Source organism: Ranitomeya variabilis, chromosome 1 (assembly GCF_051348905.1).
Source record: "Ranitomeya variabilis isolate aRanVar5 chromosome 1, aRanVar5.hap1, whole genome shotgun sequence".
NCBI classification, from domain to species: Eukaryota; Metazoa; Chordata; class Amphibia; order Anura; family Dendrobatidae; genus Ranitomeya; species Ranitomeya variabilis.
The window spans coordinates 694,524,109-694,596,197 of NC_135232.1; positions in this window are offsets into that span (position 1 = coordinate 694,524,109).

Genomic DNA, 72,089 nt, shown 5'->3' on the forward strand with positions numbered 1-72,089 from the left:
TTTATTCAGTTGAGGACAACACCAGGGAGGGGCAGAAGCCGTTAGTAGGCCCTAAACACCATTTTGTTTTTTAAAAAACACTTAATGAGAGCCAGAAGGTTGAAGCCCAGCTTTATTCAGTTGAGGGCAACACCAGGGAGGGGCAGACACCGTTAGTAGGCCCTAAACACCATTTTGTTTTTTAAAAAACACTTAATGAGAGCCAGAAGGTTGAAGCTCAGCTTTATTCAGTTGAGGGCAACACCAGGGAGGGGCAGACACCGTTAGTAGGCCGTAACCAAAGTTGAAGGCCAAATGCAGTTTAATATCTGATACTATAGGCTGAAAGCCAGAAGGTTGAAGCACAGCTTTATTCAGTTGAGGGCAACACCAGGGAGGGGCAGACACCGTTAGTAGGCCCTAACCACCATTTTGTTTTTTAAAAAACACTTAATGAGAGCCAGAAGGTTGAAGCTCAGCTTTATTCAGTTGAGGACAACACCAGGGAGGGGCAGAAGCCGTTAGTAGGCCCTAAACACCATTTTGTTATTTAAAAAATACTTAATGAGAGCCAGAAGGTTGAAGCACAGCTTTATTCAGTTGAGGGCAACACCAGGGAGGGGCAGACACCGTTAGTAGGCCCTAACCACCATTTTGTTTTTTAAAAAACACTTAATGAGAGCCAGAAGGTTGAAGCTCAGCTTTATTCAGTTGAGGACAACACCAGGGAGGGGCAGAAGCCGTTAGTAGGCCCTAAACACCATTTTGTTTTTTAAAAAACACTTAATGAGAGCCAGAAGGTTGAAGCCCAGCTTTATTCAGTTGAGGGCAACACCAGGGAGGGGCAGACACCGTTAGTAGGCCCTAAACACCATTTTGTTTTTTAAAAAACACTTACTGAGAGGCAGAAGGTTGAAGCTCAGCTTTATTCAGTTGAGGCCAACACCAGGGAGGGGCAGACACCGTTAGTAGGCCCTAAACACCATTTTGTTTTTTAAAAAACACTTAATGAGAGCCAGAAGGTTGAAGCCCAGCTTTATTCAGTTGAGGGCAACACCAGGGAGGGGCAGACACCGTTAGTAGGCCCTAAACACCATTTTGTTTTTTAAAAAACACTTAATGAGAGCCAGAAGGTTGAAGCTCAGCTTTATTCAGTTGAGGCCAACACCAGGGAGGGGCAGAAACCGTTAGTAGGCCCTAAACACCATTTTGTTTTTTAAAAAACACTTAATGAGAGCCAGAAGGTTGAAGCCCAGCTTTATTCAGTTGAGGGCAACACCAGGGAGGGGCAGACACCGTTAGTAGGCCCTAAACACCATTTTGTTTTTTAAAAAACACTTAATGAGAGCCAGAAGGTTGAAGCTCAGCTTTATTCAGTTGAGGGCAACACCAGGGAGGGGCAGACACCGTTAGTAGGCCCTAAACACCATTTAAAAAAAAAAAAAAAAAACAGCAGTAAATGAGAGGCAGAAGGTTGAAGCTCAGCTGTATTCAGTTGAGGACAACACCAGGCAGGGGCAGACACCGTTAGTAGGCCGGAACCACCAATGTGTTTAAAAACAGCAGTTAATCAGAGCCGGAAGGTAGAAGCTTTATTCAGTTGAGGACAACTTGAATTAGGGACTGCAGACAGACTTAGGAGGCTGTCCCCTGTGTGGACCATGCATCCAATACATTAACCCATTGAGCCACAAAGGACACGTAAACCTTCCGTGGCCATGCCTACAGGTCCATGTGTCTGTTGTCAGGTGTACCTTTGTCAGTGTAGGCCTAGTGGAAGGAGGGACCGCAGACAGGCTTCGAAGGCCTAACACAATAAAATGGGCTGGCTGTAGGCACTTTAAAATTGGTTCCAGGGGTACACGGGCAGCAGTGGTCAGGTCAGTGGAGGCCTAGTGGAAGGAGGGACCGCAGACAGGCTTCGAAGGCCTAACACAATAAAATGGGCTGGCTGTAGGCACTTTAAAATTGGTTCCAGGGGTACACGGGCAGCAGTGGTCAGGTCAGTGGAGGCCTAGTGGAAGGAGGGACCGCAGACAGGCTTCCAAGGCCTAACATAATAAAATGGACTGGCTGTAGGCACTTTAAAATTGGTTCCAGGGGTACACGGGCAGCAGTGGTCAGGTCAGTGGAGGCCTAGTGGAAGGAGGGACCGCAGACAGGCTTCGAAGGCCTAACATAATAAAATAGGCTGGCTGTAGGCACTTTATAATTGGTTCCAGGGGTACACGGGCAGCAGTGGTCAGATCAGTGGAGGCCTAGTGGAAGGAGGGACCGCAGACAGGCTTCGAAGGCCTAACACAATAAAATGGGCTGGCTGTAGGCACTTTAAAATTGGTTCCAGGGGTACACGGGCAGCAGTGGTCAGGTCAGTGGAGGCCTAGTGGAAGGAGGGACCGCAGACAGGCTTCCAAGGCCTAACATAATAAAATGGGCTGGCTGTAGGCACTTTAAAATTGGTTCCAGGGGTACACGGGCAGCAGTGGTCAGGTCAGTGGAGGCCTAGTGGAAGGAGGGACCGCAGACAGGCTTCGAAGGCCTAACATAATAAAATAGGCTGGCTGTAGGCACTTTATAATTGGTTCCAGGGGTACACGGGCAGCAGTGGTCAGGTCAGTGGAGGCCTAGTGGAAGGAGGGACCGCAGACAGGCTTCCAAGGCCTAACATAATAAAATGGGCTGGCTGTAGGCACTTTAAAATTGGTTCCAGGGGTACACGGGCAGCAGTGGTCAGGTCAGTGGAGGCCTAGTGGAAGGAGGGACCGCAGACAGGCTTCGAAGGCCTAACATAATAAAATAGGCTGGCTGTAGGCACTTTATAATTGGTTCCAGGGGTACACGGGCAGCAGTGGTCAGATCAGTGGAGGCCTAGTGGAAGGAGGGACCGCAGACAGGCTTCGAAGGCCTAACACAATAAAATGGGCTGGCTGTAGGCACTTTAAAATTGGTTCCAGGGGTACACGGGCAGCAGTGGTCAGGTCAGTGGAGGCCTAGTGGAAGGAGGGACCGCAGACAGGCTTCGAAGGCCTAACATAATAAAATAGGCTGGCTGTAGGCACTTTAAAATTGGTTCCAGGGGTACACGGGCAGCAGTGGTCAGGTCAGTGGAGGCCTAGTGGAAGGAGGGACCGCAGACAGGCTTCCAAGGCCTAACATAATAAAATGGGCTGGCTGTAGGCACTTTAAAATTGGTTCCAGGGGTACACGGGCAGCAGTGGTAAGGTCAGTGGAGGCCTAGTGGAAGGAGGGACCGCAGACAGGCTTCGAAGGCCTAACATAATAAAATAGGCTGGCTGTAGGCACTTTATAATTGGTTCCAGGGGTACACGGGCAGCAGTGGTCAGATCAGTGGAGGCCTAGTGGAAGGAGGGACCGCAGACAGGCTTCGAAGGCCTAACACAATAAAATGGGCTGGCTGTAGGCACTTTAAAATTGGTTCCAGGGGTACACGGGCAGCAGTGGTCTGGTCAGTGTAGGCCTAGTGGAAGGAGGGACCGCAGACAGGCTTCGAAGGCCTAACACAATAAAATGGGCTGGCTGTAGGCACTTTAAAATTGGTTCCAGGGGTACACGGGCAGCAGTGGTCAGGTCAGTGGAGGCCTAGTGGAAGGAGGGACCGCAGACAGGCTTCCAAGGCCTAACATAATAAAATGGGCTGGCTGTAGGCACTTTATAATTGGTTCCAGGGGTACACGGGCAGCAGTGGTCTGGTCAGTGTAGGCCTAGTGGAAGGAGGGACCGCAGACAGGCTTCGAAGGCCTAACACAATAAAATGGGCTGGCTGTAGGCACTTTAAAATTGGTTCCAGGGGTACACGGGCAGCAGTGGTCAGGTCAGTGGAGGCCTAGTGGAAGGAGGGACCGCAGACAGGCTTCGAAGGCCTAAAATAACAAACAATAGGCTCATGGCAGTTTTACAGCGCTTACATGGATACACGGCAGGCAGCTTGGTGGTCAGTGGTGGAGTATTGAAAGTAGGGACCGCAGACAGGCTATCAAAGGCCTAAAATAACAAACAATAGGCTCATGGCAGTTTTACATCGGTTACATGGATACACAGGCAGCTTGGTGGTCAGTGGAGGAGTATTGCAAGGAGTGTCTGTCCCAGTACTCCCAAAATATAAATAGATGTTAATGTCTCGCAAAACAACCAAAACAAAAAAAAAGGTGGCATACTTAGGTACAGGGGTGGGCTCATCTGCTGAGTTTCTGACATAGTAATTTGGCGGTAACTATTTAATGGTGCCAATATAGGACACAGACACAGACTACTTTAAGTTGCATCATAGATGTCTACAAATTTGTATTGTCAGTGCCAGACATTGAATGATGTCAGCGAATAGACTAAAGATTGGTGGAGCTGTGCGACATAATTTTGCACGTGGTACAGCACATTTTGAGCTGGGGGAGGGGGGAACTCTCTTGAGGCCGGCGGGACCGCCCCAGGGCCCCTCATGTTACAACGGTGTGTCTGACGTTGGGTGCGCACCACCACCGCCAGAGACACTACATTGTACTATGAGGGACCCAGTAGCAATGCCGTCAACCAAAAGCGAGCACACCCACCTCTTCAGACAAACAGCAGTCTCACGGGTGCTTGCGCCAAGTCGCGATACCACGGCCCCGTGTGGGGAGTTTGGCCATTTAGGGAGGTGTAAACATGTCGTATGCTGTACAATCAGCTGCAGCAAATTAGACATTAGAAAAGTAATTCACAGGCAAGAGCTTTTCATAGGAAAGCTAGGTGTCGGCCGGGCAAGGTGGGGCAAAAGATTTCGAAATCCAGTTGTGGTTCATTTTAATGAATGTTAGATCGTCAACATTTTGGGTAGCCAGACGAGTCCTTTTTTCGGTTAATATTGAACCTGCAGCACTGAATACTCTTTCTGATAGGACACTTGCTGCCGGGCAAGCAAGCTCCTGCAATGCATATTCTGCCAATTCTGGCCAGGTGTCTAATTTGGAGGCCCAGTAATCAAATGGGAATGACGGTTGAGGGAGAACATCGATAAGGGATGAAAAATAGTTAGTAACCATACTGGACAAATGTTGTCTCCTGTCACTTTCAATTGATGCAGCAGTACCTGTCCTGTCTGCGGTCATAGCAAAATCACTCCACAACCTGGTCAGAAAACCCCTCTGTCCAACGCCACTTCTGATGTGTGCACCCCTAACACTCCTAGTCTGCTGCCCCCTGGAGCTCGTGTGAGAACGATCACGTGCGCTGTGTGCTGGGAATGCCTGAAGCAAACGGTCAACAAGAGTTGATTGTTTGGTTGCTAATATTAGTTCCAAGTTCTCATGTGGCATAATATTTTGCAATTTGCCTTTATAGCGTGGATCAAGGAGGCAGGCCAACCAGTAATTGTCATCGTTCATCATTTTCGTAATGCGTGTGTCCCTTTTTAGGATACGTAAGGCATAATCCGCCATGTGGGCCAAAGTTCCAGTTGTCAAATCTCCGGTTGTGATTGGTTGAGGGGCAGTTGCAGGCAAATCTACGTCACTTGTGTCCCTCAAAAAACCAGAACCCGGCCGTGACACGCAACCAATTTCCAGTGCCCCCGGGAAAGGTTCCGCATTAAAAATATACTCATCCCCATCATCCTCCTCATCCTCCACCTCCTCTTCGCCCGCTACCTCGTCCTGTACACTGCCCTGACCAGACAATGGCTGACTGTCATCAAGGCTTTCCTCTTCCTCTGGTGCAGACGCCTGCTCCTTTATGTGCGTCAAACTTTGCATCAGCAGACGCATTAGGGGGATGCTCATGCTTATTACGGCGTTGTCTGCACTAACCAGCCGTGTGCATTCCTCAAAACACTGAAGGACTTGACACATGTCTTGTATCTTAGACCACTGCACACCTGACAACTCCATGTCTGCCATCCTACTGCCTGCCCGTGTATCCTCCCACAAATAAATAACAGCATGCCTCTGTTCGCACAGTCTCTGAAGCATGTGCAGTGTTGAGTTCCACCTTGTTGCAACGTCTATGATTAGGCGATGCTGGGGAAGGTTCAAAGACCGCTGATAGGTCTGCATACGGCTGGCGTGTACAGGCGAACGTCGGATATGTGAGCAAAGTGCACGCACTTTGAGGAGCAGGTCGGAGAACCCAGGATAAGTTTTCAATAAGCACTGCACCACCAGGTTTAAGGTGTGTGCCAGGCAAGGAATGTGTTTCAGTTGGGAAAGGGAGATGGCAGCCATGAAATTCCTTCCGTTATCAATCACTACCTTGCCTGCCTCAAGATCTACTGTGCCCAGCCACGACTGCGTTTCTTGTTGCAAGAACTCGGACAGAACTTCCGCGGTGTGTCTGTTGTCGCCCAAACACTTCATAGCCAATACAGCCTGCTGACGCTTGCCAGTAGCTGGCCCATAATGGGACAACTGGTGTGCAACAGTGTCATCTGCCGATGGAGTGGTTGGCCGACTGCGTTCTGTGGAAGAGCTGTAGCTTCTGCAGGAGGACGAGGAGGAGGGGGTGCGAACGCCTACAGCCAACTGTTTCCTAGACCGTGGGCTAGGCACAACTGTCCCTAAATTGATGTCGCCTGTGGACCCTGCATCCACCACATTCACCCAGTGTGCCGTGATGGACACATAACGTCCCTGGCCATGCCTACTGGTCCATGCATCTGTAGTCAGGTGCACCTTTGTACTCACAGATTGCCTGAGTGCATGGACGATGCGCTGTTTAACATGCTGGTGCAGGGTTGGGATGGCTTTTCTTGAAAAAAAGTGTCGACTGGGTAGCTCGTATCGTGGTTCAGCGTACTCCATCAGGGCTTTGAAAGCTTCGCTTTCAACTAATCGGTAGGGCATCATCTCTAACGAGATTAGTCTAGCTATGTGGGCGTTAAAACCCTGTGTACGCGGATGCGAGGATAAGTACTTCCTTTTTCTAACCAGAGTCTCATGTAGGGTGAGCTGGACTGGAGAGCTGGAGATCGTGGAACTTTCGGGTGTGCCGGTGTACATGGCAGACTGAGAGACGGTTGGAGACGGTATTGTTTCCGCCGGTGCCCTAGATGCAATATTTCCTCCTACAAAACTGGTGATTCCCTGACCCTGACTGCTTTTGGCTGGCAAAGAAACCTGCACAGAATCTGCCGGTGGTGCGGAAAATGGTGGCCTTACAGTGCCGGAAGGGATGTTGCGTTGCTGACTAGCTTCATTGGCCGAGGGTGCTACAACCTTAAGGGACGTTTGGTAGTTAGTCCAGGCTTGAAAATGCATGGTGGTTAAGTGTCTATGCATGCAACTAGTATTTAGACTTTTCAGATTCTGACCTCTGCTTAAGCTAGTTGAACATTTTTGACAGATGACTTTGCGCTGATCAGTTGGATGTTGTTTAAAAAAATGCCAGACTGCACTCTTCCTAGCATCGGATCCCTTTTCAGGGATTGCAGACTGAGCTTTAACCGGATGGCCACGCTGTCCTCCAACAGGTTTTGGCTTTGACACGCGTTTTGGGCCAGATACGGGCCCGGCTGATGGAACCTGTTGCGATGTTGATGCCTGCTGCGGCCCCTCCTCCACCTCCGCTTCTGAACTACTGCCGCCTGCACCCTGTTCCCCCAATGGCTGCCAATCGGGGTCAATAACTGGGTCATCTATTACCTCCTCTTCGAGCTCGTGTGCAACTTCGTCTGTGTCACTGTGTCGGTCGGTGGTATAGCGTTCGTGGCGGGGCAACATAGTCTCATCAGGGTCTGATTGTGGATCTGTACCCTGAGAGGGCAATGTGGTGGTCTGAGTCAAAGGAGCAGCATAGTACTCTGGCTGTGGCTGTGCATCAGTGCACTCCATGTCAGAATGTACTTGTAATGGGCATGGCCTGTTAAATGTTTCACTTTCTAAGCCAGGGACGGTATGTGTAAAGAGCTCCATGGAGTGACCCGTTGTGTCGCCTGCTGCATCCTTCTCTCTTGTTGTAGTTTTTGCTGAGGAGGACAAGGAAGCGACTTGTCCCTGACCGTGAACATCCACAAGCGACGCGCTGCTTTTACATTTACCAGTTTCTGAAGAGGAGGCAAAAGAGCTAGAGGCTGAGTCTGCAATGTAAGCCAAAACTTGCTGTTGCTGCTCCGCCTTTAAAAGCGGTTTTCCTACTCCCAGAAAAGAGAGCGTTCGAGGCCTTGTGTAGCCTGACGACGAAACTGGCTCCACAGCTCCAGACTTAGGTGGAATATTTTTATCCCCACGACCACCTGATGCTCCACTACCACTACCATCATTACCAGCTGACAATGAACGCCCACGACGACCTCTTGCACCAGACTTCCTCATTGTTTTAAAATCTTAACCAAAGTAACTTTATTTGTTGCTGTCAAACAACTTACACGGTGAGCTATAACTTCAGTATGATTTCAATATCCCTTAACAGGTTGGTGAGACCACAAGGAAAATCAGGCACAATGTTACACACTCTGTTTTCTGTGGCACCAAATCACAGAGATGACACACAAGCAGGACTGTCACTCAAGCACTAATGTCAATATTAATCTCCCACCTAATTTATTTTTTTTTTTTTTCAGGGAGACTTTAGAAACCAAATAATATTTAAAAAAAAAAAAAAAAAAAAAGGCTTTCTATGGCCCACTGAATGAGAGATGGCACGCACAGGAGTGGCACACAAGCCCTGACTGAGGCCAATATTTTTCTCCCACTGATTGATGTAGTGTTTTTGTGTTGAGGTAGATTTTAAAACACAAATGAAGGAAAAAAAAAATTAGGCTTTCTATGGCCCACAATTACAGAGAGAGAGGTGGCACACCCAGGAGTCAAGACTGGCGCACAAGCTGAAAGGGCAATATTACTCTCCAACTGTTTTTTTATGTTTTTTTTTTTTTTTTTCAGGGAGACTTTAGAAACCAAATAATATTAAAAAAAACAAAAAAAAAGGCTTTCTATGGCCCACTGAATGAGAGATGACACGCACAGGAGTGGCACACAAGCCCTGACTGAGGCCAATATATTTCTCCCACTGATTGATGTAGTGTTTTTTTGTTAAGGTAGATTTTAAAACCCAAATCAAGGAAAAAAATAAATAGGCTTTCTATGGCCCACAATTAGAGAGAGAGAGGTGGCACACCCAGGAGTCAAGACTGGCGCACAAGCTGAAAGGGCAATATTACTCTCCCACTGTTTTTTTAAGTTTTTATTTTTTTATTTTCAGGGAGACTTTAGAAACCAAATAATATTAAAAAAAAAACAAAAAAAAAAAGCCTTCTAAGGCCCACTGAATGAGAGATGACACGCACAGGAGTGGCACACAAGCCCTGACTGAGGCCAATATTTTTCTCCCACTGATTGATGTAGTGTTTTTGTGTTGAGGTAGATTTTAAAACACAAATGAAGGAAAAAAATAAATAGGCTTTCTATGGCCCACAATTAGAGAGAGAGAGGTGGCACACCCAGGAGTCAAGACTGGCGCACAAGCTGAAAGGGCAATATTACTCTCCCACTGTTTTTTTAAGTTTTTTTTTTTTTATTTTCAGGGAGACTTTAGAAACCAAATAATATTAAAAAAAAACAAAAAAAAAAAGCCTTCTAAGGCCCACTGAATGAGAGATGACACGCACAGGAGTGGCACACAAGCCCTGACTGAGGCCAATATTTTTCTCCCACTGATTGATGTAGTGTTTTTGTGTTGAGGTAGATTTTAAAACACAAATGAAGGAAAAAAATAAATAGGCTTTCTATGGCCCACAATTACAGAGAGAGAGGTGGCACACCCAGGAGTCAAGACTGGCGCACAAGCTGAAAGGGCAATATTACTCTCCCACTGTTTTTTTATGTTTTTTTTTTTTTTTTTTCAGGGAGACTTTAGAAACCAAATAATATTAAAAAAAAAAAAAAAAAAAGGCTTTCTATGGCCCACTGAATGAGAGATGACACGCACAGGAGTGGCACACAAGCCCTGACTGAGGCCAATATTTTTCTCCCACTGACTGATGTAGTGATTTTTTATTAAGGTAGATTTTAAAACCCAAATCAAGGAAAAAAATAAATAGGCTTTCTATGGCCCACAATTAGAGAGAGAGAGGTGGCACACCCAGGAGTCAAGACTGGCGCACAAGCTGAAAGGGCAATATTACTCTCCCACTGTTTTTTTATGTTTTTTTTTTTTTTTTTTCAGGGAGACTTTAGAAACCAAATAATATTAAAAAAAAACAAAAAAAAAGGCTTTCTATGGCCCACTGAATGAGAGATGACACGCACAGGAGTGGCACACAAGCCCTGACTGAGGCCAATATTTTTCTCCCACTGATTGATGTAGTGTTTTTTTGTTAAGGTAGATTTTAAAACCCAAATCAAGGAAAAAAATAAATAGGCTTTCTATGGCCCACAATTAGAGAGAGAGAGGTGGCACACCCAGGAGTCAAGACTGGCGCACAAGCTGAAAGGGCAATATTACTCTCCCACTGTTTTTTTAAGTTTTTTTTTTTTTATTTTCAGGGAGACTTTAGAAACCAAATAATATTAAAAAAAAACAACAAAAAAAGCCTTCTAAGGCCCACTGAATGAGAGATGACACGCACAGGAGTGGCACACAAGCCCTGACTGAGGCCAATATTTTTCTCCCACTGATTGATGTAGTGTTTTTGTGTTGAGGTAGATTTTAAAACACAAATGAAGGAAAAAAATAAATAGGCTTTCTATGGCCCACAATTACAGAGAGAGAGGTGGCACACCCAGGAGTCAAGACTGGCGCACAAGCTGAAAGGGCAATATTACTCTCCCACTGTTTTTTTATGTTTTTTTTTTTTTTTTTTCAGGGAGACTTTAGAAACCAAATAATATTAAAAAAAACAAAAAAAAAAGGCTTTCTATGGCCCACTGAATGAGAGATGACACGCACAGGAGTGGCACACAAGCCCTGACTGAGGCCAATATTTTTCTTCCACTGATTGATGTAGTGTTTTTTTATTAAGGTAGATTTTAAAACCCAAATCAAGGAAAAAAATAAATAGGCTTTCTATGGCCCACAATTAGAGAGAGAGAGGTGGCACACCCAGGAGTCAAGACTGGCGCACAAGCTGAAAGGGCAATATTAATCTCCCACTGTTTTTTTTTATGTTTTATTTTTTCAGGGAGACTTTAGAAACCAAATAATTAAATAAAATAAAAAAAAGGCTTTCTATGGCCCACTGAATGAGAGATGACACGCACAGGAGTGGCACACAAGCCCTGACTGAGGCCAATATTTTTCTCCCACTGATTGATGTAGTGTTTTTGTGTTGAGGTAGATTTTAAAACACAAATGAAGGAAAAAAATAAATAGGCTTTCTATGGCCCACAATTACAGAGAGAGAGGTGGCACACCCAGGAGTCAAGACTGGCGCACAAGCTGAAAGGGCAATATTACTCTCCCACTGTTTTTTTATGTTTTTTTTTTTTTTTTTTCAGGGAGACTTTAGAAACCAAATAATATTAAAAAAAACAAAAAAAAAAGGCTTTCTATGGCCCACTGAATGAGAGATGACACGCACAGGAGTGGCACACAAGCCCTGACTGAGGCCAATATTTTTCTTCCACTGATTGATGTAGTGTTTTTTTATTAAGGTAGATTTTAAAACCCAAATCAAGGAAAAAAATAAATAGGCTTTCTATGGCCCACAATTAGAGAGAGAGAGGTGGCACACCCAGGAGTCAAGACTGGCGCACAAGCTGAAAGGGCAATATTAATCTCCCACTGTTTTTTTTTATGTTTTATTTTTTCAGGGAGACTTTAGAAACCAAATAATTAAATAAAATAAAAAAAAGGCTTTCTATGGCCCACTGAATGAGAGATGACACGCACAGGAGTGGCACACAAGCCCTGACTGAGGCCAATATTTTTCTCCCACTGATTGATGTAGTGTTTTTTTTATTAAGGTAGATTTTAAAACCCAAATCAAGGAAAAAAATAAATAGGCTTTCTATGGCCCACAATTAGAGAGAGAGAGGTGGCACACCCAGGAGTCAAGACTGGCGCACAAGCTGAAAGGGCAATATTAATCTCCCACTGTTTTTTTTTTATGTTTTATTTTTTCAGGGAGACTTTAGAAACCAAATAATTAAATAAAATAGAAAAAAAGGCTTTCTATGGCCCACTGAATGAGAGATGACACGCACAGGAGTGGCACACAAGCCCTGACTGAGGCCAATATTTTTCTCCCACTGATTGATGTAGTGTTTTTGTGTTGAGGTAGATTTTAAAACACAAATTAAGGAAAAAAATAAATAGGCTTTCTATGGCCCACAATTAGAGAGAGAGAGGTGGCACACCCAGGAGTCAAGACTGGCGCACAAGCTGAAAGGGCAATATTACTCTCCCACTGTTTTTTTAAGTTTTGTTTTTTTTATTTTCAGGGAGACTTTAGAAACCAAATAATATTAAAAAAAAACAAAAAAAAAAGGCTTTCTATGGCCCACTGAATGAGAGATGACACGCACAGGAGTGGCACACAAGCCCTGACTGAGGCCAATATTTTTCTCCCACTGATTGATGTAGTGTTTTTGTGTTGAGGTAGATTTTAAAACACAAATGAAGGAAAAAAATAAATAGGCTTTCTATGGCCCACAATTAGAGAGAGAGAGGTGGCACACCCAGGAGTCAAGACTGGCGCACAAGCTGAAAGGGCAATATTACTCTCCCACTGTTTTTTTAAGTTTTTTTTATTTTATTTTCAGGGAGACTTTAGAAACCAAATAATATTAAAAAAAAACTATAAAAAAGGCTTTCTATGGCCCACTGAATGAGAGATGGCACGCACAGGAGTGGCACACAAGCCCTGACTGAGGCCAATATTTTTCTCCCACTGATTGATGTAGTGTTTTTGTGTTGAGGTAGATTTTAGAACACAAATCAAGGACAAAAATAAATAGGCTTTCTATGGCCCACTCAGTGAGAGATGGCACACACAGGGATGGCACTGTAGCAGAAATGCCAATCTTAATCTCCCACAAAAAAAAAAAAAAAAACAGGGACTGTCCTACAATTACTATCTCCCTGCAGTAATCTCAGCCAGGTATGGCAGGCAGCAATAGGAGTGGACTGATGCACAAATTAAATAAAAAGTGTGGACAAACAAAAAAGATAGCTGTGCAGAAAGGAAGGAACAAGAGGATATGTGCTTTGAAAAAAGCAGTTGGTTTCCACAGTGGCGTACACACAGCAATACAGCTATCAGGGAGCCTTCTAGGGCAGCCCAATGAGCTACAGCGCTGAGGGAAAAAAAAAAAAAAAATTGCTTTCACTGTCCCTGCACACCGAAGGTGGTGTTGGACAGTGGAAATCGCTACAGCACAAGCGGTTTGGTGGTTAGTGGACCCTGCCTAACGCTCTCCCTGCTTCTGACGAAGCGGCAGCAACCTCTCCCTAAGCTCAGAGCAGCAGCAGTAACATGGAGGTCGGCGGGAACGCCCCTTTATAGCCCCTGTGACGCCGCAGACAGCAAGCCAATCACTGCAATGCCCTTCTCTAAGATGGTGGGGACCAGGACCTATGTCATCACGCTGCCCACACTCTGCGTTCACCTTCATTGGCTGAGAAATGGCGCTTTTCGCGTCATTGAAACGCGACTTTGGCGCGAAAGTCGCGTACCGCATGGCCGACAAGCACAGGGGTCGGATCGGGTTTCATGAGACGCCGACTTAGCCAAAAGTCGGCGACTTTTGAAAATGAACGACCCGTTTCGCTCAACCCTACTCTTCATCAATCTGGCTCCAACTTTCTCTGATTGCTGTTGCCAGATCAGCTTTGCAGGTTGGAGCCTTGTCATGGACCATTTTCTTCAACTTACATCAAAGATTTTCAATTGGATTGAGATCCAGACTATTTGCAGGCCATGACATTGACCTTATGTGTTTTTTTTCAAGGAATGTTTGAACAGTTTTTGCTCTATGGCAGGATGTATTATCATCTTGAAAAATGATTTCATCATCCCCAAACATCCTTTCAATTGATGGGATAAGAAAAGTGTCCAAAATATCAACATAAACTTGTGCATTTATTGAAGATGTAATGACAGCCATCTCCTCAGTGCCTTTACCTGACATGCAGCCCCATAACACCAATGACTGTGGAAATTTGCATGTTTTCTTCAGGCAGTAATCTTTATAAATCTCACTGGAACGGCACCAAACAAAAGTTCCAGCATCATCACCTTGCCCAATGCAGATTCGTGATTCATCACTGAATATGACTTTCATCCAGTAATCCACAGTCCACGATTGCTTTTCCTTAGCCCACTGTAACCTTGTTTTTTTCTGTTTAGGTGTTAATGATGGCTTTCATTTCACTTTTCTGTATGTAAATCCCATTTCCTTTAGGCGGTTTCTTATAGTTCGGTCACAGACGTTGACTTCAGTTTCCACCCATTCGTTCCTCATTTGTTTTGTTGTGCATTTCCTGTTTTGGAGACATATTGCTTGAAGTTTCTGGTCTTGACGCTTTGATGTCTTCCTTGGTCTACCAGTATGTTTGCCTTTAACAACCTTCCCATGTTTGTATTTGGTCCAGATTTTAGACACAGCTGACTGTGAATAACCAACATCTTTTGCAGCATTGCATGATGATTTACCCTCTTTTAAGAGCTAGATAATCCTCTCCTTTGTTTCAATTGACATATCTCGTGTTGGAGCCATGATTCATGTCAGTCCACTTGGTGCAACAGCTCTCCAAGGTGTGATCACTCCTTTTTAGATGCAGACTAACGATCAGATCTAATTTGATGCAGGTGTTATTTTTGGGTATGAAAATTTACAGGGTGATTACATAATTTTTCCCCTATGCTTGGTTAAAAAAAAGTAAACGTTACTGACTACCACATTTTTTGTTCTTGTTTTCTTTTAGTGTTTCTTAAAGCCAGAAAGTTGCAATTTGAAATGACTTTAGTTTTCTGCCATGTCTGTAATCTGCTTTTTTTTTCTACAAAATTAAACAACTGAATGAACATCCTCCAAGGCCGGCGATTCCATAAATTTTGCCAGGGGTTGTATATACAAGGTTTGGTTTTTGCCTGTGGGAGCTTTCTGCACCCCGACTCTTTGTCTTTGCTTGTTGTGCTGATATATATGATATATTTATATATATATATATATATATATATATATATATATATATATATATATATATATACAGTACAGACCAAAAGTTTGGACACACCTTCTCATTTAAAGATTTTTCTGTATTTTCATGACTATGAAAATTGTACATTCACACTGAAGGCATCAAAACTATGAATTAACACATGTGGAATTATATACTTAACAAAAAAGTGTGAAATAACTGAAATTATGTTTTATATTCTAGGTTCTTCAAAGTAGCCACCTTTTGCTTTGATGACTGCTTTGCACACTCTTGGCATTCTCTTGATGAGCTTCAAGAGGTAGTCACCGGGAATGGTCTTCTATCAATCTTGAAGGAGTTCCCAGAGACTCACAGCCTGACCTGAGGTGAACTTGACAGCGTGGGAAAATGTTCAGAAACTTTCCCGCACTAATGAGTTCATGTCCGGTCAGGCGGGGAGGCTGCGCAGGCAGCTTTTCTTTCGTTACACAGTGGTTTACAGCCTGGCCGGTACCATTAGCACCGGTCCGGGTTGCAAACTATTTAACCCCTTGAGATGGATTTCAGCGTGGAACTTGACTGTACAGCGGACAGGTATGGGATATTGTTGCTTTTTTATTTTGGATTTTTTTACAGAAGAACGAGGGCTTCACTTGAACTGAGAGTGTAATAAAGATATTAAACCTGTGTGTTTCATTATTTCATTAAAAGATTTTATTTTTAATGTGTGTGTGTATTTTTAACCCTTTCGAACTATTGGATTAATAATGGAGAGGTGTCTTATTGACACCTCTCCATTATTAACAGGCTTAATGTCACCTTACAATAGCAAGGTGACATTAACCCCTTATTACCCCATATGCCACCGCCACAGGGCAATGGAAAGAGAGAGGCTAAGTGCTGGAATAGGCTCATCTTACAGATGCGCCTTTTTCTGGGGTGGCTGGGGGCAAATTTTTTTAGCCAGGGGGGCCAATAACCATGGTCCCTCTCTAGGCTATTAATATCTGCCCTCAGTCACTGACTATCCCTCTCTGGCGAAGAAAATTGCGCGGGAGCATTTTTTTTTGTGAATTAATCCTTTAATTTAACACCTACAGCTCCAAGATTTTACACACACACCCTACTAACATTATTAGTGAGGGACATATAAAAATCTCATGGAGAGGCAATGGTTTACTGTATTTAAATCATGTCATCTATCTATTTATTTAATATATACCGTATATATATATATATATATATATATATATATATATATATATACGTTTTGAAGATTATTTGGTTTTAAAACGAATGATACAGTTGTATTTTACAATGCGATCTTAACATGAGCTTTTACATACAGAGAAGTGCTGTATGTAAAACCTCATGTTAAAATCGCATTGCATACGGATTGCATACGCATGTCATAGGGATGTTCTGAGGAAAAACTGCACAGAAATCGCATTACACTCGCATGACATTTGGCTGTTTTTTCTGTCCGGAAATCGGACCCTTTTTTTATCTCACAAATGGCCCCCTTAGGGCTTATACTCATTTGCGAGAAAACGGACGAATGCAATCCGATAAAAAATCAGATTGCACTCTGACCAATGTTATTCAATGGGTTACATCTCATCTGTGATTTTTTTCTCAGCTGAAATTGGACTGAGAAAAAAATCGCAGCATGCTGCGATTTGCTGCGTTTCTCGGATGAGACTCGCCAATGCAAGTCAATGGGTGCAAGAAAAAAATTGTCTGTTTTTTACAGATACCTTACCATTCTGTGGCATAGAACACTGTAAATGGTCCTGTAAATGATTGTAGAGCAATAGTAGCAGAGAAAAAAAACGCATTGCATACGCGTGTCATACGGATGTCATACGGATGCTAGATGAGAAAAATCGCATTGTACTCACATGACACTCGCATGGCACTCGTCCATTTTTTTCGGTCCAGATTACGGACCGTTTTTTTTTTCACAAATGGGTATGGGCTCTAATACAGATACTCAGCATGGTGTAGGGCACATACTTTACATTCTATACAGACTACAGACACTGGAAATGAAGAACTTTTGCACTTGTTCCAGGGCTGTTTTACTTTTATTCTTCCAAAATCCTTTCTCTATTTGCTTGGTTTCAGCAAGAATTATTCAAATATTGCACATTAGACTTGCAAAATATCCATTGCTCCTATTTGGGTATTTTTCAGTTGCTATTTTTTTTTCCTTTGTGAAACGAATAATTTCTGTAGTCAGGAGATTATTCTCAGAATTGAATCTTTTACTGAACTTTAGACAAAGTTAAAGGGTCACATAGTAATCTCCTTATTTACCTTGGCTTTCAGGGTTCTTTCAGAAACATGTCAATTTAGAAGACAAGGCAAAACGAAAGTGTGTGACCGGCATGCATATCTACTGCAAGTAAATATTGGAAATGTCAGGGTCTACCTTAAATGGGTATTTTGGGCCTTAAAGGGATGCAAGTTCTGATGCAGTTACAAATTAAGAACCAGATTTTGCAGGACACATCAATAGTTGGATGACTTGCTTTGCATGGATAGTCCATGTATTTGAATTGAAACTGTGCAATGTTTCATTTCCCCTGTAGTGGTGTGAGAGGGGTGGGGATAGCGTTCCACTCTTCTGTGGTTAAATGTATGTGTGGCGCCCCAGGGTGCCACAGCTAAAGTAAAAATCTGAAACTAACTGTAAATAGTTAAAGGCTAACTCATTGTTGCTACCAAGTTTCTAAAATGACTGTTACTGTCCAAAAGTTCATTAAACCTGACCAGGGTTTCTACTTAAAGGGGTCCCACGTTAAAAGGGATCCTCTGTTGCAGAGTTCGTCCATTTAAAGACACTTGAGTCATGGACATTGAATGGTTCAAAAAATTTCCAATGTAAATAGTTTGCACCTACTGGTTTTACAAAGAAGTTTTAAAAAGACTGCTCTAACTTTACGGTGCAAGTTGCTTTGTTTTACAGAGACCTGAAGAAAAACCCATTTGGCGAGGCAGGATTCTAGGTCCTTGTAGCCCGCCCAAGACCAACGTTGAGGGTTAATGATGGGTCCCTCGCATTGTTGCTGCTGTTCTAAAGTTAATGATTGACTTGAGTATTAATTGCACTACCTCAGTATTGAAAGACTTGAATTTTGATTTGTCACACTTTGCTAGTTAGCATTATATGTTACATGATAGAAAGTTAATATATTAAAGAGTTAATATAGTGAATAAAGATAAAATTGAGATTTGAACTTGGATAGTATTGTATACAAATAGTTATGAAGATATCTCGTGATGCACTTTGAAATAAAAATGAACAAGATACAGTGAGCCCGTGGGGGTTGGTTCAAAGTTTTGCACTTGAATAAAGAAAATGTTTGTTTTGCACTTTGAAGCCTTAAGATAGTATACCTGTAGTGGGTAATAGCATTTCATAGTTAGTTATTATACTGTTTCTATTCTCAAAAGTATGCATACAATGTAAATAGTTATTGTAACGTTAAAGTGTTCTCACCTCCCATAAAAGGAAGCTCTAGTTTACATAATATTAATTTGTTTTTATAAGTTTATAGCATTCCAAAAATTGTTGTCTTTTTGCTAATCTGTATTGTTGTTCTTCTTTTCCCAATCCGGGAGTACTGGATTTAATGGGGGGGAGTGTGGCACCCCAGGGTCCTGGTCATCACAGTAGCATTGCTTTCCTCATGGGGAGAGTGATGTTACGCTTGAAGGCAAGAAGGGATAACTGCAACCAGGTACCACAAACATGCAACACATTCACACTCCAAGCCACCAGGGGGAGCTTTTGATCCTATTTACTAGGTGACTCCCCTTTATATATATAACTGGCAGTCTGTAGGGAAAGTGAGTCAGTTCGAGGAAGGTCCAGTCAGGAAATGGACTGCATCAGTCTGAGGCAGCAGAAAGGTTTACAGAGCTGTGTAGCCGCAGTGCAGCAGTTCCAGGAAAGAGACATTCAGAAGGCTGAATACATTGCAGTGAACGTGCAGGAGAGCAAAAGCACAGGAGAGGACATCAGGGGGAGACCAGCCCCGAGCAGGCTGCCTGCTTCTGAGGCACAGAGACCGGTAGCCGGAACACTGAGGACTTCTATGACTTACATCAGAGACCGGCAGGATAGCTGAACTCCAAGTTACCTGTCCGACCAAATACCCAGGAGGCACGGTGGCACCCCTCAGAGGCTGGGGCATGCAAGAGTCCCTATAAACAGCCTCAAGCCACCAGTCATATGGGTTATGTCCTATCCTACCCAGGGGACAGAGAGAGATAACATCTGTGAGGACCTTATGTGGAGCTTTAAGCCGTAAGGGACTACACCACCATGGCGCTAGAGGAAGGCTTTTGATTTCCACCTGGGTAAGGGGACTCCTAACTTGCCTTCAAGTTGATGCCCAGGGCCACGGACCGGGTCGCCACCGTGACATCCCCCTGTGAACCACAGGACCCGGTACAGAGTACCCCACGGCCCTGGCGAGTGACTCATATGAAAATGTATTTTGCAGTATTGTATTGTATTTGAGAGTAATCTTTCTGAGGCTGCAGTTTCCTTTAGGTAGTGTAGACAGCGTTAACTATAATGGCCCGCACAGTTTGAGGAGGAGGATTGAGGTTTGTGGTTAGTGAATAGGAAGTTCAGCTAGTAAGTTCAGACAAGTAATTGACTCAGGACATCCCTCTGATCAAGGTGATCTTCCTCTGTGTGTATGTGTGTGTAGAAGAGGAGAACAGAGAAGCAGACAGAGAAGGAAAACAACTAAGGAGAAGAGCTTGTGTGGTGGCCACAGAATACTTCTAGCAGGCAAGTTGGAGAAAGGAACTTTGGTTCAGCAACTTGTGAGAATCCCTATAGGTCTCCAGGAATTTTTCTTTTTTTTTTTTATATAGCGCTAACATATTCCGCAGCGCTTTACAGTTTGCACACATTATCATTGCTGTCCCCGATGGGGCTCACAATCTAAATTCCCTATCAGTATGTCTTTGGAATGTGGGAGGAAACTGGAGTACCCGGAGGAAACCCACGCAAACATGGAGAGAACATACAAACTCTTTACAGATGTTGTCCTGAGTGGGATTAGAACCCAGGAATCCAGCGCTGCAAGGCTGCAGTGCTAACCACTGCGCCACCGTGCTGCCCAGTAATGCAAAGTGTCAGCCAAGTCTTGAGAGCTGTGGGTCTAAGAAGAGACAAGTCAGCAAAGCTGAGGTTATATACAGTAAAAGAGTTAGCAACAGGAGCTTTGTTTACCTGGTTCCTGAAAGTGGGCTTCTATACAATGCTTTCTACAACAGGTTCCTTTTAGGCATCTGGTTTTTCCTAAAGGGGCCTCTGGGTTGTGTCCACAGAGTAGCTGCTGGATGTGTCTTGAGTTGAGGAGATAAGTACTAAAATGGTAGGTCAGTATCAAAGTGACGAGGACAATGGCAAAACTTTAACCAACATCATAATCAAGGGATCACATATTACACTCACTTACAATGCTTAGCACAATTATTTTTCTCAATCTATTTTTGCATAAACTTGTCTAATTTGACCCCTTGTAATATTGTTTGTCCCCGGTGGGAATACTTATGATGAGAGAATAAGAAGTCTTCCTGTTAGCTGTGATGATACATTTTGTAAGACTCTACATTTTATCCAAGTCATTAAGATGTAATTGTCCTTCTTTTCTCTATTTTTGTATTTATTTTAAACACATAGATGTCCCTTTATGGTTAAAATATGAATAATTCTGAAGTTCCTCCCAAAAGACTATTTTTCAGTACAATAAAATAAAACATCCGAGTACTTCCAGTATGCTAATATTGACATTTTAGAAAAATGCCTTAGGGTTCAATTAAAAGTGCCATAAACATGGTATTACTTCTAAGGCCAGTAGGTATATAAAAATTTACTTTTATGGTAGATTCTGAACATTTGGTAATATGTTCGAATATGGTATTGATAGACCCGAAAAATAATCATGATCGCAGTTATTCTTGATCGTCACATCTGTGCCAATCACAAGGATGTAGGAGGCTGAGATAGGAGGTGACTGTATGGCTAAGGTTTTAACAATACAGAGATGCTTTGATGTTCGTGATTGACAAAATAATACAAGCTTTACACTGGTGATTTTATAAGTTTTCCTTCACTCAGGGGTAAAGATTCAGTTTGCTGAAGGCAGGGTGGCTTGTTAAGGCCATATACATTTCTTGGGTTTGGAATTGGTCAACTATGGACAGAACAGACTCGGTAAACCAAATAAAATATAGCCAGTTCCTTTAGGGATCTGGTTTTTCCCTGATTGGGCCGCTGAGTTGTGTCCACAGAGTAGCTTCTGGATGATGGATTGAGTTGATAAGATAAGCACTTATAAGGTGGGTCAGTAACAAAGTGATGCGGATAACGGCAAAATTGTCACTGACATTATAGTCAAGTGAACCTGGAGGTCAGGCAGAAACATTCAGCAGAGGGGTGCTCCAGGGGTCAATCATCAATAACCATTACATTCATGGATAAAACAAGAGCAATGAAATGGGGCAAAGACAGTTTTATCCCATATATGGTGCACCAGAGTCTTAGTAATGCAGATGAAGTGGAGAACTATGGCTTCCGGTGACCGCTGAACTTGTCCTTGTGGTTTGCCAGTCTGATTGGCCTACTTTCCATCAATCATGCCAGCTGGAAAGTACATCCACTACTCAACATCTCCAGCAGAAGTGCAACATCCACTGTCAGCACTACCAGTGAGAATGGAACAACATTGCCAGGTTGCAGTGGCATCGATGAGTTAATATTATAAATTAGACAATCAATCTGTGAGAAATTAAATTTGTCATGAAATCCCCACAAACTTTACATTCTAGGAAATCTGATTTTTTTTAATTTGATTTGCACAAATCAATTTGCTCTTTTAGTTACAGAATAGGGTTAAAATAATAGAATACATGATATTCACCCATACTATTCCCTAACCTGTGCTACACTACCTCCTTATCTGTCTGTGTTTTGAAGCCAGTAGTGTCACACATTCACAAGGGAATTGACAAACATCATAATGTGCGTAATCTCCCCACGTGATGGTATGAGGCTAGTCACTGGCCTTAGTACCAGAGACGAAGCATTGGTAAAGATCAAAAACTGGTGCAGGGTATTAGTGCCAGAGATGAAGCGTGGGGAGGAACTGAACACTGGTGCAGGGTACTAGTGCCACAGATGAAGTGTGTGGAGAAATTGAAAAACTGGGGACTAGTGCCAGACACTGATCGTGGGGAGGAACTGAAAACTGGTGCAGGGGACCAGTGCCAGAGACGAAGCGAGGGGAGGAACTGAAAATTGGTGCAAGGGACCAGTGCCAGACACAAAGCGTAGGGAGAAATTGAAAACTGATGCAGGGGACCAGTGCCAGAGACGAAGCATGGGGAGAAACCAAAAACCAGTGCAGGGGACTAGTGCCAGACACTAAGCATGGGGAGGAACTGAAAACTGGTGCAGGGAACTAGTACCAGAGATGAAGAGTGGGGAGGAACTGAAAACTCATGCAGCGGACCAGTGCCAGAGACAATGCATGGGAGGAACTGAAAACCAGTGCAGGGGATCAGTGCCAGAGATGAAACATGGGGAGGAACTGAAAACCAATGCAGGGGACCAGTGCCAGAGACGAAGAGTGGGGAGAAACCGAAAACCGGTGCAGGGGACTAGTGCCAGACATTAACCATGGGGAGGAACTGAAAACTGGTGCAGGGAACTAGTACCAGAGATGAAGGGTGGGGAGCAACTGAAAACTCGTGTAGCGGACCAGTGCCAGAGACGAAGCGTGGGGAGGAAATGAAAACCAGTGCAGTGGATCAGTGCCAGAGACGAACTGTAAGGAGAAACCAAAAACCAGTTGGCGACCAGGGACTTGTTGTGGTGGCATAGGACTAGTGAGTATAAAATATTTTATTTTTAACTCCTTCTTTCATTTATCATACTTTGGTGACTGGAGAGACCTAGAAGAAAGAAAGATGTTAGAAACATCTTTTCATAGCCAACAGGAATATTCGAATTGGGCTGAATTTATTTATTCCCTATCGAATCTGACAGCCAATTACTGTATATAGAATCATCTAGAGATGAATTTCAGAAGATTCTCTCATCTGTATTTATCTTTATGTCATACCCTAGTCATAGATTTCCTCTGCAGAGCATCTCTCCATTCTAGGTCATAATGGGGGTCTCGAACACAGGACATATCATATGCCATGATAGAGCATAAAGTCAAACTGTTTTCATGAGTCCATTCCTTTAATCAGAAATTTGCACTATTCACACATTACTTGAAGCTTTTTGGTACGATGCCGACGCCACTCAATGATCCAATGAAACCTTATATCCTGGCAGATTTATAAACAATGGCTCATCTTATTGCTTGGAATGAAATGTTCCGACACTAAATATAGTTCCTTCTGGTAGTGAATCGTCCTCGTCTGCCCCGTGGATGTGTTTGTCTCTCCTTCCTTATATGTGCTTAGGACGATGGAGAATGGCAAAAAATACAACATCAGGCAATAAAATAGATTGCGCGGCGCCGGCATCTTCTACATCCGCCATAACATTTTATTACGTTTATTTTTAAAATGATTGTATTCTTCATTAGCAGTAAAAGAAACCTTAAATTTGAAAATCTGCAATAAAGCGTTTTATGTCAGGGCTGTTTGCTGCCTTTTATTACATTCTTATGACATCTCGGGATGATAACAGTAAACTGCTTTTTGGCTGAGATGATATAGTGCACGCTCGTCATTTTCATTCAATTTTTTTTTAAAGTCGCCGCCAATCTATAATTTATTAATAAATAAAGCAAAACATCTGTTCTGTGTTGTAGGGATTTTTCTTCACTCCTGGATTGTGATGATTGAAAGACTCTGTAGTCATAAATTATAGGAGATGCACTGAATCACAAAAGTACAGTCATATAAACTTTGCCGGTGCCGAGGATCAGAGCGGATTCTAATCCTCCAGGGCACAGTCTGCTTATGCAACTTCTGGCTCAGACAGGTTATAAAACACATGTACTACACCTCTTATGTATGACAACTCCTTAACACATTCACTCCATCCAGAGGTAGCGCAGGATCACCCATAAATAAATTGTGCTGAGCACCGGTGTCACTTAATACATGAGAAATGAGCGGAGAATTCTAGGTTTGGTCTTGTTACAATTACATTGTGGCTTTGTTACATGTGATATATGTATCCCGGATGTAAGGTTGCTTCTTTTTTCTGCCTACGATATAGGTCTATGAAATGAAATAGTCACATTGGTCCTTGTCCCCAAAGTGGATCTCAGTTTGCTCACAATTGCATTATAACTCGTTTATTAGGACATGCGTAAATACACAGTGCTTCACAATAAGTGCCACCATGGAAAATGCCTGCCAAAAAAGTGCGCCCATACATAGTGCCTGCCAAAAAGTGCCCCCATACACAGTGCAGGCCAAAAAAGTGCCCCCATACACAGTGCAAGCCAAAAAAGTGCCCCCACATAAAACCTGCCAAAAAAGTGCCCCCATACACAATGCCGGACAAAAAATGCCCCATATACAGTGCCTGCCAAAAAAGTGCCCCTTAAAGGGAATCTGTCAGCAGGATTGTGCACAGTAACCTACACACAGTGTTAGGTCGGTGCCGTTATGCTGATTATAATGATACCTGGGATGATGAAATCCGTCTTGTGGTTGTTGTTTAATCTTTATTTTCAGTTTTTACTTAATGATATGCTTGTGGTCCGGGGCGGCCTGTGGGGGGTCTTCATGTGGTGATCTGATTAGATATTCATAATGCAGACTGCTGACAGGTCACTGATCTCTCAGTGACCTGCCCCCTAGTTTGCATATTGAATATTACATATACATACTAAAAAAAATCCCTTCTGCAGGCGGGCAGCCGTGTCAATCGCATGTTGACTGTCCTAATAATAACTGTGCCTGATGTTATTCAGACAGAAAGAAAATCAATTTTAAAATGGAATCTGTCGCGCCCACACAATAGTAGCTATTGGTGTGTTTATAGAGATCCGATAGCTGCTACTGTGCATCCGCCTCCAGCACCATATTGCTGGAGAAGAAAAAAAAATTCCTTCTCCAAGATGGCGAGCAGCTATAGGATCACCTATATACACCCATAGCTGCAACTGCGCAGGCGCGGTGGCCGCCATTTTCAAATTAATTTTTTTTCTAGTTGAATAACATGAAGAACAGTTATTATTGTCACATAAAACATGCGATTATGCTGCAGAGCAGGTGCCATGGCTGGCACCTACCTGCATAAGGTTTTTTTAAAAAATATGTACAGATATTCATTATGCAAACTAGGGGGCAGGTCAGTGAGGGATCAGTAACCTGTCAGCAGTCTACATTATGAATATCTAATGAGAGCACCACATGAAGACCCCCATAGGCTACCCCGGACCACAAGCATATCATTAACTAAAAATTGAAACTAAAGATTACACAACAACTCCAGGATGGATTTCATCACCCAAGGTATCATTGTAATCAGTATAACTGCGCCGACCTGACTGTCTGTAGGTTACTGTACACAATCCTGCTGACAAGCTCCCTTTAAACTGCATACCAAATTGTGTCCCCATACACAGTGCCTGACAAAGAGTTTCCCTTAAACAAATAGTACATACACTTTGCTGACGAAGAATACCCCCATACACAGTGCCTGACAAAGTGCCCCCATCCAGATGGCTGCCAAAGTGTGTCTCCATACACAGTGCTTGACAAAAACTGCCCCCATACACAATGTCTGACAAAGAGTCTTAAAAACAGTGTCCACATAAGCAGTGCCTGACAAAGATCACCAACAACACACAGTGCCTGACATAGAGTGCCCCTATACACAATGCCTGACAGTGACAACAATACACAGTGCCTGAAATAGAGTGCCCCATACACAATGCCTACCAAATAGAGTGCCCCCATACCCAATGCCTGACAAAGAGTGCCGCCATACACAGTGCCTGACAAAGAGTGCCACAATACACAATGCCTAACAAAGAGTGCCGCCATACACAGTGCCTAGCAAAGAGTGCCGCCATACACAATGCCTGACAAAGAGTGCCAACAATACACAGTGCCTGACATAGAGTGCCCCCATACACAATGCCTGACATTGCCAACAATACACAGTGCCGGACATAGAGTGCCCCTGTGGCACCCCAGAGTCTGATTGCCACGGTGACGCTGCCTCCCTTTGAAGGGTGATGTCATGTCTGGAGGCAGGAAGGGGTCCCCATGCCAGGTAATACACAGCATGCATCACAATTCCGGCTCCAGACCAGGAGGGGGAGCTCTAGACCCGACTTCAGGGGAGCTGCTCTCTCTGGTCGGGAGTAGGAGTCAGTCTTCAGGCTGTTAGGAAGTTAGTCGGAGGAGAGAGAGGAGCAGAGACAAGGACTCTGGGGAATTGAAGGTGTGTCAGAGCTGACCCCCGATCGGAGCACTGACAAGAAGGACGCCTGAGTCCTTGGCAGTGCGGGTGCTGTACGCCCCATCAGCCGAATCTGGAGGGTAGGGGATTGCAAGCTCCCTGGCCACACCGAACACCCAGAGGCACTGCAGCAGACTAAGAGCCCAGGACTGCTAGTGAACAGGCAGTGCCCATGATAGGCTCATGCTGTCTGCCATACAGGTCGAAGCCAACATGCAGGATAGGGCAGCAGCTGGCTACAGGCAGCAGTGACCCGAAAATAGAACGCAGCAGGAAGGCCTCCAACCCCACCTGGCAAGGTGAACCCCTGAATGCTTCCAGGCTAGTCTGACTTCTGCTGTCATCTGTAACTGGTACCTCAGACTGCATGTTCATCTACAAAGAAGTAAAGGTAAAGAAAACTGCACTTTCCTGCGTCCCTTGCTTACTCTCTGCACCCCAACGTTCACCACTACCTGAACTGACTCTTATTTCTGCCCTGGGGCCCCTCTCCACCCATGGGGAGCTGTATCATCTTCACTGCATCACCATCGGCCATAGTGGACCTGAACCGCAGAGTTGGCCATCCCTTGCCGAGCACCACGGATGGCGTCACGAATGAATCCCATATAGCTTTTCCCCTTGCATTTTTTATTGCACACCCAGGGCCACGGAGTTGGGTCACGGCCCCGTGACTTCCCCAAAGAACTGCTCGACCTGGTTCCAAGCATCCCATGGCTCTGGTGGACATCGCACCCCCATACACAATGCCTGCCAAAAAGAGTGTCCCAATAATCAATGCCTGACAAAGAGTGCCGCCATACACAGTGCCTGTCAAAGAGTGCCGCCATACGCAATGCCTGACAAAGAGTGCCGCCATACAGAGTGCCTGTCAAAGAGTGCCTCCATGCACAATGCCTGAGAAAGAGTGCTGCCATACACAGTGCCTGAGAAAGAGTGCCGCCATACTCAGTGACTGACAAAGAGTGTCAACAGTACACAGTGCCTGACATAGAGTGCCCCCATACCCAATGCCTGACAAAGAGTGCCCCCATACACAATGCCCGCCAAACAGAGTGCCGCCATACTCAATGCCTGACAGACAGTGCCACCATACACAGTGCCTGATAAAGAATGCCACCATACACAATGCCTGACGAAGAATTCCACCATACACATTACCTGACAAAGAGTGCCACCATACACAGTACCTGAGAAAGAGTGCCGCCAGACATAGTACCTGACAAAGAGTGCCGCCATACACAGTACCTGACAGAGAGTGCTGCCATACACAATGCCTGACAAAGAATGCTGCCATACGCAATGGCTGACAAAGAGTCCTGCCATACAGAGTGCATGACAAAGAGTGCCGCCATACATAATGCCTGACATAGAGTGCCCCCATACACAATGCCTGACAAATAGAGAGCCCTTATACACAATGCCTGACAAAGAGTGCTGCCATACACAGTGCCTGACAAAGAATGCCATCATACACAATGCCTGACAAAGAGTGCCGCCATACACAGAAACTGACAAAGAGTGCCGCCATATACAATGCCTGACAAAGAGTGACGCCATACACAATGCCTGACAAAGAGCGCCAACAATACACAATGCCTAACATAGAGTGCCCCTATACACAATGCCTGCCAAATAGTGTCCCATTCCCAATGCCTGACAAAGAATTCCCCCATACACAGTGCCTGTCAAAGAGTGTCCCCTCACACAGTGCCTGAAAAAGAATGCCTCCATACGCAATGCCTAAGAAAGAGTGTCCCCATACATAATGCCTAACAAAGAGTGCCCCCATACACAAATTTTTTCACCATAAATGAACATGGCATCTGATATTCGCCTTGTTATCTAGATCCCCTAATGTGATATCAGACATTTACATTAAATAAATTAATCCTAAAGATATCTTGCATCCAAGAGATCTGTGTAATTACCCTTATGGACACCTGTGAGGGATTATTTTTGCCTAAATGTATAGTTGTATTGCTTAAAAGCATTCTTGCAATAGATTTTTATAACCATTTTGGACAATTCTTCCTCTACAACCTCTATATACAGTATCATGGGAAATAGGAGACTGCAAAATGAGATAACGGTGAATCTGAAGGTGACCTTGGTGCAGGGCTTGTAACCCTTGTCTGTCATCTCGTTCCCCAATATACAGTGCCTAACCCTATAAACAGCACTAGAGATGAGCAGTGTCCAGGTCAATAGTTTGTGACAATTGGCTGTGAGCCCTATGAAGCGCTTCCACAACTCCTCCATCTTTTTAGTTTGGAGTCCAATCTCACCATACCAAGTACCATACAAAGAAATCTGTACTCAGAAGTGTAAGTCCAAGGATTTAAAGAACCATTTAGAGGACTATGTCTTATTTTGGATATAATGCCCCCTATAGACTAAGGTAACCACAACAAAAATATTAGCACTCTTCCCACAACCCACAGACGTATGTGTACAATATTTTATATTAAGGGGCTCTGGGCAAAGTTACGGTACTTTCTAGTCAAGAGATATCCCTTTAGTTTTCAACATGTCACCTTTATTACTCAGTTTTTTAGGCACAGACTGTTCTTCTGCCTGCAAACAGGAGCTGTCTGCCTCCCATTCCCATAAACAATGGCGATATGCAGTGAGTTTGTGATTGGGATACAATATAATTATTTTGAAAAACATTCCCGTCGAGCTCCGTAAGTCATCCACAGACATCTTTACTAAACTCCTAGTCTATAGAAAGGTTTTTCCAAGCGCCAAACTCATATTTCGGAGTGGAATGATTTAAGCCCACATCCTACATTGTCTTACGGCATAAAGCAAGATATACAAGAATAACCGTCATCCAATCTTGTTGAGATGTTACCCTGTTATAAAATGTATACAGCGGGACTTAAATCCTACGCTGTGCGAGCTCTGTAAATGCAGATGTAAGGGAGAACATTGAGTTGTTACATTCCTGCCGGTAATAAAGTATATATACTCGTAGCTTTCGGACGTCTACTCTGCAGTGACGGTTTGTTATCACTTTCACCTGCCGAGAAGAAAATACATTTGCAAGGAAATTAAGTAGCGGAAGAACGGTTGCAAGCAATCTCAGCGCTCGGCTATACTACAATTTTATCTCTAACATAAAATATTGCATGGATCTAAGTCAATAGAAATTTATCCATGTAAGGTAAATCTCTGGTAGACTGGATAGGATGAACAACTTCAAGCTCATGGGCCTGTGATCCCTCACCCAATTGCAAATGCAATTGCATCATGGAACGGATTGACCCATCATGAGATCATTGGTGGTCCTAGGCTGTGATTCTATAATGATTCCAACCATAAACAGGTCTGTGGACTACAGGTCCATGGGTCCACCAGAGGAGATGACTGCGAGGTCTACCCTACTTCTACACAGAGCCAGAGCATGTAAACAGGAATGTTGCCATTGTACGAGTTACAATCTGTGGACAAGCAGAAGACAACTCTCTAGCAGAAGACAACTGACCAAGATTTTAGAGTTTTTTTGAAAATTGGCCCATAAGTAATGGAACTTAGTGGCAACTAATTGCCTCCAGTCAATTCTGAATAGGGTTGTTTACTGCTCAACCTTTAATGCCAAGCGCTGTGTTAAAAACTAGGTCTACTAGAGGGTATTCTGGTGGTACAGTCTGAAAATGTGTCAAGTAAAAGACAACTGACCAAGACGTTCTAGTTTTTTTAAAATTAGTCCATTACTAATGGAACCTAGTGTGTTATGACCCCACTGGCAGAGGGTCTCAGAAATAAATACCAAGTCTGCAAACACAAAAAACCAGCTCATAGGGCAGTGGTAACTGGGCTGACCGTATATCTAATCCTAGCACCACAAATAGCAGCAGCCAGGGAACGTGCCTACGTTGGTTCTAGACGTCTCGCGCCAGCCGGAGAACTAACTAACCCTAGAAGGGAAAAGATAGACCTTTCTTGCCTCCAGAGAAAAGACCCCAAAAGTTGGATACAAGCCCCCAACAAATAATAACGGTGAGTGTTGTGAAATTGGATTTTGGGCTCCCCCGGTGGCCACTGGTGGAATTGAACTGGTGTGCATCATCCCCTCTGTTCACCTGTTTCCATCAGGATGTGGGAGTCGCTATTTAACCTTGCTCCTCTGTCACTTCCATGCCGGTCAACATTGTAATCAGAAGCCTTTCTGTGCATGTTCCTGCTGCTAGACAACTCCCAGCTAAGTTGGACTTTAGTCCTCGTTTGTTTTTGCATTTTGTTCCAGTTCACAGCTGTAGTTTCGTTTCTGTGTCTGGAAAGCTCTTGTGATCTGAAATTGCCACTCTGATGTTATGAGTTAATACTAGAGTCTTAAAGTAATTTCAGGAGGGGTCACCGAACCCTCACCAAGACCACCAGGGCGATCAGGATGAGCAGCGTGAAAGGCACGAACTAAATCGGCCGCATGCACATCAGAGGCAACCACCCAGGAATTATCCTCCTGACCATAGCCCTTCCACTTGACCAGATACTGAAGCCTCCGCCTGGAGAGACGAGAATCCAAGATCTTCTCCACCACGTACTCCAACTCGCCCTCAACCAACACCGGAGCAGGAGGCTCAACAGAAGGAACCACAGGTACAACGTACCGCCGCAACAAAGACCTATGGAACACGTTGTGAATGGCAAACGACACCGGAAGATCCAAGCGAAAGGACACAGGATTAAGGATTTCCAATATCTTGTAAGGACCGATGAAGCGAGGCTTAAATTTAGGAGAGGAGACCTTCATAGGAACAAATCGAGAAGACAGCCATACCAAATCCCCAACACGAAGTCGGGGACCCACACCGCGGCGGCGGTTGGCAAAACGCTGAGCCTTCTCCTGTGACAACTTTAAGTTGTCCACCACATGATTCCAAATCTGCTGCAACCTATCCACCACAGAATCTACCCCAGGACAGTCAGAAGGCTCCACATGTCCCGAGGAAAAACGAGGATGGAAACCAGAGTTGCAGAAAAATGGCGAAACCAAAGTAGCGGAACTAGCCCGATTATTAAGGGCAAACTCAGCCAACGGCAAGAAGGTCACCCAATCATCCTGATCTGCAGAAACAAAACACCTCAAATAAGCCTCCAGAGTCTGATTAGTTCGCTCCGTTTGTCCATTAGTCTGAGGATGAAAGGCAGACGAAAACGACAAATCAATGCCCATCTTAGCACAAAACGATCGCCAGAACCTGGAAACAAACTGGGATCCTCTGTCAGACACGATATTCTCAGGAATGCCGTGCAAACGAACCACATTCTGAAAGAACAAAGGAACCAGATCGGAAGAGGAAGGCAGCTTAGGCAAAGATACCAAATGGACCATCTTGGAAAAGCGATCACATACCACCCAGATGACAGACATGCCCTGAGACACCGGAAGATCTGAAATGAAATCCATGGAAATGTGTGTCCAAGGCCTCTTCGGGACAGGCAAGGGCAAGAGCAACCCGCTGGCACGAGAACAGCAAGGCTTAGCTCGGGCACAAGTCCCACAGGACTGCACAAATGACCGCACATCCCGTGACAAGGAAGGCCACCAAAAGGACCTAGCCACCAAATCTCTGGTGCCAAAAATTCCCGGATGCCCTGCCAACACCGAGGAATGAACCTCGGAAATGACTCTGCTGGTCCACTTATCAGGAACAAACAGTCTGTCAGGTGGACAAGAGTCAGGTCTACCAGCCTGAAATCTCTGCAACACACGTCGCAAATCCGGAGAAATGGCTGACAAGATTACTCCCTCTTTAAGAATACCAACTGGTTCTGCGACTCCAGGAGAGTCAGGCACAAAGCTCCTTGAAAGAGCATCAGCCTTCACATTCTTTGAACCTGGTAAATATGAGACCACAAAGTCAAAACGGGAGAAAAACAATGACCAACGGGCCTGTCTAGGATTCAGGCGTTTAGCAGACTCGAGATACATCAGATTTTTGTGATCAGTCAAGACCACCACACGATGCTTAGCACCCTCGAGCCAATGACGCCACTCCTCAAATGCCCACCTCATGGCCAGCAACTCCCGATTGCCAACATCATAATTCCGCTCAGCAGGCGAAAACTTCCTAGAGAAAAAAGCACAAGGTCTCATTACAGAGCAACCAGGGCCTCTCTGCGACAAAACGGCCCCTGCCCCAATCTCAGAAGCATCCACTTCAACCTGAAAGGGAAGTGAGACATCAGGCTGGCACAAAACAGGCGCTGAAGTAAACCGGCGCTTCAACTCTTGGAAAGCCTCCACGGCTGCAGGAGCCCAGTTAGCAACATCAGAACCTTTCTTGGTCATATCCGTCAAAGGTTTAACAACGCTAGAAAAATTATCGATAAAACGACGGTAGAAGTTAGCAAAGCCCAAGAACTTCTGAAGACTCTTAACTGACGTGGGTTGAGTCCAATCATGAATAGCTCGGACCTTGACTGGGTCCATCTCCACCGCAGAAGGGGAAAAAATAAAACCCAAAAAGGGAACCTTCTGTACTCCAAAGAGACACTTTGAGCCCTTAACAAATAAAGCATTCTCACGCAAAACCTGAAACACCATCCTGACCTGCTCTACATGCGAGTCCCAATCATCAGAAAAAAACAGAATATCATCCAGATAAACAATCATAAATCTATCCAGATACTTCCGGAAAATATCATGCATAAAGGACTGAAACACTGAAGGAGCATTAGAGAGCCCAAAAGGCATCACCAAGTACTCAAAATGACCTTCGGGCGTATTAAGTGCAGTTTTCCATTCATCTCCTTGCTTAATGCGCACAAGGTTGTACGCACCACGAAGATCTATCTTGGTGAACCACTTGGCACCTTTAATCCGGGCAAACAAGTCTGACAACAGAGGCAAAGGATACTGAAATTTAACAGTGATTTTATTCAGAAGCCGATAGTCAATACAAGGTCTCAAAGATCCGTCCTTCTTGGCCACAAAAAAGAATCCCGCACCAAGAGGGGAAGAGGATGGACGGATATGCCCCTTCTCCAGAGATTCCTTGATATACGAACGCATTGCGGTATGCTCAGGTACAGACAGATTAAATAGTCTTCCCTTAGGAAATTTACTACCTGGAATCAAATCTATAGCGCAGTCACAGTCCCTATGAGGAGGCAGAGCACTGGACCTGGACTCGCTGAATACATCCTGAAAATCAGACAAATACTCAGGAACTTCCGAAGGAATAGAGGAAGCAATAGACACCGGCGGGGAATCACCATGAATTCCCTGACAGCCCCAACTTGACACAGACATTGCCTTCCAATCCAAGACTGGATTATGGGTCTGTAACCATGGCAGACCCAAAACGACCAAATCATGCATTTTATGCAGAACAAGAAAACGAATCACCTCCCGATGTTCAGGAGTCATGCACATGGTTACCTGTGTCCAAAACTGCGGTTTATTTGCCGCCAATGGCGTAGCATCAATACCTCTAAGAGGGATAGGATTTACCAACGGCTCAAGAACAAAACCACAGCGCTTGGCAAATGACAGATCCATAAGACTCAGGGCAGCTCCTGAATCCACAAACGCCATAACAGGGTAGGAAGACAATGAGCAAATTAAAGTCACAGACAAAATAAATTTAGGTTGCAAATTACCAATGGCGACAGGACTAACAACCCTTGTTAGGCGTTTAGAGCATGCTGATATAACATGTGTAGAATCACCACAGTAAAAACACAACCCATTCTGACGTCTATGATTTTTCCGTTCATTTCTAGTCTGAATTCTACCACATTGCATTAAATCAGGTGTTTGTTCAGACAACACCACAAGAGGATTAGCGGCTTTGCGCTCCCGCAAACGCCGGTCAATTTGAATAGCCAGCGCCATGGAATCATTCAGACTTGTAGGAATGGAGAAACCCACCATCACATTCTTAATGGCTTCAGAAAGGCCATTTCTGAAATTTGCGGCCAGAGCACACTCATTCCACTGAGTAAGCACGGACCATTTCCGAAATTTTTGGCAATACACTTCAGCTTCATCCTGGCCCTGAGAAATAGCCAGCAAGGCTTTTTCTGCCTGAATTTCAAGATTAGGTTCCTCGTAAAGCAATCCAAGCGCCAGAAAAAACGCATCAATATTTGCCAATGCCGGATCTCCTGGCGCTAGCGAGAAAGCCCAATCCTGAGGGTCGCCCCGTAAGAAAGAGATAACAATTTTAACTTGCTGAGCTGAGTCTCCAGACGAACGGGGTCTCAGAGATAGAAACAATTTACAATTATTCCTGAAATTCCTAAACTTAAATCGGTCTCCAGAGAACAGTTCAGGAATAGGTATTTTAGGTTCAGACATAGGACTACTGGTAACAAAATCTTGTATGCCCTGCACACGAGCAGCAAGCTGGTCCACACTTGTAATCAAGGTCTGGACATTCATGTCTGCAGCAAGCTCAAGCCACTCAGAGGTAAAGGGGAGGAAGAAAGAGAGGAAAAAAAAAAAAACTCAGAATTTCCTTTCTTATTATCCCACTTCTGCAATGCATTAAACATTCAACTTTGGCCTGGCATACTGTTATGACCCCAATGGCAGAGGGTCTCAGAAATAAATACCAAGTCTGCAAACACAAAAAACCAGCTCATAGGGCAGTGGTAACTGGGCTGACCGTATATCTAATCCTAGCACCACAAATAGCAGCAGCCGGGGAACGTGCCTACGTTGGTTCTAGACGTCTCGCGCCAGCCGGAGAACTAACTAACCCTAGAAGGGAAAAGATAGACCTTTCTTGCCTCCAGAGAAAAGACCCCAAAAGTTGGTTACAAGCCCCCAACAAATAATAACGGTGAGGTAAGAAGAAAAGACAAACGTAAGAATGAACTAGGTATTTAGCAAAGAGAGGCCCACTGACTAATAGCAGAATATAGTAAGATGACTTATACGGTCAGCAAAAACCCTATCAAAAATATCCACGCTGGATATTCAAGAACCCCTGAACCGTCTAACGGCCCGGGGGGAGAATACCAGCCCCCTAGAGCTTCCAGCAAAATCAGAAATCACATTTAGTACAAGCTGGACAAAAAATAAGAGCAATACAAATAACCAAAAAACAAGGAAGCAGGACTTAGCCTAATTTTGCAAGAACCAGGGCCAGCAGACAGGAGCAAACAGAAAGGACTGATTACACCGATGCCAGGCACCAGACTGAGAATTCAGGAAGTTCATATAGCAACACCCCTGGACAAACGACCCAGGTGGGTGCCAAACTGAGGAAAGACAATCCCAGAGTCATATCACTAGTGACCACAAGAGGGTGCCAAAAAAGTCTAATTCACAACACTAGTGACAAGGGATAGACTACAGTCAATATCGAATAGAGCTGTTTTCGGCTAGCCCTTTTCAGCCAAGCTCTGTGTCAAAACCAAGGTATTCTAGTAAGCTAGTCTATGAAAAGACAACTGCCCAAGATGTTAGAGTTTTATTGTGAATTGGCCCATAAGTAATGGAATCTTGTGGCAAGTGATTGACTCCAGTCAGTTCCAAGTGGGGCTGTTTTCTGATAGACCTTTCGGTCCTGTAATACGTCAAAACCTAGGTCTATTTGAGGGTATTCTGGTGTGCCTTTCTGACTGAGTCCAGCAGAAGACAACTGACCATGATTTTAGAGATTTTTTCAATTGACTAATAAGTAAAAGAATCCCAGTGGCAAGTGATTGCCTTGAGTTGACTACAGATGGAGTTGCCTTCTGATGGCACTTTGCAGTGCTTCATCAGTGGAGAGTATTCTGGTGGCCCGTTCTGGAGTTGATTGAGTCTAAAGTTATTTGCAAACATCAAATTACCCTTTATTGAGTATGTAACTAGCCATTACTGTGTTCATGGATGAAATGAGATAGTTCTGTAAAACTTAAAAGAGCTATTTAATTAAAGACACAACCTTTCAAAATGGAGCAGCCACAGCAATTAGCTCTTGGGTGAGGGTCCGGCTTCTAGGAGTCAACCAGGCATTTCTCTCCAGCAAGGAAAATCAAGTATTAAATGGCAGCCATTTAGATTGACAGGCATCTGAATGAGCCCTAATAGAGAAGAGTTATATAGGATATGAGGTCAGGGGTTGTTGTCAAGATAAAATCCTATAATATTCTCATAATACTAATGAAATAATTACAAATAATCCCGATCACTCCATGAAGTTCCTGTTGAGGTTTGTTTTTTTGCCATCCTTATTCTTACCCTAACGAGATAACATTTACTCTAACCATAGCTCCGATCTCCCGCTTTGATTTTTTAATAAAGTTTGATATACGAATCAACGTTCCAGAGGGACCTCAAATAAACAAGTAATTGCCGGTCATTACCGTATTTGTATAAAAAAGGCAAAAAAAACCCATCATAGATAACTCACTTTTATGGATCATGATCAATACGAGTGGCCACAAGACACATAAAGTTGCTATTGATCTTTAGATAATGCGGAAAAGTGCTGAGTTAGATGGAAAAAAAATAATAGCCTTCATTAATTATCATGTAATTATAGCGTATGATTGTGGTTCGGCATGTGATCGCGTGTGCATCATAGCACATTACAGATTATTGTATTCCAGATGCTTTGTGCTATTGGAATGGAAAGGACTGCAGATAAAAGAGATTAATATTATTGGAATTCCTGGGCACGATTATCATTACAGAGTTATTTACTTATTAGGTGACCTGATCAATAACTCATTTGAGTCTTGTCTATTTAATCTGTGGATGCGGCATATTGCAGCCACAGGACGTAGGGGCCAAGTGGAGAGAAGCTATTGCCATATGTTATATCAGGTCCTAATCTGGGTGTACAGAACCCGCCAGACACGACTGGGATTTGTGATATCTTCTGATTTTTTTTTAATGCACATCTTGTGACAAATATGAAGTAATTAAATATTTTAATTATGTATGAGCCCTTTATTCTACTCCCCCAGTGCATAGGATCTGACATAGTAAAATGATACCAATGAGGGAACTTCTCTTCCCTTTTCCTCCTCACTAGTATGTTATTATGTCTCACCTGGTGAGGTGAATTCTCGAAGCCCTGAGGCAGAGTCAAAACAGTGGTACAGCTATTTACAATAAGCAATGAGGCCAAGCAGAGGACGTCTTGTATAGTAGAGCCCAGTGACGTAGCAAAGTTGAGTAGGTCAGGACTAAGTCAGGAGACTCACTGCGGTGATGTAGCTGAAGCCAGCGATGTAACCAAGTTGAGTAGTCCAGGACACTCACTATGGTGATGTAGCAGAGACCAGTGATGTAGCAGTGTAGGTTCTTCAAGACCTCTGATTGTATGAGCAGTTGCAGATGACAATGGTGTAGCAGAACAAAGACTGAAAACATTGGATGGAAAATGAAGGAGTTGAGTAATAGTCCACTAGGAAGCTGGAGGCTCAGCGTAGGAAGACTGATGAGGCAGAATCGAAATAGCGGTACAGCAAGTTACTGTAAGCAATGAAGGCGAGCAGAGGATGTTTTTTATAGAAGAGCCCAGCAATGTAACAGAATTGAGTAGGACAAGGCACTCAATGTGGTGAAGTAGCAGAGCCCAGGATTGTAGCAGATATAAGTAGATCATAACACTCTCTGAGCTGATGTAGCAGAGCCCAGTCATGTAGCAGGTTGAATAGATGTGGAGAACTTGTGGGGAGCTGAGACAGTATAGCAAAATTGACTTGGTGAAGGGGCAAGGCTAACTCAGAATATCAGTGCTGAGTAAGCAGTAAAGTCCAGTGCAATGCAGAATAAGATAAAGCAGAATGAAGGATAGCAGACTTAAATTCCTTTTTGAAATAACAATTCTGGAGCATCTTTTCTCATACCTCTATATTGTGTCATATCTTTATTATTCCTCTTGGAAGTTTATGAACAGATTGACAATTGGGTGTTGCCATTTCTTCTTGTTTAAGTGGTATGCCCCCCACGCAGAATGGCATTTTTACCACAAATGTTATATCTCACCTGAACAGATGGATCCTTGCAGCTCTTGGTTAAGACAAGCAGTTCTAGTGCAGCATGCAGCAAAATCATCTGAATAGAACAACTGCAACCAGAGTAGAAGAACCAGAACTGTGGCAGCAGAGCTGAATTTGCAGCAGAGGTTCAATGTAACAGAGCTGTCACAGCGGTATAGAAAAGTTAACTCACAGCTGCATTTTCAATGGTGTAAGCAGAGCTGAGTTTGCAGTGGAGATTCAATGCAGCACACTTGGCACAGTGATGTGGCAAAGTCGATTCAGCCTTTCTGTTTAAGATCCATACATTAATCCAGCACTTTCCTCAATGGTGCCCAATGCAGCGCCTACTCCGCCTACCCTTTGTTGAAGTAGCATAAGACAACTAAGATTTTGCTTATTTTCTTTACACAGCAACAGTGTTAAAGATACTATATTAATGAAATAATGTCTGATACAGTATAGAATAAAGTATCTATAATATTTAGAGGGAGACAGCACAGGACCAAACTGTGGATCTCCAGAATCATCTGGACAATTTGTTTGATAACAACATGCAATGAAAGCCGTAGCTATAGAGGAAGGGACTGCATGCTAGCTGTAGACTTCTGGGCAATTGATGTCTTCAGGGGAGAAACCTATAATGGTGAAATCTATCACTGAATGCCCGAAGACGCAATTATCAAAGCCAGAGTAGAAATTATACCAGCCAGGAAGATCCCAAATCTGGAAGCCTCACATGGAGAGGCCATAATGATAAATCCTTTCATCAATATAAACCAGCCATTTGTGATCCCAGAACAGTTGACATCTATGGTGCTGGGGGAAGACTTTAGCAACCTGGAATGGAAGAGAAAATACGTACAGTAAAAGAAATCTCATTCAGAGAATAAATGGTATCTAATAGACTTTCATAGAGTTGGAAAGTGAGTCCCCTTATCAGAGACATAACTAGGACCCCATTGGAAAATGTGTTACAATGTCCTTACCTACCAATAAGCGGCCATTATAATCCTGGTGTCTTAAATGACATAAAGACCTTAAAGTGCTCTAGGGCACCAAGGTCCGGGTGCAACTACTACCTCTGAATCATATGTGCTACATCTGAACCCGATATGCTACCTTTGCATCGTATATGCTATCTTTTCACCCACTCTGCTACCATTGTAACCCAAATGCTATCTCTGCATGCACTATGCTACTTCTGCAACCTATATGCTATCTCTACACCTTCTATGTTACGTCTACATCTTCTATATTACCTCTGTACCTTCTATGCCACCCCTGCTCCCCTATGTTACCTCTGCAGCCTATACACTACCTGTGCACTTTCTTTGTTACCTCTGCACCCTCAGTGCTCCCTTTGGACCCTTCATGCTAACTCAGTATCCTCTATGTTACCTCTGCATCATATATGTTACCTTTGTACCCTCTATGTTACCTCTGCACCCTTGATACGACCTCTACATTTTCCATGTTACCTCGGAACCTCCTATATGCCACCTTTGCACCCTGTATGTATGTTATCCCTACACCTTCTATGCTACCTCTGCACCTTCTGTTACCTCTGCACCCTCAGTGCTCCCTGTACACCATTTATGCTACCTCTGCATCCTATATGCTACCTCTGCCACCTCTATACTACCCGTGCACCTTCTATGTTACCTCTGCACCCTCAGTGCTCCCTGTACACACTTTATGCTACCTCTGCCCCCTCTATGCTACCTCTGCACCTTCTATGTTACCTCTGCACCCTCAGTGCTCCCTGTACACACTTTATGCTACCTCTGTACCCTCTATGCTACCTCTGCACCTTCTATGTTACCTCTGCACCCTCAGTGCTCCCTGTACACACTTTATGCTACCTCTGTACCCTCTATGCTACCTCTGCACCTTCTAGGTTATCTCTGCACCATCAGTGCTCACAGTACACCCTCTTTGCTTCCTCTGCATCCTACATGCTACCTCTGCCCCCTCTATGCTACCTCTGCACCTTTATATCTTACCTCTGCACCCTCAGTGCTCCCTGTACACACTTTATTCTACCTCTCCACTCTATTTCTGCACCCTATTTGCTACCTCTGTACCCTCTACGCTATCTCTGCTCCCTATATGCTACCTCTATTTCCTCTATGCTACCTCTGTACCCCTTGTGTACACCTCTTTATCCATTATGACTTCTTATTTGTAATGGCCAATATTGTTTTTACAAAACTTTAGAACTGACAAGTACTGAGCAACTCAGATTATCCAGTCCACGGATGTCCTAAGTCTTCACTAATTTACGTGCTGAGAAAATAATATATCTTTCATGTCCTGACAGTGTTTACAATCAATAAGCTATTAACATACAATATGCGGGGTCACATATACCAGGTACGGGAGAACAAGTGATGATTATGGCCTTGCATTTCTGTAAAATCAGTAATCAGCGTGTTACTGATGATAGTCCTCAGCTGGACTGATTGTCTGAGAATTGGTATTGACTACAGCAGAGAATACATCGTACAGTACAGTACAAGTCTGACATTTAAGAAAACAAGGGAACAATGCTGGTAGAAAACCAAGTAGATTACAACTTACAGAGGTGCAACCTCAAGCTCCTTGGTCGGCCCCTAGCACAAAATCTTTGACACAGCCCCCACCTATGTGCCATTTACAAGTCTTCATTCACATTCATCCAGAAGAAAAATTGTGAGGTCAAGCCCTGAGGTCTGGCTCACAATCTCCATTCTAGTCCATCCCATAGGTGATGGATGGGGTTGAGGTCAGAGCTCTGTGAGGCTGGTCACATTCTTCCACTCCTAACTCCTCCATCTATGTCTGTATGGACCATATGCAATGGCACAGTCATGGAGAGCATAAAAAGGTCTTCCCAAAACTGTTCTCACAAGATTGGAAGCTACAATTGTCCACTCTTAGGCCAACCCCTGAAAAACAAGCCCATAGCATTATCCCTCCTCCACCAAATTGTACAGCGTTCACAATATAGTCACGGGGGTAACGTTCCCCTGGCGTTCACCAATCTGAAATTCCTCTATCAAAAAAGTGTGATCCATCACTGCACAGAACACATTTCCATTACTCCAGAATCAGTGGTGGCGGCTTTTGACCACTCCTTCCAACACTTTTGACATTGAGCTTAGTGATGTAAATCTGCATGCAGCTGCTCAGAGATGATGCTTCCAGTAGAGGTGCAGTTTTTGTTCTGATATTGATACCAGGAGGAGGTTTGGACTCTACAGTTAATTAATCCAATTTGTGAACACCTTAATGGCAAAAAAAAATGAAAACATCAGAACTTGAGACGCTTGGCTGCCACAAGGCCAAAAATGCAATAAAAAATGGTCCAAATGTTGTATGTGCCCAACCAATGGTATAAATAAGAACGTCAGTTCAGAGCACATAAAACAAGCACCCACACATCTTCATAACCTAAAATTTGAAAACTTTACCGCCCATTCTTGAGAATTGCAGACACAAGTACATTTTTTTTTACGAATTTCTGATTTTTTTTTTCACCTCCGAATAAAAAAAAACTATGTATGCTTAGTATTGCCACAATCATACTGACCTGGAGAATCATACTGCAATATTTACCATTTGATGAATGCCATAAATACAAAACCCAAAACACAACTGCAGAATTGCACTTTTTCCACAATTTCACTTCACTTAGAATTATTGAATCGCTTTCCAGTATATTACACGATAAAAGGGATAATTTCATGCACAAAAAATAGCCCTTGTACGGCTATATTGATGGAGAGATAGAAAAAAGTTATGAGTTTGCGCAGAAGAGGAGGAAAAACAAAAGTGGAAAAATGGAAAGTCATTGTGTCGGGGAAAGGGTTAAGCGATTAGCTATTCTTTTTGAGTAACAGTATGGCATTTATTGTTTTAGCAGTCACAGTTTTGTACTTTTAGTAGCGAACGGACCTAGGATAACAGCTTTATTCCATTTAAGTGAATGTGACTGAGCAGCAACACTGGGAATAATCTCTACTACAAGTCAGGAGCTTTGCTGGACGAGCCAGCAGGATGCCAATGGTATCATTATAGTGAGTATAACGGCACCGACCTGACACCGTCTGTAGGTTACTGTGCACAATCCTGCTAACAGGTTCCCTTTAAAGGTGGTGTCCACTTTAATTATTTTCTACTCAGTTGGCCTGATATACTAAAGGTACCTTCACACTGAACAACTTAACAACGATAACGATAGCGATCCGTGACGTTGCAGCGTAGTGATATCGTTGTGTTTGACACACAGCAGCGATCAGGATCCCGCTGTGACATCGTTGGTCGGAGCTAGAAGGCCAGCACCTTATTTCGTCGCTGGATCACCCGCTGACATCGCTGAGTCGGCGTGTGTGACGCTGATTCAGCGATGTCTTCACTGGTAACCAGGGTAAACATCGGGTTACTAAGCGCAGGGCCGCGCTTAGTAACCCGATATTTACCCTGGTTACCATTGTAAATGTAAAAAAACCCAAACATTACATACTTACATTCCGGTGTCTGTCGCGTTCCCCGGCGTCCGCTTCCTTGCACTGTGTCAGCGCCGGCCGGCCGTAAAGCAGAGCACAGCTGTGACGTCACCGCTCTGCTTTACGGCCAGCACTTACACAGTGCAGGGAAGCGGACGCCGGGGAACGCGACAGACACCGGAATGTAAGTATGTAGTGTTTGGTTTTGTTTTACATTTACACTGGTAACCAGGGTAAACATCGGGTTACTAAGCGCGGCCCTGCGCTTAGTAACCCGATGTTTACCCTGGTTACCCGGGGACTTCGGCATCGTTGGTCGCTGGAGAGCTGTCTGTGTGACAGCTCTCCAGCGACCACACAACGACGAAACAGCGACTCTGCAGCGATCGGCATCGTTGTCTATATCGCTGCAGCGTCGCTTAATGTGACGGTACCTTTAAACCCACCTGCTGCCCCTCCTGGTTCGGCTCCCCACTGTAGCCTCTGATCAGTGTTGACATGGCTGCAGCAGTGCTTCACATGACCATTCAGTCAGTCATTGTGCCATCTACATCTGTTCAACTTCTTTGACCTGGGTAAACCCCTTTAATGCACATACGCATATTATGAATTTCTGAAGTACCTGGATATGGCTGGGGTCACACTTGCGTGTGCAATACACGGAATTTGCACAAGTCTCTCGCATCAATACCCGGCACTGCCTCCGGCACTTGGGACGGAGCGTTCAGCTGCATAGAAATACATGCAGCCGCGCACTCCGGTCCCGAATGCCGGTGGCAGTGATGGGTATTGATGTGAGAGACTCGGGAGATTTTTTTGCATTGCACTCGCAAGTGTGACCCCAGCCTATAGGTGAGAATGCAATCTCTACAGCCCCTACAGCTACACCCCTGTCTCTATTACCTAATTATGTTGATGGGAAAAAAAAAAGTTATAGCTTTTGGAAGAAGGGGAAAAAAAAAAGGAAAACATTGGTCAGGTGTCTCTCTCTTCTCCGTTCAGTTGAGTCCGACTCTTGGCCATTCTATAGATCATCGCTCCCAAGGCAGTTCTATACCACGATGTTGCTTTCAGTTCACCAATGGTCATTCCTAAGTCGCTATTTATGGTGTCGGTCCAGCATATTTTTGGATGTCCTCTTCTGTCGTAGACTGATCCAGGCATGATGTCTTTCTCCAATGACTGACTCAGCATAATATTGCCAAAAAAAGCTAATTGTTGTTTGGTTAGCTAAGCTTAAAGTTACAGTTTTACCTTGACTTGGTCCAAATCGTCTCTATTGGTGATTCTCGCTGTCCATGGAATCCGAAGAAGTCTCCTGCAGCACCAAAATTTAAATACATACATTTTTTTTCTGTCAGCCATTCTGAGTGTCAAGGTGTTACTTCCGTATGTTGCTATTGAGAAGACAATTGAGTTGATCAATTTGTATTTGATAGCGAGGGGGATGTTTCTGCACTTACAGACCTTTTAAATGGCGACCAATGCATCCCATCCAAATGTGAGGATGTGGACTGTTTTAACCCATCCCTACCCTGAAAACAACCGCCGTATGCATATGTGTAATGTAAACATTGTTATGCGTTTTACGACTTTGTATATGAGCATAGTACCTATGTAATATATTATGGTAAAGTGTAGAATAGCAGGGCAAATGTGGAAACCTCATGATAGTGTACAAAAGATAAGTGTTTTATAGATAAAAGGGAACAAGAGTTATTTGCAATCTACTGTAAAGATAGCAAATAGATAAGGAATAGTTAATGTTAGGTACAAGCCCACAGATGGGAGGGAAATAGTGTTAATAAAGGGAGAAGTTCTTCCTGGTTACAGTGAGTTGGTCATAGTGGAAGGTTTAAGTCAGTTCATTGTGGAGTTCAAATGCAGTGGGCTGCTAGAGCCAACATGGGCTTATCACTTGGAGCAGTGGATTGCCATATAAATTCTCCAAGTGGTTCCATTTGGCTCAGGACCTTGAGATTGACTTCGGGGCCATAGGGCACATGACACCTGCAGGGGAAGATGGACACAGATCCTCTATGGTGAAGGATGATGGAATCCAGGTGCCCTGCCATTGGTGGACACAGATCCCTAGAAGTAGTGGAGACAGCAGTAAAAGAGATTCTCTATCGGGAATGAGCACTAGGGCTGAAGTTATGTCCGATACCTGAGGGAAAGACCATAACCTGTTGTGCCCCATCTCACATGCTCAACTGTAAGGTGTGCGGTCGCCTTCGCAGTTGATCTTGGAGCCAAAGAATATGTAGTTGTCGACAGCTTCAATCTCCTGCCTGACAACCTTGATGTTGATGTTGGCTATTTGCGCTGCTGTCATGATCTTTGTTTTCTTGACTTTCAGATACAACCCAGATTTCTCACTCTCTTCTTTAACCTGCAAAATAAGTTTCTCCAAATCCTTCTTTTTGTTCTCGACCCAGGAGTGAAGGGGTTAAAAGCCACTAATCCAGACTTACCATTAATATTGGGAGAAGAGGTCAGATATGAAGTAAGCAGGTGAAGATACATTGAGGTGGTTGCATGTTCTACGTCAGGGTCTGCAAAAGTTTGCTTCATCGTTTTTCCTATTTCAGATTTATTTTTACAACCTATCAAAAAAATGGGGGCAAAATTTCATCATTTCAACCTTTACTAGTTGGCCCGTGCAAAATTGGTTGTCAGGGGCGCAGGCAATTTCAGAAAAATCAAGCAGGTCAAATGTTAATGTATTTAATGAGATGACGAACACAGAAAAGTATTTATATATGTAGATTGGTAATAAAATAAATTGGTTTGATAAGTAGAGGCTAAAAAAAAGTCTTGAGGTTGTGGTGCCACCTGCAAGTTATTGTTTTTTTCTGCAGGTTTCTGAAAATGAATGTTTAAACTGCATTTATTGATCAATTCATGAATGTGTGGCTTGTTTGTGTCTTTTCTTGCTGAAGGGGGCAAGTTTACCTTTCAAATGGTATATTATTTGTGTGTGGGGCGAAGTAATCACCGAAAAAGCAGTGCATGTTTACAAATGTGTTTCCATATGTGACTCACCATTTGTGTGTGTGGGACGAAGTAATCACTGAAAAAGCAGTGCATGTTTACAAATGTGTTTGCATATGTGAGTCACCTGCAGTGAAGTGTGCAATCCTTCAATGTGCCTGAAATCGGCAGGGCAAGAATTTCGGCAAGCTGGAAAGCCCCCAAGGCAAATGTTTGGATTTGTTTGTGATGTCTGCAAGCAGCTTTGTGGTAGTGTGCTTTGGGGTAGTGTGGTGCCACCTGCAGGTCATGTTTCCTTACTGCAGGTTTATGAAAATTAATGTTTAAACTGTATTTTGTGATCACATCGTGGATATGTGGTTTGTTTGGCTATTTTCTTGCTGAAGGGGGCAAGTTTACCTTTCAAATGGTGTATCATTTGTGTGTGTGTGGGTGCAATATGAACAGAGATACAAAGTAATCACCGAAAAAGTGTTTTAGAAATCATTGTAAAGGAAAGATATATATCTTGGTACCGTGTTAGCCAGTAGATAGAAAAATATTTAGAATTGAGAGTCCTCTATAGTCTATGCCTGATGAAGAGACCTGGGTAGTCTCGAAAGCTGGCAGTTTGTTACCATCTTTTCAGTTAGCCATTAAAAGATATCAACCACTGAGGACTCTTAATTCTAAATATTTTTAGAAATCATAGTTAATTTACAAAAAATTGCTTTATGACTTTTTTTTTACTTAATCATATTTATTTGTGGCTAAAGATAATTTTTACAATTGAGTTCCATTGTAAATTTTGCACCTTTAGGCTTTTACAGGCAACTATGATGTGACCATAAATCAGCTGAGAGAAGCTCAGAAAAAGACAAATAGAACAGTTACAAACTCCCTTTGGAGCTCACTATTGGATTCTCTTTTAACTCATTCTGCAGTCAGCAACAGACAATGTAGCATAGAGGTTCTAGAAGGCAAACGCTGCAAATTTTTAAACAAAACCCAATTGTAAAAGCATTTTTTGCCCAAATTACATGCATTTAATAAAAAAATAAAAAGATATAAACTTGTCCTCAAAGGCAGATAGCCCCATAAATTGTTCCCAATTTTTTTGCCATGATGTGTCTATACAATATCTTAATAATCTTGAATGCATTTTTAATATATATCTATAGAATAGTAGGATTGCTCACTATGATTTTTCTATTATTTTTTTTTGCATCCAATATAAGAATGATTATCACCGCTGAGGATTAGGATATGCCCCGAGTCAGTAAATAGGATTAGGATTTACATTTTATTACTGCATGTTATTACAGTAGGTTGGCTGCGCTAGGCGGTCGGTTTAGAGATCAATATATGTCCAGCAGACAGCTATCCACTCCTATTTATTCACATCTGTGCGGAGATCGGAGTAATTTGTAATTCTATCTACCCCTCATCCCCCTAAAAAATCTTCCTTTAATCCCCCCACCCCCTATCAAAATTGCCTTTAATACATTGCAGCTGGATGGGATAAATGCAGCGCTAAATCTGATCTACCTGACTGCACAATTGTATGTTCCTCTCCGGCTCTTCTCGCTCTCGACAACTCTGTGAACTTGCAAGATTGTTTCTTGACAATGACTTAAATAATTCTTTCAGGCTCCACTCAAGTCATGTAACCGATACGAAGATGCAGTTTTCTTCTTTTTCCATGTTTACCCATAAGATCTATTGGAAATCCATAAATATATCTACATCGAGGCAATGATGACAATCGCAGCTGATAATTTCAATCTTACCGCTAGATGAAGAGCCGATCGATTGGAGGAAAGTAAGAAATAAAGACCATTCACCGCAACCCACAAGCAGCTAATATAGTATTATAATAAGGTTTGTCTAAAAACCATAGCTAGCCTTTACTTATCCTATGAAAAGATTTATAGACCCAATTTACTATTGAATTTGCACCATAATTTTGTCTACTTTTTGGTGTTTTTAGCCTGTCTTTTTAATTTGCACCTTTTTAAAGAAATAAATAAATCGATTTTATATGTGCTCACCTGTTTTGGTGCTAAAAAGGCACCTGTTTTGGTGCTAAAAAGGCACAACAAAAAGGAAAAGGACAAAAATAAAGACTCCTTTTATTTTGGCAAGATTCATAAACCGCACTTTGTAGAATTTGGCGGAAGAAAATGTCAACAAAGACTACAAGACAACAATAGAAAAGTGACACAACTGGTGATTCAGTGACTTATTTTGTTGCTCGCTACCTTCATACTTTGTTTAGGTGGAGAGTGTTGCTGGCACCATATCTGACACTCAAGAGCTCATGCATGTATCTGTCATTATACAGGAAGGGGAGGAGGGGAGCTGTGACATCATCCATAATGAATGGTGGATTCTGTGTTATCTGCTGTATATAGAGTTATTAGTCATTGTAAAAGGAGGAGGAAGAGGAGGTGAGCTGTGATATCACCTATTGTGAATGGTGGATCCTGTGTTATCTACTGTATATAGAGGTGTTATCAGTCATTGTACAGGAGGAGGTGAGCTGTAACATCACCTATTGTGTATGGTGGATCCTGTGTTATCTACTGTATATACACTCACTGGCCACTTTATTAGGTACACCATGCTAGTAACGGGTTGGACCCCTTTTGCCTTCAGAACTGCCTCAATTCTTCGTGGCATAGATTCAACAAGGTGCTGGAAGCATTCCTCAGAGATTTTGGTCCATATTGACATGATGGCATCACACAGTTGCCGCAGATTTGTCGGCTGCACATCCCTGATGCGAATCTCCCGTTCCACCACATCCCAAAGATTTCATGTTGTTTACGCCAAATTCTGACCCTACCATCCGAATGTCGCAGCAGAAATCGAGACTCATCAGACCAAGCAACGTTTTTCCAATCTTCTACTGTCCAATTTCGATGAGCTTGTGCAAATTGTAGCCTCAGTTTCCTGTTCTTAGCTGAAAGGAGTGGTACCCGGTGTGGTCTTCTGCTGCTGTAGCCCATCTGCCTCAAAGTTCGACGCACTGTGCGTTCAGAGATGCTCTTAGGCCTACCTTGGTTGTAACGGGTGGCGATTTGAGTCACTGTTGCCTTTCTATCAGCTCGAACCAGTCTGCCCATTCTCCTCTGACCTCTGGCATCAACAAGGCATTTCCGCCCACAGAACTGCCGCTCACTGGATTTTTTTTCTTTTTCGGACCATTCTCTGTAAACCCTAGAGATGGTTGTGCGTGAAAATCCCAGTAGATCAGCAGTTTCTGAAATACTCAGACCAGCCCTTCTGGCACCAACAACCATGCCACGTTCAAAGGCACTCAAATCACCTTTCTTCCCCATACTGATGCTCGGTTTGAACTGCAGGAGATTGTCTTGACCATGTCTACATGCCTAAATGCACTGAGTTGCCGCCATGTGATTGGCTGATTAGAAATTAAGTGTTAACAAGAAGTTGGACAGGTGTACCTAATAAAGTGGCCAGTGAGTGTATATAGAGGTGTTATCAGTCATTGTACAGGAGGAGGAGGTGAGCTGTGACATCACCTATTGTGAATGGTGGATCCTGTGTTATCTACTGTATATAGAGGTGTTATCAGTCATTATACAGGAGGAGGAGGTGAGCTGTGACATCACCTATTGTGTATGGTGGATCCTGTGTTATCCACTGTATATAGAGGTGTTATCAGTAATTGTACAGGAGGAGGAGGTGAGCTGTGATATCACCTATTGTGAATGGTGGATCCTGTGTTATCTACTGTATATAGAGGTGTTATCAGTCATTGTACAGGAGGAGGTGAGCTGTGACATCACCTATTGTGTATGGTGGATCCTGTGTTATCTACTGTATATAGAGGTGTTATCAGTCATTGTACAGGAGGAGGAGGTGAGCTGTGACATCACCTATGGTGAATGGTGGATCCTGTGTTATCTACTGTATATAGAGGTGTTATCAGTCATTATACAGGAGGAGGAGGTGAGCTGTGACATCACCTATTGTGTATGGTGGATCCTGTGTTATCTACTGTACATAGAGGTGTTATCAGTCATTGTACAGGAGGAGGAGGTGAGCTGTGACATCACCTATTGTGAATGGTGGATCCTGTGTTATCTACTGTATACAGAGGAGTTATCAGTCATTCTACAGGGGGAGGAGGTGAGCTGTGACATCACCTATTGTGAACGGTGGATCCTGTGTTACCTACTGCATATAGAGGTGTTATCAGTCATTGTACAGGAGGAGGTGAGCTGTGACATCACTTATTGTGAATGTTGAATCCTGTGTTACCTACTGTCTATAGAGGTGCTATCAGTCATTGTACAAGAGGAGGTGAGCTGTAATTGGATCGCCCCCACGCAAGGGCAAGGGGGTACTCGGCACCGAGTCCTTCAGTGCTCTGCGGGGATGTCACAGTGGCCCGACCCGGTCCGTGGCCCTTTGAGGGGCGTCCAATAACGAAGAGTTTTTATGGCTTTGGGAAAGGTCTTTAAAGGGATAGTTTGTGACGCCACCTGTGGTATTCGGTCAGGGTGACCGACGCTGCTTAGGGGTCCGCTGGGGTGATGTGATGGCAGCTAGATGGTATACGTTCCCACAGGTGAAGTGTTTCTCCAGGGCTTCCCTGATGTGTAGATGGTGATGGTGGACGATGTAAGGCGCAGGGAATAATGAGGACACAAGGTTGTAGTCTCTTTACCTTTACTGGAGGCTTCAGCATCCACAGTCCAGGGTACAGACCACAGGGTAGGCTGAGTCCGGCCGGTCCGAAGGCAAATCCAGAGTCCCCTTATGCAGGTGGAAATCAGTAGCCTTCCTACTAGCGCCTGTGTGCTGTAGTACCTCCCTGCTTAGCTTCTCGGTAAGGTCCTTACAACTCTTGTAGATGTTCTAGATGTTATTTCTTCCTCTCTGTCCCCCAGATGGTGTGGATAGGACAAACCCGTATGACTGATGGCCTGAGGTTTTTTATAGGGACCCTAGAGACACCCCGACCCCCACAAGTTGCCACTGTGTCTTCTTAGGTATTAAGGTCGGGCAGCCAACTTGGAATTGACTGTCCTGCCGGTCTCTGAAGTAAAGCATAGAGACAATTACTCCCTCGGTGTTCCGGCCACCGGCTACGTGCCTCAGAAGGAGGCAGCCTATTTCAGGGCAGAACCCCTCCTGGTGTTTTCTCCTTGTGCTATGACTTTGTTTCTCACCCTCTACAACACAGTTCTCTTCCTGTCTGTTCATAGGATGCTGCCGCACATGGGGCAGGTGCAGCTCCGTGTCTTTCTTTTCTAGCTAGACCTCCGACAGGATCCCACCCCTGCCAGGGGCCCTCTGTCTGCAGCTCCGATGTTCCTCCTTTCCCCCTGTCTGCCTGACAGGTGTTGCCTGGGCAAAGCACAGCCAGCTTCTGACTAACTTTCTATCCAGCCCACCAGTTTTACCCTTCTGTGAGGAGTGCCCTAGTAGATAGGAGCAAGGCTCCCCCTGGTGGTCTGGAGTGTGAAGTGTGGTGTATGGTTTGTGATACCTGGTAGGAAGATCTCCTTTATTGCCATCAGACGTAATATCACTCCCCCTGGTGGAAGAATGACATCACTGCAACGACCAGGACTCTGGGGCGCTGCACTCCCCCCTCGTTAAATCCAGTACTCTCAGACTGGGAAAAGAAAACAACAATACATTAGCAAAAAGACAAACAAAATTTTTGGAATGCTATAAAACAAATTAATATAACAATGCTTCCCTTTATGGGAGGTGAGGACGCTTGAACGTTGCAAACAAGAACATATTTACATTGTCAGCTTACTTCTGTAGATTGACTAATTATGGATGTGCTAACTAACTATGAAATACTATTACCCGTACAGGTATACCATCTATTAACTACTAAGTGCAATTTCAAAACAATAAATTAACATTTCTTTTATTCAAATCTATGTGCAAAGTCCTTTAACTGACTACCTAAGAGTCACTACTTGTTTCACTAAACAACTCTCTAACCCCTACGGGTTCACTTTATTGAAATGCAGAACAGTTATCACCCCCTACGGTCTCACTGTATCTTTCTTTCAATTTTTTATTCAGAGTCTATCGTCTAACATTTCCTATTCTAAACTACATACTATCAGCTATGCATAAACATTATTACTATCTAACTATCTAAAACAACATTATCACTCTTGAGCAAAGTGCAACTAATAACATTCCCTTTAAAAGGAACTCCAAGTCTTTCCGAGGTAGTGCAAAAATAATCACATCATTAGTACTCAAGTTTACTTAAAGGCAACATGACGTGATATGATATGAGGGATCCGTTACGAACCCCCGACCGTTGGGCTTGGGTGGGCTACAAGATGTGTAATCCTGAACCTGAATTCTGTTGCACCAACGGGTTTTTCTTCAGGTCTGTAAGGCAAAGCAGTCATTTTTACAGCATAATTAACAGCAGTTCCTGTTAAGAGGCAGTCTCTGTAAAAGCATCCTATGTAAAACCAGTAGAGAGCACCCTTAAGAAGGTGCAAACTATATACAAGCAGTTTGTGAACCATTCACCATCCATGATTCAAATGTTCTTTTTAAAACAGCGATGAACTTGTGCAAAACTTAGGATCTCTTTAAACAGGGGATCCCTTTAAAAGTTATCCCTGGACGGGTTCAAGCAGCAAAGAAAGAACAGTTTAACTATTTACATTCTTTTCAGTATTCCTTCACAGCAGATTGCAAGGCATCAGTCGGGAGCAAACACTTCCTGGCCTGGGAAGATTTGTGTCCGAGTTCTCATCTGATGCAATATCAACGTTGTTGGTTTGTCTTTCAGGTGCGGTCAAGTCATTAGTGGTCTGGGTTCGAATGTAAGTTTTGGTAGCAGATTCAGTAGTAGAGATGATGCACACAGTGGTGGTAGTATTGGGACCCGCTAGTTCAGGGACTAGAGGGGTGATGTTGTTAGTCTTAGTCATGGCAGCAGGTGGCGCTACGGCAGGTTCACATCGCTTAACGTTCTTAGCGTACCAACCTTGCTTTCTCCAGTGGCGAGTGTAGGTCACATGATCTCCTCTGCTCAAGTTTCGGTTATGGTGTCCATCGCGGAACTGGGCTTCCACGTTGTAGCTGGTAACGAAGACTTTGGTCGGTAGTCCCGGCTCCTGTATAAAGCCCCAACCCCTTTTCGGGTGAAAGGCTAATACTGTTACTTGCTTCGCCGAGTTCTTATTACCGCGTTTGGTCTTAGGCTTCAGCTCCTTACGTTGAGCATTAGGTTCTGTTTCTTTTCGGTTTTCCAGTGTGAAATTAGACATTGTTTATACTGTTCCCAGGTGAGCACTGCAATATAAGAACCCTCCTGTTTGGACCCGTCCAATTTGGTCTTTGGAGCGTCCCATTTGAAAATCACCCCCTCGGAGCTCACGTCTAGCAGTTTGCCCATAGATGTCGGTAACAGGGGCAGTATCCCTTCCATCATGCTGAGAGCTGTCACGACTAACTCGGCAGCGGGTGGTTGGTCACAGTCGGGGAGGGGAGCGGCCACTGGAGCAGGATCGGTCAGTGGGGCAGGGGCGTTTCCCGTACCTGCGTCTGTTGTGGTTCCACCGATGTCGATCCGCTCCGCTGATAAGGACGCTGAAGTCTGCTGCTGCTCGGACCACGGTTCTTCCAATGCAATCTTCTTGCACAGCTCCGACTTCCATTTCTTCGCTGCTGTCAGCTTGGTGTCTGGGAGTTGGGGGCTCGGCTCCTCCACCGGCGGATCCAAGGAGTCCAGATCCTCCAGCGGCAGCAAGTTCGGGTCCGCCTCCGGTCGGCTGAGATGGTCCTGGGTCACTTCGTCGTCATTCAGGTACTCACTGGTCGCCATTACTGCCTCTGGTTCTGCGGCTGCACATGCACGCTGCTCCTCCATTTTCTGGGGGTGGAGCTCCTTCTTGGCTCCCGGGCACGTCATCGTCTTGCAGAAGTAGTTGGAGAGGGCGGTCATCACTTTTGGCTCCGCTTTGGTTGTCTCCTCCCATGGCACGCCCTTCTTCTTCTCCTGCACTCCTCGTGGTGCTGTAATGACGGCAGTTTTGGCGGGAATTTTGGTGGCAAATTGCAATACACAGTCTTTAAGCAAATCACAGTTCGAATACAGTTCTGGCACAGTTCTAGGCACACATGACCCGATTTTCAGGCTTAAGTAGATCCTGTTTGTGACGCCAAAATGGATCGCCCCCATGCAAGGGCAAGGGGGTACTCGGCACCGGGTCCTTCAGTGCTCTGCGGGGATGTCACGGTGGCCCGACCCGGTCCATGGCCCTTTGGGGGGCGTCCAATAATGAAGAGAGTTTTTATGGTTTTGGGAAAGGTCTTTAAAGGGATAGTTCGTGACGCCACCTGTGGTATTCGGTCAGGGTGACTGACCCTGCTTAGGGGTCTGCTGGGGTGATGTGATGGCAACTAGATGGTATACCTTCCCATAGGTGAAGTGTTTCCACAGGGCTTCCCTGATCTGTAGATAGTGATGGTGGACGATATAAGGCGCAGAAAATAACGAGGACACAAGGTTGCAGTCTCTTTACCTTTACTGGAGGCTTCAGCATCCACAGTCCAGGGTACAGACCACAGGGTAGGCTGAGTCCGGCCGGTTCAAAGGCAAATCCAGAGTCCCCTTATCCAGGTGGAAATCAGTAGCCTTCCTACTAGCGCCTGTGTATTGTAGTACCTCCCTGCTGAGCTTCTCGGTAAGGTCCTCACAACTCTTGTAGATGTTCTAGATGTTATTTCTTCCTCTCTGTCCCCCAGATGGTGTGGATAGGACAAACCTATATGACTGATGGCCTGAGGCTTGTTTATAGGGACCCTAGAGATGCCCCGACCCCCACAAGTTGCCACTTTGTCTTCTTAGGTATTAAGGTCGGGCAGCCAACTTGGAATTGACTGTCCTGCCAGTCTCTGAAGTAAAGCGTAGAGACAATTACTCCCCCAGTGTTCCGGCCACCAGCTACGCGCCTCAGAAGGAGGCAGCCTATTTCAGGGCAGAACTCCTCCTGGTGTTTTCTCCTTGTGCTATGACTTCGTTTCTCACCCTCTACAACACAGTTCTCTTCATGTCCGTTCTTAGGATGCTGCCGCACGTGGAGCAGGTGCAGCTCTGTGCCTTTCTGTTCTAGCTAGACCTCCGACAGGATCCCACCCCTGCCAGGGGCCCTCTGTCTGCAGCTCCGATGTTCCTCCTTTCCCCCTGTCTGCCTGACAGGTGTTGCCTGGGCAAAGCACAGCCAGCTTCTGACTAACTTTCTATCCAGCCCACCAGTTTTACCCTTCTGTGAGGAGTGCCCTAGTAGATAGGAGCAAGGCTCCCCCTGGTGGTCTGGAGTGTGAAGTGTGGTGTATGGTTTGTGATACCTGGTAGGAAGATCTCCTTTATTGCCATCAGAAGTAATATCACTCCCCTTGGTGGAAGAATGACATCACTGCAACGACCAGGACTCTGGGGCGCTGCATAATAAATAAAGTTACCCAATACGAACTCTATTTCTTATGACTGGCTTGTTAACATATAAATAGGAAGGATACATATTTTCAATTTTTAAAAGATTTTTTCTTATTTGAACAGATTGTGCAGGGAAGTAACTTTGATCTTATGATGTTCAGGCAACAAGAAAAGCGAAGAGAAGATGATTTTTATGCAACAGAATCTCAGAGATAGCCGGACAGCGTAGCCCACCATGGAGAGAGATTTACATAAGCAGAAAGGTGAGAAGCAGGTGAATTATTTCCATAGGCCAGTTATATGAATCGGATTGTGTTGTGGAGATGACGGTGCCCCGGGCTCCATCTTATTCTACATAAAGCACAACGGAGACGTGAGGCAAAAAATTGAGCGCTTATATGGAAAGAGATGAGTGAATTGATCCGCTTTAAGGCAAAACAAGAATTTCTTACATAACAAAGAAAGCTGCCATATTTATAGGAATATGGTTTGTCTCGCTTCAAAGGGAAAGTGGAAATTAGAAGTGTGAATTTCTACAGGGTCTACATAAATACATATTAAGTCGTTTGTTTGCTATTACATATTTATTACCTTTATTCCCTTTCAGCCATTGGATCCACCAGAGATAAAAAGTGGCAAGATAAGACTTGGTCGGCTGGTGGGGATAACATTTTGTACATTTTGGAATAGACTCTAGCCTAAAAACAGCAGGCTGAAGGTGGAAGATGAACATGAATGTAATAAAGCAGGACATAAGGTAGCAAAGTCATAGAAGTGATCTAGCAAAAACTTCCATAAAGTGCACAGTACCAAGTGACACCATAAATTACCGCCAGACTGTTACCTGTCCCAGTTCCGGTGTCAAGCTCTTTGTCCTCCCTTTCTGTGATTGGCTTCCTTTGTTCCTCTTCGCGTAAGTTTTATAGTTTAAATAGTGGGAAAAGCAAGATAATCTTGTAGTTATGATACGTTTTAATGGCTAACAAAAGCGAAAATAAATGATTTAACACAGCAAGCTTTCGAGACTTCTTATAGGTCTCTTCCTCAGGCATGATATAAGAAAGTTTCTGAAAAAACACAAACATATACACAAAAGAAAAAAAAAACAACAGAGGAATGATATAATAAATGGACATTTAAAAGAACAAACTGAGCTCAGAGAATGAATCCTTAATTGGACTAGATTAGTGGAGTCCCTTCATCAGGCATAGACCACTAAAGATGTTCCATGAACAGTTTAATCAATTTCATCCCACCATCAACTTAACACTCAACTACTCCAGCACTGAAATTAACTTTTTGGACTCCATCATTAAGCTGCAGAACAAAGAAATAGAGACATCCCTGTATCAGAAGCCAATTGACCACCCAACATACCTTAAATGGGACAGTTTTCATCCAAAATACATAAGAAACTCTATTGTCTACAGCCCAGCCATCAGATACAATCGTATATGTTCCAACCCCATGGATAGTATGGATGAACACCTTGGTCACATCAGAAAGACCTTTTTGAATCAGGGCTACCATCCAAGAACAATTCAAAACCAAATTACAAGAGCAACTAGAATATCAAGGAATCACCTGCTACATTACAAAGCTAAAGAAGAAAATAACTGGGTGCCTGTAGTAGTCACCTACAATCCAAATCTGGAGGTGCTATAAGGGGAGCTGCATGGATATATTTCAACCTTTATTACAAAAAGATGCCCGCTTACAATCCATTTTTCCAGACCCCCCACTACCGTGTTTTAGGCAGCCCCCAAATCTAAGAAGTATCATTGTCAGAAGCTCCCTATCCTCTCAAACAGCTACAGGAACCTTTCCTTGCAACCAGAAAAAATGTAAAACCTGTCCATTTATAATGACCACGGACAAGATAAAGATCCCCAATTGACATCAGGACTACAAGATCACAGGTACTTTCAGCTGCATCACATCTAATGTGGTGTACCTAATTATTTGTACTAAATGTCCAACTGGGGGTCTGTATGTAGGGGAGACAGGGAAAAAACTGAGAACAAGGATGAACTCTCATCGCCACACAATCAGAGAAAAAAAAGAATAGATCTACCTGTGGCAATACATTTTTGTCTCCCTGATCACAGCATCATGGACATGAGATAACTTGTATTAAAGGGTCATTTCAAATCTCAGAGACAGAAGAGTATGGGAATATAAACTGATGACGACCTTTGACACACTCAGTGCAGGAATGAATGTGTTGCATGGATTTTTGTCTTTTTACATCAATTAAGAAATTTGCTCCTCAGACCGTGTGGGGGCATCATAACACAGAACCAGACCCCAATCAGAGGACAATAAAACATTCACACTCCTTATCTATGAACTGTTCCAATATTTATGGACATAACTGTTTATCACTCTCACATAATGATAGTTCTGCTTCACGTCACCTGTCTTATCTATGGCATTATTTCTGGGCTGTATTGTGCATAAATATGTGATTCTTCAGAATTTATATTAGAACCTTCCTCTAGTGTTAGGGTCGTGACCGACCCGTTTTAGGTTTTAAATGCATACAAATTCTACATACATTTGTTTATTGCATCAAGACTTTTTGACTTTTTCAGGAACTTATTTTAAAACTAAATACAATAAAATAAAACTATTTTACTAAATTGTAAAATTCTCTTATTAAATTATAACATTTGTGTTGTTAGGGTCAATTTTGACCCAGGTCTAATGTAAGAGTAAAAAAAAATAATAAGTCCCAAAACTGAACTCATAAACACAATATAAACCAACAGCCCACAGCCAGCTCTACCTCCAACAACTTGAGTTAGGGACATGTCCAGGCATGTATGGCCAAATCAGCTTAGAGTTGGTACTTTGCAGAGTATACATCTCCAGTTTACACATGCAACAATGAGAAGATTTGATGTAAGCCAAATTCTGGATTATATCTTAGATGATAATGACTCAGAGGACACACAGCAACAAACTGATACAGATGAACAGGTTTCTGAGGAGGAAGATGATGTGGAGTATCAACCGGAAGACACAGACAGTTCTGATCAGTCTGATGAGGAGATCACTGGTGCTGAAGCTGCTTCCACTGAAAGATTCAAATCCAAAAGTGGCAAGATCAGTTGGAGCTCAGTACCTCCAGATGTACATGGCAGGGCAGATGCTGCAAATGTCATAAAAATGACCCCTGGGATCACAAGGTTTGTTGTGACAAGAGTAAGTGACATCAAGACATGTTTTGATCTGTTTATGCCATTGTCAATAAAAAAAAGTCATTATTGCTATGACAAACCTTGAAGGAAAAAAAGTCCACGGCAACATGTGGAATGACCTTCATGATGATGTCCTGGATGCCTACATTGGTGTTATTCTCATTGCTGGAGTGTACAAATCCTGCAATGAGGCCACTGATAGTCTCTGGGATGCATCGACAGGCAGGAATATTTTCCGGGCAACAATGTCACTTCAAAAGTTTCAAATGATATCAAGAGTCCTCAGATTTGACAACAGAGACACCAGAACAAAATCTGACAAACTTGCTCCCATCAGGGATGTTTGGGAGAAATGTGTGCAGCTCCTTCGACTGATGTTCAACCCAGGGCCAGAGGTGACAGTAGACAAATGTTTTCTCCCTTTCCGCGGAAAATGCCCCTTCCGGCAATACATGCCAAGTAAGCCAGGCAAATACGGCATAAAAATCTGGGCAGCCTGTGATGCAAAAACTAGCTATGCATGGAATCTACAGATTTACACAGGCAAGTCTGCAAGTGGCATCCCTGAAAAAAAACAAGGAAAACGTGTAGTCCTCGATATGACTACTGGACTGCAGGGTCACAACATTACTTGTGACAATTTTTTTACCAGCTATGACCTTGGACAGGAACTTCTCAGGAGGAAAATCCCCATGGTGGGCACAGTGAAAAAAAAACAAACCTGAGCTGCCCACTGAATTGTTGCAGATGAAGGACAGGGCTCCACTTTCCTCAAAGTTTGTCTTTACAGACACCACCACTGCTGTTTCATACTGCCCCAAAAAACGACGGAATGTGGTACTGATGTCCACACTTCACAAAGATGCAGCTGTGTCATCAGGAAGTCACAAAAAGCCCAGAATCATCCTGGACTATAACAAAAACAAAGGAGGAGTGGACAACCTGGACAAGCTGACTGCCACCTACACCTGCCAGCGAATGACTAGGAGATGGCCAATGGTTGTATTTTACAACATCCTTGATGTGTCAGCATGCAATTCATTTGTGTTGTGGACCCACATTCACCGAGGATGGAATTCAAAGAAAAAAAACAAGCGGAGGATGTTTCTTGAGGAACTAGGAAGATCCCTTGTCAAGGTGCACATTGACCAAAGGGAACGAGTGCCTCGAGACCCAGCCGCTGCAGCCTTGGTCCGACAACTCCAGAGCTCAACAAGTGCTTCGTCCACACCCACAGCAACACAAAGAGCATCATCACCAGCATCCTCCTCAACCAGCCCTGCCTCAACATCAACCACAACAGCCACAACCCCAGTGAGACCACCTGATTCTAAAAGAAAGAGGTGTCAGGTCTGCCCTAGCAATAAGGACAGAAAGACAAACACATCGTGTTTCGCCTGCAAAAAATACCTCTGCAAAGAACACACAAAAAGTGTCACTTTTTGCCACACATGCATCTAAATACTAATGCATCTAAAAACTAGTACTTGATGTCTGTTGATTTGATTTGCTTGATTGATTGTTGTTTGTTTGACCTAGAAAAGCTACTTTTTATTATTATTGCTATTAATGTTAATATAATTTTCATCTTTTATTTGTATTAAAGTTCTATAAAAAAAAAATCTGTTTTTTGGCTTTTTCATAAAGTAGTTAGATATGGGTCAAAATTGACCCGTAACACCATAGATGTTACTAGAGTTAATAATATAAAATATATATATGTATATATTTTTTTACATTTAAGAAATGTGTTCTAAAACCCTTCAGTAATAGTCAGGTAATATAACAAACTTTTTTAAGTTTATATTATTCTCTTGAGGTTCATTTGACAATATTTTTATATTGAAAATGAAGGGTATGCTCTCAAATGAAAGGCCCAGGGGGCCACAACAAAAATATTAAAATCAATCCTTCCATGGATGAGAAACCCTAACAAGGTAACTAAGAGGTAGGAAACAAATTGGATCATAAATAACTGTTTTTAGGGTATCCTAGGGGTGATTTAAGACACGGGTCAAAACCAACCTGTTAACATAAGAAAGAGTAACAGAAAGCTAACACTAGAGGAAGGTTAGTCTATGCCTGATGAAGGGACCGGAGTAGTCTTGAAAGCATGCAATTTGTTACCATCTTTTCAGTTAGCCATTAAACGGTGTCAACCACTGAGGACTCAATTCTAAATATTTTTCTATCCACTGGCTAACACGGTACCAAGATGCATATCTTTCCTATATCAGATTCTCTAGTGAGTCATAATTCCTCCTGACAGATTTAGTCCTTTGTTGATAGAATCAAAGACTCTAATAAGTTTGTATTTCCAAACCCTTCAATTTTTTTGTGTTTTAAAGATGCCTTTTAATATGACAACTTTCATATTGTTTTTATTGTGTTTCCTGGACCACAGAAATGTCACCTGTAAATGGGCTTATTTTATCTGTAATCATGTGGCAATGAGACCTCATCCTTGATCTCAGTTTCTGTCCTGTTTCTCCCACTAAGATAACCCCAATAGGACACATAGAACACAGAATTAAGAACATCACATTGGAAGAGCAACATGTAAATGTCCCAAGAATCTTGCTGTGTGTTGGGAATCTGTATCCGGTGTTTGGTCTCTACATGAGCGCAGGTTTTGCAGCTCTTCACATTGCAAGGATAAGTTACTCTTGGTGTATCTGAGGGCATTGAACTTCAGATCATCATGATTCTAAAATTTGGAGGTTACTGTAGCAAAACAAGGAGGGGTCTTTGAATATTGTCTTTAGCCAGTCATCCTTGTGTAAGATGTGGTAAAGGTTTTAACAGATTTTCTCAGTACCTAAAGCTGTGGTTTGTAGGTCACAACGAGAGGTACATGATTATTTTCCTCTTTTTCTCCATATTGAAGTAATTGACCTCTAGGGATCCTTGTGGCTCTAGTGATCTGATCATCAATGGAGGTGGGGTGGTAGCCTTGGTTTAAAAATGTCTTTTTAAGATGAGTTAAGTGTTCATCCCGATCCGTTGGGCTGGAACAGATACAATTATATCTAAGGGCCTGTCTGTAGACGATTGACTTTTTATGCGTATTGGGTGGAAGGTGTACCATCTGAGGTAAGTGGGAAGGTCAATTGGTTTCCGATACAACAATGTCTGGATTGAATAATTTTGAATTTGTATGGTGGTATTCAGAAAGTTGATTTCCATTTTTGAGTGGTCCAATGTTAAATTTATGGTGGGATAAAATGTATTGAATTTGTCATGGAATTTTAGAAGTTCTTGTTCAGACTCAGTCCAGATTATTAAGATGTCATCAATGTAACCAAGGGTTTGATGGAACAGGATGCTAAAGTCTGAAATGAGAAAATACACCAGCGCTACCTGACTGAAATCACTGAGCTGCAGGAACCAAGACAGAAGGAGCTGGTACTGTCAAAGGGGGAATGCAAGCAAATAAAAAGAAATGGATCCGCGCTACAGAGATATGGAAATAACCAAGGATGTAAATGAGCGTATATAAAAATGCCTAAGAGTTATTACGCTGTATGGATGCACAGAGTATCAGCAGAAGGTCCCCCACCACAGCCCATAAACCACCATAGAACAACCTAGATGGATATGAAAATGGATCTAAAACAGGGTTATAACAATGCCCAAAGGAATATGATGCGGACTCACCGTGATGTAATGGGAACTTAGCATGCAGTAGAGAATGTGGTCCGGGTTGGGTGGCAGGGTTCGTCCGGTGGGTGTGCAGGTGAGCAGGCGGGCGAGCAGGGAAAGGCAAACGCCGGGTGGCGTGTGTTGCGAGGGCTGCGTAGAGCCAGGGACGGCTCCGGCCGGTAGCGTCCCTGGATACGAGCGGGAGAGAACAGGGGGCGGAGCTCGCTGGCACAGGGCTCAGCGTGTGACGTCACTGAGCTGGAGAAAGGTACGGGGAAGCACTGGGACCAAAAATCCGACGCGTTTCGAAGGAGCAACGTCCTTCTTCATCAGGGTTACCCGTCCCTTGTGATGCGGATCCATTTCTTTTTATTAGGATGCTAAAGTCATTTTCCCGTTCATCCATGATAGATATAACTCCTCGCCAAAAGAGAAATATAGTATAAATCTGGTGAGACTTAATACAGATTCAAAAGGGATACCATTAGCTTCAAGATACATTTTGCAGGCTGATAGTCCATCTTCATGTGGGATGTTAGACTGTAGGGATAATATAGGGTTAACTGGTACACATCTCTGATGTCGCTTCTGAAAGCTTTGCAGGTCAACTCAAGGGGCAGAATGCAATCTGAGCATTCAGGTAGTTTGCCATGAACACCCCTAACACACATCTAGCCTCTGCTTTTCTTATCAAGTATGTCTCTTGACTGGTATCTATTATATCGCTTCTCTACATCGCACTGCGGTGTCACCTGTCAAACCCAGATCTGCAATTTCACCATAAGGGTGCCTGCTGACAAACCCAGTTGTGTCACTGGGCTCTGCTACATTACCACAAGTATGTCTCCTGACATAACTAGCACTGCCTTACTGCTGAACTCTTCCATACATCATCATAAATGAGCTGAACTCTTCCACGTCGCCATGAATCTGCCAAACTCTTCCAGATCACCACAAATGTGGCTGTTGATGAAGCTGACTGCTACTTCGCTGGGCTCTGCTACTTCACTACAGGTGGGTCTCTAGTCATATCCAACTCTGCTGTTTAACTACACTACTCTTTAGCTGAGTCTCTGGTTTTCCTGAGTCTCACAGCAGCCTCTGTTTCTACAACTGCCATCCAGCCTCAATAGCCTCTAATGCACCAGCTGGTTCTCCTCCCTGTCCATGCTGCATTCTATCTACTCGTCCAGATGAGGGTTTCATGCCAAAAATTAACCAAAGATACCTTACCCCATATGAGTGTTAATAGTAACCATTTCAATAGTCCCCAAGGTTCACAATAAACAGGAAAAGCATCAGAATGGGTTTTTTTGGCCAACAGAGAAAATGATAATGATTTTGACGGCCTACCCTTCATATATACAGAACATGTGCTCCTCCACTTTTAATTGCATCTTATGCTTTGTTGGTCCATACTGTATATCTTCCATCAAATTGACTCCAAAGTTAGTTCTAAATGGAGCTGTCTTTAAACCACACCCTTAAATTTCTAAAAATGTCAGAGCCTGGCCTTTTTCATCCTCAAGTGTGATTTAACCCAGTAAAATAAAAAGCAAGCTAAGCAGAAAGTTTAGCATCAAAGCAAAATAATTTTACAATGAAAATGTAATTTGGATCATACCTAAAATCTTTGATTTTTGGATATTGCAGTACCTTGATTGCTTCTTTTTTTTTTTACAGATGATTGAAATTCACTCAATCGCAAATTTCCGGGTTATAGATGCAAATGACAAGTCATATACTTTAGGATGATATAAACAAACCATCTGAAACAAATTAGAAAATGGCGCTGGAATTTTAAGTACCTCGTCTAAGAGGGAATTGTCACTATTTCATCTGTTTGGCAATTGCACTTTGCATTACATAAAACATAAAAATTTCCTATTTAATTACAAAAAAAATGTCCAAAATTTATTTTAAACCAAAGTTTATCGAGTCCTCGCAAATCTTTGGAAATCTAATCATAAACTTTTGTCGGTTTCGTGATAGTTGTTATCGCCACATTTAATCAAATGGAAAAGAAAATGACAAAAATTGAAGGAAATTTTGCACATGTTTTGGCAGATGTCATGAGCGAACATTTGCACCGCTATACCTCTGCCTAACAACCGGAGTGTTGAAATGGAAGCATTTATATGATAATTTATGTGTACAAGGAACAATGTTTGCATGCTTAATTATGCACATACATGCCCAATTAATTGTCTGACTGTAATTCGTTGTTTGAGAACATTTTTATTTCTTTCTATTCGGCAGATAGTCATCATACATACACATTTCACCGGAGTGACTCCACCCTCTCCAAAATACACATCCAATTTCTAAATGGAAAATTAAACAGCTCCAGATAGGGAGACATTTGCATATAATCACAGAGATGGCACATTAATCTGAAAGCCATTGCACGTTTGTGCTGCCAGTCGCAAATTGTTACCTTCTGAATGCCTCGGACTGTTCTTAAATAATTATAGCATTGCCAGGGAAATCTGAAGCTGATTTAATGTACAGATTTTGCAAATGCTGGCTTCTTTGAAAGGTGTTGTTTCCTTTACAAAATCACATTTTCAGATAGGCCAGTAGAAAATTGTCTAGTTCTGGAATTTTCATCAATCACAATTAATTTTGTGATGCACAGTGTGGAAAGACTAAGTGCAACACGAAGAGATGAGGGGAAGGAAGCCCAGACACTAGGCAAAGGGTGAGTGGAGACCTCTATGCAGATCTGATAACACCCTACCTGCCCTACAATTCCTAAATTGGTTCCTCACCAATTGCCGAGCAAGAACCTAAGCCCTGTAACTCCCTAGACCTAGGCCCTGGTCAATCCCCACTGTATGCTAAAGACAAATTTTTTAGACAGACAAGGGGAATGAACATAGCTTGAGCAGACTCAAAGGGGTAACACCAAGAGTCCTCAAATAGCTCCAGAGAGGAAGTTAGCCAACTGTTATATCTCAAAGCCTTCACAAGGGAAGAAATGTGAATATCGCCCGCAACTCTCTACAGCAGATTGGGTAGTTATAAACATCCAGGTGTGTCAACTAGAGCCGGAGGGAGGTTGCCGCTGAGTCCAAGAGACAGAAGGATTATGGAGGAGTCTGTAATGTCAAACGCAGAGACCTTCTGCAGCTAGATGCAGAGCAACAGCCTGTTGCATCTGACACACCTGTTGACTTTAATAGGCTTCTCTTGATAGCCAATCCTATCAATGGAGGCTCATTCATTGTTGCAAAATGGCTCACTAGGTAAGATGGATCCTCTAAGCCCAAGGTCTCAGTGGGTACTCAGGACACATGCATGGGTGCAGCAGATGGGTAAAGCACGCAGGACACAGATAGTTAACTGGGGGACTGGAAGCTGCAGGCAACAAGAAGATGTCCTGAAGACCACAGTCAACTTGCAGAGTTGATGAAATACATAGGCAAACAGGAGACTGAAGAACTGGAAGCCACAAGCAGCAAGAGATGCCTTGGAGTGCACAGACAGTTGCAGAGTTAATGAAGTCTGCAGGCAAATAGGAGCCTGTAAAACTGGAAGCCGCAGGCAGACAGGAGACATGTGGAAAATGCAAAAAGGAAGCACACAAAATTCAGGAGTAAAAAGAATGTCTAAATACAATGGAAGCCTCCGGCGGCCAGGAGATGTCCTGGAAACCACCGACGGACACGCAGAGGTCCAAGAAAACCGGGAACAGGTATCAGGCAGAACTCCAGAGAAATTAGAAAGTCTGAGTAGCATGTAAGCCCCACGACGATAGGAGGCATAATGAAGACTATACAATTAGCAGTGTAACTGAAAGCCACAGACTGGTATCTCAGGGACTGCAAACCACAGACAGCTAGAAGACTGTGGAGAGGAACTGTGCCCAGGAAAACTAAAAGTGTTACTAGAAAGTCTAAAAAACCAAGACATGAGTGCCTAGAAAGTTCAACACATGGGAGCACCTCAGGCTACTTGCTACTCAATGTGTAGCACAAGAAAAATTAGTGGACCAAGGTATAGGGAGCAGAGTCCAGAGCCAGGACAAGTGTGTAACACTTGTTTTTGGTTTTACTGCTTGTCCAATTCACTTCTAGGGAACAAGGTAGAGTACACAGGGCGGCCAATGGATGAGCCATTGTATATGCAATCAGAAAAGGAAGTTCTACAAGCATCATTGACACTTCTAAAACCACATGTAGACAATAAATGTTTGCCGAACCACCATTGTGCCAATCATTCTTTTTACATCTATGTCACCCAAGTCTCCAAAGTTCAAGTTACCTGTGACTCTTCTGCCAATGATATATCTCTCAAAAAAACAATATGATCAGTCGGATACTCCTGAAGAAAGCAACTAACGCATAAAGATATCTTCAAGTCTGCTACTTGAGCATCCATCTATAACCCAGCTCCTCCATGCAATTATATATTTTGTAGTGCAGCGGGTTTGGGGGTTGGTTCAGTGTGAAAGGCAGTGACCACAAGGAAAGTTCAGAGCAAAACATGTTTAATGTCCAAAACTCACACAGTGTACAATACACGGAATGCTCCAGATTGCAGCCGGGAAACGAGACAGTCCATAAGTGCGTCCGGTTGCTGAGGGCGACTGCACCACTGTATCACGCTGCGGGGTGCCAGGGGTTCACTCTGCTGGGCTCTGTGTTACTATCACAAATGCTGAGCTTTTAGGGACTCCAAGACCTACTTAATGGCCAGGCACTCCTTCTCCACTACACTATAATTTTTCTCGGCCGGGGTGAGTTTCCTACTTATTTAGGTGACCGGATGCTCCTCTCTGTCCACCTCCTGCAGGATAACTCATAGGCCCACATTAGAGACATCTGTCTGCACAATGAAGCATTTCTGAAAGTTGGGGCTAATGAGGACGGGCTGTTTGCACCTTCATGGATTGGTACGCTTCCTCTGCCTGGGGGTTCCACCGAACCATGACCGACTTCTTTCCCTTGAGGAGATCGGTAAGGGCAGTTGTTCTCCCCGAAAAATTAGGTATAAACCTCCGGTAGTACCCAATGATTCAGAGAAATGCTCTCTCCTGTGTGGTGGTAACAGATCAGGGCCAGTTCTGAATGGCCTCAATTTTATTTATTTGGGGGTTTGATAACCCCACGGCCGATCACATAACACAAGTACCGGGCTTCCTTGAGCCCTATCGCACATTTATTGGGATTCGCCATCAAGCCGACGGCTCTGAGCGAATATACTACCGTTTGTACCTGGGACTTAATGGGTATGCCATTCAGTACTAAAGATGATGATGTCATCAAAGTATGCTGATGCATACTTAGATGGGGTTCCAGCACTATATCCATCAACCACTGGAATGTGGCAGGGACCCCATGTAGTCCAAAGGGCAAGGCTATATAGTGATAGAGTCTCTATGGAGTTATGAAGGCGGTCTTTTCCTTTGCCGACTCCATAAGAGGCACCAGCCAATAACCCTTGGTCAGATTGAGCATGGTGAAGAACTGGGCCTGACTCAGGCGCTCAATCAGCTCGTTCTCCCTGGGCATTGGGTAAAGGTTTAACTTTGACACTTCATTTAACTTATGGAAGTCATTACAGAACCGTTGTAAGGAGGTTGCTTTCTCTGCTCCTTGCCTGGAACCACTTAGTCAGACAGCTGGGTTGTTGGGGGGAAGACTTTCTGCCCTGGACAGAGGGGACGAGGTGACTGCTGGAAAAAGAGAGGGGAGTGGTGAGAAAAGTGCGGGAGAGAGAGCGCGCCAGAGAGGGGACAGCGTGCCAGAGAGAAAGCAGGCTGCAGCGCCGCGCTCCCCATGACAGAGTGCTCCCCGTGAGGGCACTAAGGCTGGAGTGAGAGTGGGGACTTGGAAGCCTCCATAATCTGAGAAGACTCTTCCCCTGACAGTGCAGAGACAGTGACGCAGTGCAGCCCTGGTGACCTCAGTGACAAGCAAAGATCCCTGAGTGTGATAAGTAACTGCCCAGTGTGTGTGTGACATCGTTATTACAGAGAAGCTGCCAGGCTTACGGAGACTCCTGCAGCAGTGACGGAGAGACTGTGCTATTTCCTGGTTCCAGTTTCACTTTGAGAAGAACAGGCTGCAGAGACTTAACCCCGGATTTTCCAGGAGACACAGAAAAGGCCAGAATCTCAAGCCCTGCTGGTGACTGTATCCATGTTGGTAAAAGGACCCTCCAGTCAGGATCTCCCTGGGCTGATAAGTTACAAGAACACTCGTTAACCCTTTTGATTCCGCTTAACTGTTTACTGTTTTACTTGACTCTATTAACCCCATTTACTCCCTGCGAGGAGAATTCTACCCCTGTTAATAAATCCCCTTCAACAGTTGGTCTGTCTGTTCCGTGGTGACATACTCAACCCTGCACTCTATTACACTTGGCGTAGTCGGCAGGATGTCACACGGTAGCGCGGAAGGGGCCAACCAAGCAGTTGAGGGAGGTCCCAGGTCTAGCATCTCCTTGGGAGCCATGTTAGTTAACCTACCAACATTTTCAGGGAGCAATGTCATGTTGTGGAGTTGGACGGAGCGCATCCGAGGGATGATGCGGATGCATCCTATGACACCGGCTCTGCAGGCGGAAATAGCGGTGATGGCCCTAGAGGGGGATGCACGGGACTCTGTTATGCTCAGACCCCCCCCAGGCGAGAGATACCCTGGACAAAGTATTTCGTATACTTGAGGAGACGCATGGGGACCCCACTGACGTAGGGGAGCTGCGCATGCAACTGTTCCGCCGGGTACAAAGAGAGGGGGAGACCGTGACGCAATATATGAACGCACTGCAGGAGCTTCATACTGCCATTATACGGAAGGATGGCGTAGGTGTGGGGTCAGTTGACGTTGTGCTGCGAGACCAACTGGTGACAGGCTTGCGAGATGTGTTGATGAAACAGGCCCTGCGAGAGCGCATGCGTGTAAAGCTAGATATGACTTTCTCTGAGGTCGGGAGTGAGGCACGCACACGCGAGCAAGAGCAAGGGGTGGTAGTGCCAGTGGGAAAGGTATGGAGCAGGGAGGTAACAGCCCCTCAATGGGTAGAAGACTTGAAGGAGGAGGTTAAGCGAGTCCATGAGGAGGTGGCTGAATATAAGAAGATCCCTGCTGCAGAGTACAGCCCTCCGGTGCGAGAAAGAGAGACCGCCCTCCAAAGTGAGACTAGTGCCGCTCGGCGAAGAAGACTGCCTAGATGCTACAACTGCGGAGCACCCAATCAAAATGAAGAGGAGGCGGTATGGACCCGAGATTCCCAGCTGAACATAAGAAGAATCTGGGAGGAGATTGAGAGTCTGGGGAAAGCCCTTACTGCCGTTTTGGGGACCAGCGGCATACCCCGAGGTAACGTGCGGGAGTCGCCAGAAAGGGATAGAGGAGAGGTGCGCAGCATGAAGAAGGCTTCGGTGGTGGCCCCAGAGTGTAACTCTGTATCCTGGGGTGAAGAGCAACCGCAGATGAGAGGTGTCCCCCGCCAAGGTCGACGATCCAGACTGAAGCGCCCTCCAGACAGACGCAGACTTGAGTGCTGGACGTGCAGAAAGGTGGGACACATGTCCAGAAATTGCCCTACCCGAGAAGAGCGGTGGCAGAGATCCGCTCACCCCTCTGAGGGTCCTGCTAACTGGAGGGAACGTCGCCCCTGGAGGGAATGGTACGGCAGGAAGAGAAGAGTTCCACCTAGGGCAAGACAGTACCACAATGTCGGACACCAAGGAGAGGTGGAGAAGGTGTCAGGCATCTCTGGTGAAATGACTGCACTATCCCAACACGTAAAGTCGAACCTGGTGAATCTACAGCCTGGGTCTGAAGGTTTTGTTGGTGAGACTCAGTCCAGCGGGAAGAAAGTAACGTTCACGCGAGAAGACCAGCAAAGTGCTTTACTACACTGTCCAGCACGAGTTCCTGAAGAAGGAGAGAAAGTGCCAAGTGTTCCTGCGACACTCGTTTTCAATGTCCGAGCCGATGAGAAGGAGTAACCACTGATGTCGTCCCCTGAGGTGAAGAACGTGCTGGCTGTCAGCTCAACAGTAGTGTTGAGCGATACCGTCCGATACTTGAAAGTATCGGTATCGGAAAGTATCGGCCGATACCGGCAAAGTATCGGATCTAATCCGATACAGATACCCGATACCAATACAAGTCAATGGGACACCAAGTATCGGATGGTATCCTGTATGGTTCCCAGGGTCTGAAGGAGAGGAAACTCTCCTTCAGGCCCTGGGATCCATATCAATGTGTAAAAGATAGAATTAAAATAAAAAATAGGGATATACTCACCCTCCGACGCAGCCTGGACTTTACCGCCGTAACCGGGAGCTGTTGTACCTAAGAATGCGCGCTTGAAGGGCCTTAGATGAGGTCACGGCGCTCTGATTGGTCCGTAGCGGTCGCGTGACCGCTACGCGACCAATCACAAAGCCGTGACGTCACCCAAGGTCTTTCAAGCGCTTGAAATACCTTAGAAGACGTCCGTAGCTTCTGATTGGTCGCGTAGCGGTCGCGTGACCGCTACGCGACCAATCACAAAGCAGTGACGTCACCTAAGGTCTTTCAAGCGCTTGAAAGACCTTAGGTGATGTCACTGCTTTGTGATTGGTCCGTAGCGGTCACGCGACTGCTACAGACCAATCAGAGCGCCGTGACGTCAACTAAGGCCCTTCAAGCGCGCATTTTTAGGTACAACGGCTCCCGGTTACGGCGGTAAAGTCCAGGTTGCGTCGGAGAGGTGAGTATATCCCTATTTTTTATTTCAATTCTTTCTTTTACACATTGATATTAATCCCGATACCGATTCCCGATACCACAAAAGTATCGGATCTCGGTATCGGAATTCCGATACCCGCAAGTATCGGCCGATACCCGATACTTGCGGTATTGGAATGCTCAACACTACTCAACAGATCCTGATCGGACAGGGGAAATGGAGCAGCTGTGTGAGACAGGGTGTGTGGCTGAGAATCCCTGGGAAATGATGCCCGCAGAGCCCGGCGCAGATGACAAAGAGTCCGGCCTGCATGGTCTTAATTCATCTGACTCAAGCTTTGACGAGAATGCTCCTGTCAAAGAGAGGGGGAGCTATGGAGAAGAATTGCTTGTACTAAGCCCCCAAACTGAGGAGCCCGAACAAGAAGTCCCTAAAATTTCCGATAACGACAAGGAGGAGGATGAATCATCTACGCAGACATCTGCTAGCGGCAAAGCTAAGAAGAAGAAGAAAAAGAAGAAGGCAGCAGTTGTTGATGAAGCAGAGAAAGCATATCTCAACCTGACTGATGAGCAGCTCCTAAACCATTTAGTCTGGGAGTATGTACAAGAAGAAAGGCAGAAGGAGATGCGAGAATCACAGGTATCTGACTCCCCTCCAAAGAACAAAGAGAAGCACGAAGAGTCCTCGCCCGTGGAATGGCGAGCTTTAAGAGAAGGGGAATGTAAGGAGGTTGCTTTCCCTGCTCCTTGCCTGGAACCACTTAGTCAGACAGCTGGGTTGTTGGGGGGAAGACTTTCTGCCCTGGACAGAGGGGACGAGGTGACTGCTGGAAAAAGAGAGGGGAGTGGTGAGAAAAGTGCGGGAGAGAGAGCGCGCCAGAGAGGGGACAGCATGCCAGAGAGAAAGCAGGCTGCAGCGCCGCGCTCCCCATGACAGAGTGCTCCCCGTGAGGGCACTAAGGCTGGAGTGAGAGTGGGGACTTGGAAGCCTCCATAATCTGAGAAGACTCTTCCCCTGACAGTGCAGAGACAGTGACTCAGTGCAGCCCTGGTGACCGCAGTGACAAGCAAAGATCCCTGAGTGTGATAAGTAACTGCCCAGTGTGTGTGTGACATCATTATTACAGAGAAGCTGCCAGGCTTACGGAGACTCCTGCAGCAGTG